This window comes from Anarrhichthys ocellatus, unplaced genomic scaffold, assembly GCF_004355925.1.
Source record: "Anarrhichthys ocellatus isolate YVR2014 unplaced genomic scaffold, GSC_Weel_1.0 scaffold8, whole genome shotgun sequence".
Lineage (NCBI taxonomy): Eukaryota > Metazoa > Chordata > Actinopteri > Perciformes > Anarhichadidae > Anarrhichthys > Anarrhichthys ocellatus.
The window spans coordinates 8,393,579-8,465,667 of NW_022280038.1; the positions used below are offsets into that span (position 1 = coordinate 8,393,579).

The 72,089-nt window shown below is 40.7% G+C and overlaps 1 protein-coding gene across 5 annotated transcripts; it reads right to left on the reverse strand.

The window, feature by feature from the left end:
* Positions 1–39,010: 39,010 nt before the first annotated feature.
* Positions 39,011–42,865, reverse strand: chst1 (carbohydrate (keratan sulfate Gal-6) sulfotransferase 1). Of its 5 annotated transcripts, none has more exons than XM_031848600.1 (3): positions 42,449–42,865; positions 41,905–41,935; positions 39,011–40,758 (listed from the first exon to the last, which is right to left on the reverse strand). In XM_031848600.1, the coding sequence occupies exon 3, from the start codon at positions 40,710–40,712 to the stop codon at positions 39,426–39,428; it is 1,287 nt and encodes a 428-aa protein (XP_031704460.1). In that variant the 5' UTR covers positions 40,713–40,758; positions 41,905–41,935; positions 42,449–42,865; the 3' UTR covers positions 39,011–39,425. The 5 variants fall into 5 exon arrangements, with proteins under 5 accessions (XP_031704460.1, XP_031704459.1, XP_031704461.1 ...); XM_031848599.1 differs by having other exon boundaries at positions 41,518–41,935; XM_031848601.1 differs by lacking the exon at positions 41,905–41,935.
* Between the last annotated feature and the right edge of the window lie 29,224 nt (positions 42,866–72,089).

The window sequence follows — 72,089 nt, forward strand, 5'->3', positions numbered from 1 at the left end:
AGCCCTTGGAACAAAATGAGAGGCGAACACTGAATGACAACTGCATGCCCGAGGTGGATAGTGGCAGATTCACACGCTAACTTATCAGAAAGCCGAGGTCCCTCTGAATGACAAGTGTTGGCAAGCATTGCATGACATGTGACAGCGGCTGTTACACAGATTTTGGTTTGATGGAAGACAGTTTGCGACATAGCTCGGCTCACACCTCCAGTCAGAGCTAATGAGTCCGATACACAGGTATCAGATTTGTGTTTAGTGATTGGACCAAACGTGACACACTGTCACGTCAAGCTCAGGTTTAATGACAAAAACGTTTACATCGCTAGAGCTGGATTCAAGCATGATATTTATGACTAGCAATGACAGTCCTAAGTCATTAGTAAACAGAGCATCTCACACTATGGTGACACGGATACAGAAAAAAACCAAAAGAAAAGCATGTGATTCCTGACAACTCAGGCTTGAGGATGTCGGGTTAAACAGGCCCTGACTTCATACTGTCCGAGTTTATTCTACAGGAGAAATCCTCTGGAAATGCCACAAATTTCAGAAAAGCGAGGTGTGTGTTGTTTGCTTGCAACATCGTAGGTCAGTTCGGAGTTATGATCATGGGTTGTAGACCTCTTCCATCCTTCGCCACAAAGTTTTAGTTTTAACAGAAACAAGAGAAGAGGGGAAGCCACCGAAGATCACCATCACAATATCACCTGCTTGCCTCCAAACTGAGCCCTGGCATATTAATGAAGCACCAGTTCAAAATGATTTGCATCAAATCTAATCAACAAGCAGAGTAAACAACCCGTTCTCACTCCTAGTGTGTCAAATAACACAGGTTAGACGGTCAGACGCCCTAAGGTATCCTTTCGCATCTGTATGCGATGCACTGGGCTAGGAACTAACTCCAATGTCCTTATTACACGCTCAGAGCAACTGATGTAGTAAGTGTGAGATACACTGGACATATATATATATATATATATATATATATATATATATATTTACATGTACATCAGTACAAAGTCTGAACTTCAAATTGACATTACACAATAGTACTCTGTAACCAGTCTAAATGTGGTTCAAACATGTCTCTTTCGTGGGAGTCAGGGGGCTTGCTGACGTGAACCAACCTATATTCTTTTTTCAATCCACTTTTAACTTTTTAGCATATTAAATGCTACCATATAATTGACATGCTGCAGCTCTCATCAGACGGAAATGGCTGGTCACGACCACACTTATGTTTGTGTGATCTTTTGAAAAACTCAAATTAGCAGGTATACATCAACTCAGTGCTAACTCACTGTTAGCAAAAGGTTGAGAGCATGCTCTGAAGTGCACAATGACAATGTTAACCTGTTGATGCAGAGCAGGTATAGTGTTGACCATGGTCACCATCTAAGTTTAACACGCTAACATTTCCTAATTAGCTTTAAACACAAAGAACAACTGAGGCTAAAGTCATTGATTTTGCTAGTATCAATCCAAAATGGTCATACCACGAAATCATGATGAGAGCAGGCTGACTAATTAATAATCCAGAACATTTTTCAGTTATCAAACGTACAGAACAAAATGGGACTAGCTGGAAAGCAGTTGCTTGGATTACCCTGGTTAAGTGAAGATAAGGAATAAATGAGTGAAGGCTTTATGTGGGTTACGTCACGCTCATTGTACTTCTGATATTCCCCTCGTGTGCAAGAAAACATCAGATGACTGAGAAACTGAAAGATACACATCTGCTATCATTTACATGCTTAATTGGCTTATTTCCATAATCGAGAATTAATCAGTGGTATTTTAACAAAGACTCAAATACAGATACATACATATGGACTTTCTTATGAAAGATATGTGCCTTACTGTTAGCCCAAATGTCAGCAACAAATTCCATCGAACCTCAGCTTTTTGCAATTCTTATCCATCTTTTGAATGTCTTTTTTGGTATTGGCTATGTATTTAAGATATCATTTATTTTCCCTCTATCATTACGAGCACTAAATAACTGACAACAGTGAATGAATCAAATTGAATCACTCGTGGGATCTCTGGGCTCTCTCCACCTGGTTCGACATGCTTGTCCTGTGTGCCAGGCCAGTTATTGCCTCGCTCTGTCAACACACCAGAGGATCAGAATAAACAAGCATGGAAAGGTTCTGTGGAGCAGAAACTGCGATCAATACAGAGTAGTGGCGGTGTGCTGCTGGTTTAGTGCCACCTTCTTGTCAAAGGCCATTACACTGGAATCGATAGCGGTATGGCACGATCACGACAGAAACACAAGTACTAACGGGGAGACGGGGAGACGCTCTAAATGACGGCATTCTTTCAACTTGGGGATGTGCGTTTAAAAACCACTTACAAGCCCAAAGGGCCAAATAGTTGTCTAAAATATGGTTGTAAAGCTAACAGCAAATTGTACATTATAACTAAACTACGATGTGCACACATATATATACTCCACAGAAAGAGCCGTCATGCGTTTAAGTCTTTATCTCAATCCTACAGCCATACATGATCATGGTAGCGTCAAGTGGGCCTGGAGAGTAAAATGGTGTCGCAATGATGAGCGCCCACTCCAATAATTTATAGTCGAGGCACGAGCAGCAATTAAGCAGTCCAAAGTGTGGAAGTCAAGATGACGCAATGGCAGTAACACAGCCAGTGTTTTGTAGCCCTCCCGAGCTAATAGGATGAGGGTGTTTTCTGCCTGGTTCAAAGGAGACACTCTGAAGACCATCTGAAAGATGCTGACATACAGTGTGCTGCAAAATAGCATGCCACATACTTAATGAAGAGAAACCTGAAGACGTTATCTGATGAAACACACAGGAAATAGTGAAAAATGTGCGGCACTTAATCCTTTTGAAGCTTATGAGTGCCAAAACACTCTTGTCACTGACTTATTCGGCAGGGAGTCCAGGCTACTGATTGTATAGTCATGATTCAAAATCCCTTTTCAATTATAGCGATGATCTTTATCAGCTGAGGCGCTTCTTGCTGCTTAGTTCTTTTGAGTTGCAAAACTTCAAAACAGACTGCTGGCTCTTGCACAAACTTCCTTAATTTTAATTTATTTTCGCCAAGTGTTTTGATTCCAAGGCAGGCCCTTTTTCCTTTCCTTTTTTTTTTTTTTTACGACATGCAGCAGGGCGATTGCTATAATTCTGCTTTAAAATACTGAGGGGGAAGATGAAGCCTCCTTCATTCTGCCTTGTCAAGCTGCGGGGGCAGTGGATGACAACATTAATGGGCAAACACACAGTGCTGGAAGCATTGAGAGTCAACAAGGCCAAGACGTGTTTGGGAGGGAGGGATTCTCAAAATAACGCTGAATAACAATACTCTATGTGTGGTACACTGATGGGGATGAGATACTCTTTTAAGCAATCTTAAGTTGAAAATATTTTTTATGCATTTCATATGCTTATTGTTAAGTGTGAATGCTTATTATTTCAAACTTCTCTGCCAATTACAACACTACAGCACATACAAGGGTGTAACCATGGTATAGACTTTGGGGGGCTTGGGGAAACCAAATAATATTTTTATACTTTAATATTTGCATATAATATATGTAGCACCCCGCTGCCACAGAGACCCGGTTCAAACACCGTAAAGGCATGTACACGCAAGAGGCAGCATTGTTATGAAAATATCACTCTTTATTCAGACTATAATTATTTGGTTTAACCAGTGACAGCTGGTTTGGCGGGCAGGAGGAGTTCACAGACGGTGGGCCAGGATAGGCACCACAAACAACTTAAAGCAAAAGAAACAAAAGACCAAGGCAGCGTCCTACTAACTAGAAAAGATATAAAACGAAAACATAATTAATCACAAATAACTGCCAACAAACAGAAAACGAACCCAAAAGAAGCTACCTCAACCCACCGGCTGTCCAGCAACCCCCCCCCAGCTATCATTGGGTGCACTGCATTTTATTCTGGACCAAAGCGGTATACTGACTGCACCAGGGTGTCTAAAAACTTCAATATATATATTTAACCATTTTTGGACTGTGTGTATGATGCTGATCAGCAGATGGAACCCTTTGTTGAAGCTGTCCCTGGCTCCAGTATCGGGTGGGTTTTTTTTGAGTTGTGTTCAGATGTGTGGGTGTATTGCATTCCATCCTGCTAGGTTCCTTTGCTTTCATACTGTTACATTCACTGTCAACTGAGAGACTTAACTTAAAATGTGAAAGTTATCTTGGCACCACTAAATAATGTATTGGGTGGGTATGACCTTTGTTCCCCCATATTCCCCCACTTACAGATAGTTAGAAGCATGGCATCAATAGCAGCATGTGACAGGTGGGGCTAATTGGGTTCAAAAAGAGCAGCTGATTAGTGACCGGATCATGTGTGGGTAAGAGCGAGTGGTAGTTTTAGGTTTATATGATTGATGGGGTGAAACATAAATATTCCTTTAAATCATAAGGGGGTATAATACCAGAGGGAATGGGTGGATGTGAAAATGATAGGGACAAATGTGTGGTTTTCAGGGAGTAATAAAATAAGACAGAATACACATTTCAGACAAACAATAGCCGTCCTGATTGAAATTTTGTCTCTTGTGTTTTTTGTTCTTTTTTCTTCCTTGAATTTTGCCATGGACCAAAGTGTTATATTTTACTACATTGAGGGTGACACTGAAAAACATCCTCCTACAACGGTTGTATGATATCTTACAAATTGTTCCTCCTCATTTTTTGTGCGTTTACCTATAAAAGCAAGCAGCACTTGTCAATTTCCACTCGTTATATGCAGACCATCTTTTCAAAATAAGCTTCTGTCTTGACAGGAAGCAACTTAGTCAGGTTTTGGCAAATCTACTTGGTTAAAAGTTTCGGAAAATATTTTGAAATACGTAGTTAAGTTTAGTAAGAAATTGTTGTTTGGGTTAAAATGACTACGGAAGTGCCGTTACTAAAGTACACAAGTTACGTGACAAATAATCAACCTTGACTTCTCGTTTCACGTAAGGAATGAACAGCGGTCTCCTGGGTGAAAGATTGGTATTTGTTGCGATTAAACACTGCATAAAAAGAATGCTCTGGCTAACTAAAGAATGGACCAAATGCCTGTTTCTGTTAAGAAAGTAAATCATTTTACTTTTATAAAACCTTCTCTTTTTGCTCTGCCTTTTGCTTTGGTCTTTACCAGTTTCTGTTTGTCCTTGTCTTTTACTTACCTATGCATGCACATCAAAAAATCATGTTTGAAACCAGCCCGATATATTCAGCAGAATATCTAAAACCCACTAACGGTCAATGAAGATATTATGATGTAAACTGCAAAGATCAGCAGCCTTTTTGTGTGCTGCCTTGCTTGTAAAAGCCCACTGTACTTGTAAAGACAGAATCACTACAGCTAAGCACAGGACAGATCTTTTGTCTTGCAAAGAGATGAGGAGCCAAATGCTACCCTCCCCCTCTTCTTCTGTCCCCATCTCCCTCTCTCTCCATCGCACGCTGTTATTTTTGCAGGTGCATCTGCAGTGATCTATTTTTCTCTTCACATCTTTTAATGATTCATGCTTTGGGGTTTCTCGCCCCCTCATTCTAAAAGCTTAGTGAACACAGAGAGAGAGAATGAAGGGAGGACTGATCAGAACAATAAGTGAGTGATCATAAGGGTATGAACAAAGCGTAGGATTAGAAACACAAAGAATAAAGAGGAGCAAAATATTGTTTCAAAAGAATGGCAGAAAAGAGGCTTGTAGACGAAATGAAATGCGTGTTCGATAGGATGGTGTTGGAAACGATTGCTGAGCATTGAAGTATTTGCTGTATCTGAGTCTCTGTGATGCATCGAAGGGAAATAGAATGAAATTTCAGCATGAACGACTCACTCAATATAAACATTCTCTGTCTGTATCATGGCACATCGATTGCTGAAGGAAACAGGGAATGTATTAATCCAATGGCTTTTGTGCAATGAGGGTATAAAACACTGCGGATGGAGAAAAATATCTCAATGAAGAATTATACCAGGAATACGTTTCATGCTATTTTATTTAACAATACTCAAATTAGTGTTATTAACTTACAAGTCTCTACGACTTTTACAAAAAAAGTTATTCAAGAATATCTCCATCTCCAATTGGTTATCATGCCTAATTCGAACCGGGAGATGTTGAGATCTGGGGAAATGTGGTGAACTTCCCCAAATGTTAACCTAAGTCCGACCAAACCAATAGGAGTCGATGGCAGCATAACCAAAGGAACAAGCTAGAGCCACCAGACTTAATACACAGGTGCTATGGCTCGATACCAACACAGACAGCAGGTTTCATTCAGATGGATTTCGTGATTTTGTGAGGCTAGCACGAACATTTCAAAAGTTAGACGATTGCATGACCGCCAATTTGACGAGCCTGGTTATTACCCCCTTACCTAACCCTAACCCGACTCATTGTTCCTTGATCCCTAATCTTAACCTCAGGAGAGGAATGAAAGCTCAGCTTGGCATTTATCAACATCTCCCTCAGATCACTGGATATGTCCATAGGCCGGCTGTACCCCCTTGATTTATTAAATGTATATTCAATGACACACTCATCTTTATTAAACAACCATCTCATCTTATCTATAAAAGACAGAGGACAGACAATGGGTAATGAATCAATATCACCTATAAGAAAATGTAATACCAGTATAGAGATGATGACATTACCATAAAAAATTGTTATTTAATTTTCAAATGAGACGGTTCACAAAGAGTCTTGGCTTCTCTTCCCTCTTTCTTTGCCGCAGTGCATTACAACAATATCAAAGACCAAAGCATAATAAAACTAAATGACACAATGTCAAGAAAAGAGGAATATCATAAGCCTCTCAAAAGGTTTTATTTACTGCAAGGCTGTGTGTTTGATTGGAGTACTGGAGACAGGTATGTCAAACAAACTGGCAACTCAATGAAAATATGTTAAGCCAAAAGAACAGAAGCATGTAAAAACATTTCCCAAAGGTCGAAATAGAGGAGAGATTCTTTCATGACGTTTAAAGTACATTGAAGCATAACTAACTGAGGAAGGAAAAGGTGCAGTGTCCCTCCTTCATTCCTCCATCCTCCACTGCTCCAAGTGTTCGCTACAAGTGAGAGTTTCACTGATGTAAAGGTGCTGTTGCAGAACCATGAACATTATTGCCCAGATAATGAGCACTTTTTCTGTATGTCATCTGGTGAGCCTGCAAAGCCAACCCTCATGATTTTTTTCCACAATTGCAATTATTATCCATCATTTCACCAATTCATCTAACAGTACTGTAACTTGTAATGTAAAGGGGCAGCAGGATGCTGGTGGATGTGAGACATGGCCACAGTCAGGAGAGAAATAAGACATTTGTATTTGCCCTTTTCACAACCAATTTGAAGAATATGTCACAAAAATGACATTTTTTATGAATTATTTTGCAATAGTTGCACAGAGTACCTATACTGTTGAAGCAAATGGATCACGAAAACCGAGAAATGTCATTGTCAGTACAGGTAGCACTGTAGGGTTTTCTTTAATGGTGATGATGATAAAGACACACTGAACCAACTGGATAGAACCCAAGATGTTCTTGTTACTGTCGGGAAGGTACAGCATATGAATATAGGCTCTTCAACTATTCCCAGGCTCATTCTGCAAGACTCTTTTTATAGGCCTGGCATCCCATCTTATGATTCTCTTCTTTTATCTTTATTGAAATAATGTATGATTGTGTCCTAGAGGTCCAAATACACTCCCTCCTTACATCCTTATTTAGTCATGTTCTGTAGATGGGCCCCTCTTGTAACATATGCTGTATGTAATGGGCCTTATTGCACCCTTAAATGCATTGTTGTCAATGTAGACACATGGAAGACCTGCTCAAACACAAAAGAGACAGTGGCGCGGCACACAATCGCTCCTAAGCTCCCAATTATTCAACTTTTGGAATGCTACACCGTGCACCGCATGTCAACCAATCACAGCCAGCAGATCTCTTATCCACCTACAAGGAAGGATGCAGGCCTTACCTGAGCCCCGGTGAGCTCGACTAGCTTTTTTCGCGGTCACTCCTCTGTGTCGCAAACAGTGTCAGAGCTTGCGTTTGGTTTCAGTTTATTTAGGTCAACAAATAGACACATTAGAAACTTTAACAAAAAACTACAAGGATGAGGGTTATCAATAATTGTCCACCACGGTCTTAAAAAAAAAATAGTAGCGCTAAAAGCTACTCATCACTCGTTTGTTTCTCCGCTCTCTATCTCCCATGGTGTCTGCCTTTTGTCTGGCTCTTATTCAACATGTTCTTACTCCCAACTCTGTGACTGTGACAGTCAACTGCTAATTGCTTGTTTTTCAGTCACAGAGAGAAAATGTCCCAATATTAAATACTGCTCCACTTATTTTGCCAGTGATGTGTGACAGGTCATTAGTGCATTAGTTGAGAAAATCTCTGAAGAACAATGCAAGGGCTATTACAGGACAAACTTGTACAACTGGCTGATTTTTCATCTAACAAATACTAATGTAATAAAGTAAGGTAATAGTTGCTCATGCATTATTTCTGTGGTCTTCTTGATTTTATTTATGTGCAACAGAAACCCTCCAACACCACCATTTGGCTCCTGGTCTTATGTGAAAAACTAGTCAGAATAAACTAATGCAAATGATCCCTTGCGGTTTATCTGTTCTAAAACAGAAAAGTCTCTTTTTTTGAGATGCCTCAGAAGCAGTAACCCCCAAATGAAATCATATATCAGAGTTCTTCTGCGGACCAGCTTTTGGTTTATCAAACTCTGGATGGTCTTACAGTGGAACAAAACAATCAAATGAAGAAAATGTAGCAGCAGTGATACTGAAAGTAGATGGTAATGTATGGTAATGTAAGCTCTACCAATAATAATAAGGGGTAAGCTCAAAGAAAGAAATATATTTCATATCTTATGGTCAAGGGTAATGTTACTACAGTAGGCCTTGGATAGTCTCAGTTGGTAAGCACTTTTGAGGACCTCAAGCCACATTTTAGCTGTAAAATTGTTGAACGCAGTAGAGCACAGCATACAAGGTCAGTTACCTACTTTGAGGAGCATACCTGCTCTACATATGGCCTCATAATCCTTTGAGAATATTGCCTTTCAAGCTCTTATTTTAAAGCAAAGAGGTTGCCTGGGCCTGTGCAGGCGAGCGAGGTACAAGTCTTTTACTGTACCCTTTTTCAGAACAGTCATAACCATCTTGAAACCTGAGAGCACATTGGTTACACTTGGTGGAGCAATTTATTTCAAGGTTCAAATGAGGAGGTTAAACTAATTCTGTGTATGAAGAAGCAGCCCAGTCAGACATATTCAAGCTTGGGTGGACATACAGCGGAGCCATTTTTGTTTTTCCATATTAAATACAGCCTTTTCCTAGGCATAAATACACTATGTCCAAACTATTAGTCTACTAAACAGAGGCTCACACACACACACACACACACACAGACACAACCTTGTATTTCTATCTTTCTGAGGACACTAATTGACATAATGTATTCCCTAGCCCAGGGGTCGGCAACCTTTTTGATATGACGTGTCATTTCTATATTCTCTTGTTAATAAGTGTGCCAGAACCACACTTAAGGTTTTTGTTTAATCATGACACCACATCATATTTTAATTCTCAAGCAGATCTGTAATTGTATTCCATCCATATAGACAGCTTTCATAGCAACATTTAAAAAACATTTTCATTTTCACAATCAGCACATTGTAATTATATGAGAGCACTGTACAGGCAGGTGGCCATCATTATGAAAACACCAAGCTGGTCTCGCAGAAATCTGTGAAATGGCCACATGCTCTTTATGGGGCCTTACATGGAGATGGCACGTAATGTGTTCTGCACCATGGAAACAATGCCAATGGGTGGTCAACTAGGATCCTTTTTTGCAGTGGACACACAAACAAACATCCATGCGAATATGCAACAGTAAGAGCTAGTGACCTAGTATAAATACTGAGAAAGACTCCTAATGATGAGTGGGTGGGGAGGGGGAGGTAGATAAGTCAAATAAACACAGACCTTTCGACCATGAGACCAAGAATGGTGTCTAAAAAATGTTTTAATTAAATGTATTTATACTAAGCCTAATCATGTTTTTCCTTATTGTTTCCATGGTGCCAACATGTAATTTTTACGTGCCACCACCTGTAGTGAGCTGTTGAGAGGTCATGGTCATTTCACATATTTCTGTGAGATCACATTGGCAAACATTTAACCAACCTTCAGTCAATCTTGTTTATCCAACTGCTACCAGCCAATCAGAGGCATAGGGCCTTGCAGATGGGAATAAAAATCAATCAAACTATCATAACATTACAGTCATTTAGCAGACACTTTTATCCAAAGCGACTTACAATTCAGATTCTATCACATTTCTACACCGTAGGCACAGCTATTTTGGGGTTAAGTGTCTTGCTCAAGGACACATCGACATGAGACTAGCGGAGCCGGGGATCGAACCGCCGATCCTCTAATTGAAGGACGGCCCTGCTCTCCACTTAGCCACAGTTGCTACCATAAATAAGTCAAGCACCTGTGAAAGAGGTCACATTGCATGCAAATAAGAGGATCATTTAACATCTCCAAAAACTCTACTGCACAATTATTGCAAGTCTTCCACTGGTAAAGCTACCGTGTGTAAATGGTTACCCACTTACTTAACCAACACCAACTAAATGCCTGACCCCAACTCTTACCCTAACCTACAACTAATTCCAACCCAAACCTTAAAACCAACTCGGAACCCTTAAACATTGAGGACTGGCAAAATGTCCTCACTTTCGTAAAGTGTCCTCACTCTGAAGGTCTGAGACTCACGTTGGTCCTCACAAAGATAGTTGTACAAGTACACACACACACACCCACATACAGCCGCCTTCTAATGTCACCTAGACCTTTATGACTCCTTTGTCTGTCTTCCCCTCATCTTCACATAAATCATGCTGAAAGAAGGTACAATATGGAGCTCAGAGAGAGACAGTATATGACAGAATGATTTGGTTCATTTATTCATGGGGACGACAACATCAAAGCGGATACTCAATGAAAGATGAAATGCCTTCTATGTAAATGATTTAATGCGAAAACAAACGTGTTGTGAGAGTGAGAAAAAAGAAAAACATGTCACGTATAATATGCAATTAGGTCAACCCCATTAAAACAAGCAACAAATAATTCAAAAGCATTACATTTTTATTAGTATCTTCCAATATAATAATATCCAGAGGCTGTGAAAAAGACACCATTTGCACAGTTATATTTCATTATTGTTTTTTTGGACAAATGTACTGTAGCAGATATTTGAGATGGATTGAAGTCTGACGTCCACTGTGCCTCTCTGCTCTATGAGTCATTGGTCAGATTTCATTCCAACCCACAGAGCAGCCAGCAGCCCCGATGAGGGATGAGAGGAAAGGGAAATAGTTTATCAGCCAAAACAACATCCTTGTCATGACCAACAGCGAGAATAAATGTATAATTTCATAGAATGCTTACTTGTGTAACTGATGGAATACACCCTCACATACTCATTTGCTATTAGTATGTATGTCACATACATTCCAGGTGTTATTTATGAATTATGAAATGTCATGGCGTATTTTTTGCTTGAACTCAACCTGTCTTGTCTACTTCTATAGTATGTGTGAGTTAATGGTTTTCTGAATTCCACAGCATGCCTTTTGCTAGACGCCATGATTAAAGTTAATTTGGAAAGGGCAAGAGTAACACCCTTTTTAAAAAAAGGAATTCCTCTACTCTGGTCTCTAGGAGATAAAAGGACTCGGTATCTCGGCCGTTTCTATGACGGATGTGTGACTTTATGACTGTTAAACATCAGTGTGAAATTGTGATTCTGGAAAGAAGCCCTGGCTAATATATACCCATTTTCTATGTGCCACCTTTGGGGGGGAAGTGTACAACTAGCACAATTACTTAATTCCAAATTGTACTTATTTATTCTCTACATTGAGTCTCCAAAGCAAATATGTAAGCTGGTCAGTGGTGTCAAAACAGTTTGATGTGCCACTTGATGCCCTAAGGTTGCCTGCAGCCATTTACAATAACAGGTGAGTGTGTTGACAGCAGCATCTGGCACTTACTGTCTGTCCAGATCAAATAGGTGGAAGGATTTGACAACGCAGATGTCCGGATTTCCTGAGTTTTTTCCTGAGATGATACAGCAGTTGCTGCTGTGGCAGGTAATGCAGGAAGACAACAATGTACAGATTATTACAAATCGAAGGTTTAGACACAAAGGCCATTCAGTGCTGTGAAATAATGTATCAGGCCCGTCAGATGTGGTTTGTTTTCAGGACCACAACAGCTTGTTAATATACAGCGTGTATGGTTAAGGAATGGTATTGTCTGGTGGAGTGGAGTTAGCTGAAAGCGCAGTGCGATGATTTCAGACGCCGAGGATCAATAACCAACTGTTAGCATTTAAAGAGTTGGGAGTCAGACCGGGTTGGTAGTAAGGAAATAAGCAGATTGTCCATAAAGTACCATAGAGAATGGGAGATTTGTGATTTTACTTATTCAAAGTTGAACTGAAAGTGCATTCCTGTCTATCTGCTCTTCCAGCTGGTAGGATGATGCCTATGAGGCTGCCCAGAGGAGGTAGGACAGATAAAAACACTAAATGCTCCAGGGAGCTGAGGGTTGGACCGGAGTTGTGGTTTGGGATACTAAATGAGAGTTGGAGAGTGATGCATTCCTCAGATAAACGCTAAATCAGAATGACTGGCTTTGAAAAATCACAAAATATAACAGCCGCAAGGCCTGGCAATGAGTTTACACTGCCTGTGTGTGCTGGTGGCAACAAAATACACAAGGGAATAAATGCATGCTCACACACACATGCAAACTAAAACATTCACAAGCACCATCACACTAAAAGTCTTTTCTTTTGTCACCGCGGTGGGATCACAACCGTGCAAGATGCAGTCATAAAACGTTCCAGGTGTGTAGTTGAGATTAAAAGGAAGTTTGAAATTGGGTGTGGTCCAAGCAAGGACGCCAGAACAAGCAGGGGGGACGGCGCGGGGAAGGGTCATTGCAGCTGGTGCGATCCCATCACGAGATGGTCTCTAGTTATGATTCGAAATTGAGTAATTACATTACAGTTGCTGTTCCACGAAATGCTCCATTACTTTGATATTTTTGTGGTTAGCTTATTTGCTATCACACCAGAAGTTTGATGGGAGTTTCACGTGACTGGCTTTTCATTTACTAGTGACACAAGTCTTTTGTCACCTGCTGGTCACGGGGGTCATTAGTCTGTCAACTTAAGTACAACTGCACTCTTTTCCTCAACCTAACTCTTGTGAAGACAGGTGAACAGTATATGCCACTTAAAAGTGATGTACATCACCTGAGGGCAGGTAACTTAAAGATTATTTTCAGATAAAGCTCTGCACTGTGTAAAGTTTAGAGCTCTTCTGTTCTGGGAACTGCTCAGAAATCCCCCAATTGTCAGCTAGCAAAGCCATCCATCACTTTATACGGTGATCTCAGCTTTACATTCATATCCAATGTATATAATTCCAGGACTGTTTAGGGACACCAGTAAGATGAAACCATTTTTAGAATAGGCAAAAATAACACATTTATACTGCATGCAAAAAGCTGCGTGTTTTTTTTTTTTATTCCAAAATATCCATGTGATTAATACAAAATTGGGCATGTCTGTAAAGGGGAGACTTGTTGGTAGCAGTGAACCCATTTTCAACAGTTGGAGAAGTACGTGAGTCAGAGAAGTCATTTCACTTGGCATGCTCGAAAAAAGGTTAGACAGATTCTTTAATGTTCATTCTTCCCTCTGGCAGTTTAAAACCAGTATATCTCGTATGTTCAGAGAACGTGGTGATTATCAAAAGCAGCAATGTGAAGCTCAACTACGAGACAAAGCACAAATCTTTTGAGCAAACGTATCCACTCACATCTGAAATGAAGCCTTAGAAAAAAAAGTATATTTGTTTTGTTTGATTCAGTATAATAAGTATTTATTTCATAGTTGGTGTGGATTTCTTTTGTTTGATATTTTGGTCTTGGAGACCCTGGCATCTTATACATAAATGCCACTTATTGTTGCACTTAAAGTGCTTCAGCAGCATTCTCTGTGTAGCTCCCGTTTTCTTTGCAGAAGTTGTGTTCGCGTTGTGATGTTTGTCCTCGTGTTGTCCTGGACATAAAGTTAAGGTCATAACACGCCTCAAAGCAAAAACACATGAACCAGAATTTCTTTGGTCCGGGTTTCTGGATTGTTTTTTTGACATGTTCAGGGTTAGGGTTGACAATAAAGCTAACTTTGACTTTGTTAGTGGTTGTTGTGGAAAACAACACATAGCTCTGGGACATTAATCAAAGATGATTTGTAATCCTGTAAAACATGTTCAAATGTGTGTACATGTTAGGGTGGTGGTACCTGTAGCTGTTAACTGATGCCAGCAGTTTGTTCTCATGATGATTTTTACGTGTCAAAGCGCTGTGTTAGCGTTGCATCGTTTGCTTTATTTATTTATTTATTTATTTATTAGCTTTAACAATTCCAGTTATGACAGGCGTGTAAAGAGAGGAACGATTAACTTGTTTAATGCTGACCTTTTCAGAGTAGGAACACTTCTGCAGTAAACAGAAAAGAATCTAAAGAACGTGCTTGTGTGTAAATGTCACACAAATTGATGGATGCTTATGTGTGTGAGGGGGAAACATTGAGAGTTATGCCAAATCTGAATGCACAGACTGATGTCGTGCTGTCCACATGGGCCATTTCCTGCAGTCAATATGATTTCCTCCCTCCTGGCAAACAGCACTATTGGGAAGAAGACACAGACTAGAGCTTAAATATCAATGTTCCCACCTGCTGAAACAAAACGGAACTAAATGAGGACATACTGGAGAGTTTGAAGCCGGTCCGAACACACTAGATAAAGGGAAGGCTGTGGCTCAGGAGGGAGAGCTGCTCATCCACTAATGCAATTAATTTTATTTTGGAATAAAATATCACTCTAAAACCACATTCCTGTCACCCGTGACTGCATTTTGGTCTAGCTGAATATTTTTTCTTACTCTGGGGAAGTTTTCTTCCAAAAAGGAACATTTTCATACATTGCATACAATATATCAAATGAATGTCAGGCTATGGTGTCAGTCCCCCAGGCCATGCGCCGCTCTCCAGAATAGCCATTTTGCACCCACGTCGAACAATCACAAAGGCAAAAATCCACTTTAGAAGAGGCAGAGATGCCAGTTCCTTCACTGAAAAGTAACCTCAATAGACCAAACTGCATTGCAGCGGCCCCAAGACAGGCTTTCAGTACAGGTGTGACTCACTATTTCTCAGCTAGCTCACTCTCACCATTCTCATCTTTGCCTCTGTCGCTGTTTCACCCACACATATAACCCAACTGCGGCAAGTCCTGGCAAGCTCTGGACAGGAAGACACTTACTGAAGTAGACAATGCAAGATATATTTTTTCTTTCCAACTTATTTATTTTGAGATAATATACAGATCAACAGTCTAAAGGCCTTTACACACTGGCAGCATGATAAGGAAACAACACGAAAATAAAAAAATTCTCACCTACAATTTTTTTTATGTCTAGAGTTTTCATTGTAAAAGGTAAGAAGGGAAGTAGATCCGGTCTGCACTGCCTCTGTCGAGGTTTGAAAGGAGTAATAAAGTTTGCTGTCTTGGTTCGGACTACGGAGCTTCCATTTCCAAGGCACAACTTAACTCGTTTATTCGTGCGAAAAGCTCAGGAAAAACATTGTTCCCCATAAAATGACGTCACATTTGCCGCCACTGTGTGATTATATTCATGACAAAAACATCAGGTGTAAAAACTATATTGACATATTGATGAATCGTCCAACAAAAACGTAACATTTGTTTTAGTGGCTATAACACAATGTATAATGGCTGCTGTCATACAGACACATAAGCATTTTCTTGATTCCTCCACGCGAGACATCAAAGTTAATCACAGCACAGTCCTAGTCCGGCCACCATGTCCCTAACAGCCTTACATCTGGGGGCGGTGCTGCCATGCATTGCTAAACTCATCAGTCTGCCATGTGGATGCAAGTGCCAGCTGTTGTCATGATAATAACTCGGAAGTTGTAGATTTATGACTGTGTTTACCAGCTGAGGAAGGTAACTTGATAGTTGCTAACTCTTCTCTAATTTGTCATGAGAGTTGAGGTTTTGCTACGACATCGGGAAATAATTCTTGTCAGCTTTGTTGATCTATTGGCTGTTAACACCTTTTTATTGAAGAAGTAGGATAATCTTGTTGGAGCAGCAGTACTTTTTTCACACCTTTCCGTTACACATACACTTGAACAGGCAGGGGAAGGCAGAGAATCCCACTATCACACAGTCTAATCAACATGAGGTCTCGTCTTGGGGCCTTTCCCAATTCTCCATTTTGTGCCTCCTTGTCTCCTCGATACTCCGGCCCGTGACCCGGAAATCGATCCCCTCACTCCAACACTATTCGTAAAAGTGCATTTCGAACAGCCACATGATGCCATAAAATCAATTGGATTTTAAAATATATATCGATGTCATGAACACTGTTATGCTCATCTGACAGAGATCATAAAATACAGCCGCATAACAAAACAATGGACATCTGATGCAGCTGCGCCACAAGTCATATAATTATTGGCGTTGCTTTAAAATGACAGCTCCGAGGCGAGGATATCTAATTTTTTGAATGTCTGTCTCCTTGACTCCTCTCTTCTCTTCCTTCCTTCCTCCACTCGCATCTCTCGTGGGCAAACTTAAATGCGAGGAGGCGAAGAAAGGAATGGAGGATGTTCAAAAATGGGAAACAAGAAAGGCCCATAGTCATCATGAGACTACCTTATCCTGTTTTCTATAAACACTGCAATAGGAACAGTGTCTGGTCAGTCAGTGGTGGGGCATCTTGGGTCAGCGGATGGAACCAGTGAGCCGCCTAATCTCTGTGCCACAACAAGTCTCCTTTATGCCCCCAAGATTAATAACGGCAGTGGAAGCAGGGAGCAAGTGGAGGAAGAAGACGGGTCTAAGTGGGCAGGCATTAATCAGATGTGGTGAGGGCTGCAAGCCAGAAAAGGGCTGGTAGCAAGGTATTATCAGGCACAAGAAGGAATAGGGCAACTACACTTTAGAGCCACATGTGTGGACACCCAAATATTGCACCTATATGTGACTATTGAACATCTCATTCCAAGACTAAGGGCATTCATTTGCTATAAAAGCACATATCAAGTATGCTGCTCTTCTTCTGCAACTTTTCCATGGGTTCACAAGTATTGATTGGTCCTTTAAAACAGAAAATGTTCTCTTCATTGCATGAGATTTTAGATCTTCCTCTCCTGGATCTACACTGTCATTGCAGATGTGAAGTTCCTCCACAAGGCCAGTGTTCATCATGCACCCACTAAAGCATGAAATGTGACCGCAGTTATTACAAGCAAAGAGTCAACACTACACGCCACACTATTGCCCAGGGATGTTTGAACATTGAGTAACTCAACCATCTGCACTCCCCTGCATCTCCCTCTTTTTCTCTCTCTCTCTCACACAACCTTTCTTCAAGACCATCTCTCCTTGGGGAGCATATGCGACGCAGCGATCCGACACTATTTCTACTGCATGCGCTCAGTATAATCCAATCTGCTCTACTGGGGGAACGGAGGAACGGGAGAAAAGAGAAGAGGCCCCCGCAAACAAACAAACAAACAACTCTAGTCTTTCTGACAGCAGCACAATTGAGATTTCCTTTACTGCGCAAACTCCTTTTTGATTCGATCCAACCACACGTTTGTGTGAGGAAGAAATCCGCGCCGTCACTTTGTCTTCTTGCAAATAATCGACGGTTCTGTGCCCCATTTTATTTATCAGCTATACTTAGATAAGGCAAAAACAGAATCGCTGATTGGAACTGCTCCTCCTTTGCACGTGCCTCCAGAGATTTTCAGAGTGTAATCGTTTTGAAATTCAGGCTCGCTCAACTTCCACCAGAGGAGCGTGAATATTTCAACCTCTGCAAATGAGGACTCAGCATTAAATTCCTTGTTGGCAGTGATTATGACACGGTAATTAGTGAGACGGTTACGTGATGATGATTGTCATTATTGTGCCCTCATCAAAGGCTGTCAGTCACAGTTCAGGCGAAGCTTCTAAACACGATGAAGAAAGAGTGCGAGAGCTTGTCTTTCACAATATATAAAGCGCTGACATGCTGGCATTACATATTCACCAGACAATACATCTGTAACCCCAATTAAAGATCAAAGGATTGTGATTCTTTTTTCACATGCCTTGACCATGTTCACGTTCATTTAATTCTTGACTCATACGTGGGTTAATCATTGTTGGGGTAAAGTAGGCTATTAAACATAAACATGCGTGCAGTGCAGATGACTGGGAATAGTTGAGATCACTTAAGCTTTGAGATCAGAACATTTTCTGTTTAAAATATAAGCTTTTTTTCTACAACTGCATGAAGGCAGATAATCCTATGCTAATATATAAAGAAATGTCAGGACAGTGAAGATGTTCGCCTCTATGGAGGAGTTTAGTGAAATTAGTAAGGAGGAAGAGTTCTTTTAACACCTTTAAAATAAAATGCCACGAGCCAGATTCCACACCACACATTAACCGGTTCCGACTCCCACATCTATCTGCACAACTCCCTTCCCTTCATTATTTAAGTCATGCAGCAAGCAGATTCCTGAAAAGCAAGGGGTGGCAGGGGAGAAAGAAATACCTCTGAGGATTAGTAACTAATCCAGGCTTTGGTCTTGGAGGCTCTGGCCTCTTCCTCCTGTCCTTCAAAACACTGGGAGCTCTGTCGGCAGGGTCACCACTAATGGGTAGGGGCTTCAGAGGTTTACAAGGGAGGAGTGATAGGGGTGCTCGTTAGCAAGCCAAGGGAGTATTAGCTGCTTCTGTTGGTTGGTGAGGATCAGACTGTGTTGGACTGGATGTGCGAAAAGAGTGGCAGGGCTGTAGCGAGTTTAAGTTCCAGTCAAGGTTATCGATTTAGGTGATAATTTACATCAGTAGAACACAGTAAAAGTGCAATCTAAGCGTGTTTTGTTGAGATATGACACTGATTTTGGTGCACACACTTCAAATATTACATTTGAAAAAGTCAGCCGCTAAAGTCTGTTTTTAAACAGCACCACAGTTGTTCATGAAAACCTACAGACCTTGCTGTTAACAAGATGTTTTTGTTCCTGCTGAGCAGAGAAACTGATGGGGGTGTACTTTAAATTAAAAAAATACCCAAAGCATTTCATTTTTAAGGAAACTAATGGCAACCAACTCTGCTTCTCAGGAACTGCCCCCTGTGATAATGACAACTGAAATCAGTTGTCAACACATATAATCGTACAGCAGGCACCAAGCTGTTGTAGGATTACTCTGATCTTTGGTGATCACGTTTGCAGTTAGCAATCCGAGCATATACAGAAAGTGGCTTGAATCTCACCTTGAATTTATCTGGATGAAGTGACGAAGAAAAGATGGACAGGAAGGTTTAATAATCCGTATGGATTATAATAATGAAGCACCATCATTTACGCGTGCATGTCATGAGGTTGTTTATTCTGTCTTTGTCATGACCACTGTCCATGGTGCTGAATCCGTGGCTGTGCTGAACAATCCCGAACATTTGGGGACCACTGGTCAATGTCTTACATTAACTGATAGGCCTCATTTGTGTCCAGTCAGCTTTTCCTTGATCTGAGAGTAAAATAGTCAGTTCAGTGCCTTCCGTCACTACTATTAATTGTCAATTTAACCAAAGACTAGAAATATTGCGTTTTTTGAAGTCTAATATTACAAATGCGGTGTAAATCCTTCACTTGTGTCCAGCAATTTTCATATTTTTTCTGCAAGTAAATTACCACATGTGTTAAGCTCCCAACGAAGGAACTAACTCAAGATCTCAACACTCTTGGCTGTGACTGAAGTGAAAGAATGTATTAGTGAAAAAAGGTCATGTGGTAACTGATGCAAAACAACTCTAAGGTCAAAACAACAAACAAATGTGCTATCTATCTCCGACCCAGGATTGTACTATCAGAGGATATGATAGTATCCAGCATATGATAGTATCCAGCATATGATAGTATCCACTCATCGGACAATTCTTTACTCGACGAAATTCAAACTACGAACATTACATTTTCTAGAAACATCAGGTGGTTGTAAATATGATTAAAACGACTGAGCGGCCGTTAAAAGTGAGTCAGCACTTTAATTTAAGTCATAGTTTGATTGCATATTCAAAATGCAAAAAACATCACTGTCCTTTTACTGCACTGCCAGGTACCTAAATGTTGAGTACATTAGAACCGTAAAATAGGACAGGTACCCTGAGGCATGGGCTCAGCCCTGGAACACGGGGTCCCAGATACTGTGGCTTAGACGGGGAATACATTACATTACACTCAACTTATTTGCTCATGTGCTTCTGTTGTGTTGAAATTACTTGCACACTTTTCTACATAGTTGTTGAAGTCTGTTCACCACTTGGCATGCAGGAAAAGTCTGATTTCTCTTAAACAATCCAACTGACTGCTACCGATAGATGGCAATTTATTAATGCATAGACCACAAATACATTGGTCTTCTTTACTGTGCTAGACTTCCACCTGCCTCAGCAATCCGATTTCTTTTTTTCTGCTTAATTGTTCTAGTTTCTGGTAGATGGACTGGGCTGACACACCTGTCATCTCTGTGGAGAACAGATACTCAAAGCTTGATGTTGGAAGGAGAATATCTTGAAGCTGGTAGTCAGGGTAGAAAAAAATGGACGGGGATGTTTTCTCTTTCCTGCCTCTCGCTTATTGTTGAGAGCAGCAACTGATGAGGTGATTAGATCCAACGCGAGGCAGGTGTGCTTCCTCTGAGTGAATTTAGATGGCAGCACTCTAAATAGACACAAAATAAAGTCGATGATAGAACCTCGGGTTACCATTTCATTTTCTTACACCGATGTGTTTCGACAAACAAGCCTCCATCAAAGCACCACAAGCCTGCTGTTCTCCTTTTGGAGAGAATGAGCAATTATCCCCGGGTGTGTGGGAGAGATGTCCAACACACACTGTTCATCAAAAGAATGCAAGCCTACATTGCACGATGGCATCAAATCGCACACAATATCTCGGAGAACAAATTCTGTATTCAAAGTATACAATGTAGGCATACGATCTAAGCAATGTTAAAGACTTGGTTTAATCTTGTGACGGATTCGCCCAAGCTTACCGGGCACTCTAAATATGTTTATCTTTGGGTGTATGTCTGTGTATGTTTGGGCCCATCTAACTAAATACGACAATGGCAAAAAAACACCCCAAGGGAGTGTAAAAAGGTTTTTTGTGAAATTGAGGAAGTCATATTTAATTTTTCCGTGTCCATACAGATTTTCCAATGCCATTAAAATATAAATATGTCAATTGAAATGCGTCTAATGCCATAATATGAGGATTTCATTCATTGCAATCCTTCAAATGCAATTCTGTTTGACTGGTAGGGCCTATAATGGTCAAACTAAAATACATCTAAAATAAGAAAATAGACCAATTGAAGACAATGTAGCCATTTGGTTTAAATTATTTATGATTTTCTTCTTTGGTTTATTTATGACGGTAAGCACAATGTGGACATAGCCACACACAGGATCTGTCCCTTGATATCACTCTCTTGGTAACGGCTGTTAATGTAACATCTGAATGACACTGAAATCCTCCTCGTCTCAATAAAACAACAAGACATAATGAGTGTTAATCTCATCTTTGATGAGTGCAACCACTGAACAATGTGTTTGGACAATGCTTGATTTGAAAAGGTGGGAGACTGAAGACAGAAGGATAATAGGAGATTTAACCAATTTGTAATATTTCGTAAGAACGCACACTCCAGACGATTCAGTCAAGACACGACACACTTGGGGTTTATATTTCACAAAGTCAGATTGCCATTTTCAGGGACTTGGAATTTCACAGAAACTTGTGGTCAAACGTCACTTCAGACAAAAACTGGAGGCGGACTGTCGTCGTCAGACGTCTTGCACGGGCCATTAAATAAGCACTCGTACTGTTGCAATAATTCCACAAGTTTGTCCTCCTTTTCTACTGTCGGGAGACATATATTTTACTCCATCGCCGTTCCTTTTACATTACAAGATAAATCATAAATATTAAACATCTTTGATTTGGAATCCGGGAGATTCAGATCCAAATTAAGATTATGTCTGTAAACCTCTCAGCTAGCTGAACTGTTATAGACAAATCAAATGTTATTCTTCTTCCTCTGATGTTTTTGGCAGTTACCAAGCAGCTTCAGGTGCATTACCACCACTGTCTAACTAGGGCTTACCATGATACGGCTCTGATCTGGCCAACAGATTAATGAAATATGACTAATGTAACGTTTAAATGAAGCTATTATAGCAAGTTGTACCAGGTTGATGGAAACACTTATAGAGAGAAAGGTGCTGTTTTCAATGCACTGAGGTGACTTGGTGCTCCATCAGTCTATTGTATAATATGGGGGTAGGAAGTAATGAGTTCTCTGAGGAAAAGAGGCCATCATAAACCCCTGCTGACATGCTAAGCTATTTTTATTTCCCTCTCCAATTGCACTGCTGTTCGGCACAGCATGGGCTTTCCAATCCACAGTCTAAAAAATGGGAAAAAATGACTTATTACCCCAAATATGAAGAGAGTGAGACAAAAAGAAAGAGGGGACAGTTTTGATTAAAAAAGGAAAATGTGCAATGGCATTTCAATAGGAACTAAGTTTAAACTTTGAAAACAAAGAACAGATTGAGGAATGGGGTGTTACTGAAGTGAAACAAATGACAAGTGAGAAATGAAAAACCGAGAACAAATTAGAAGCAATCAAATGAGAGTTCCAGTTTTTCTGCAAACTAATCCATTAAAGCTTATGGCAATCTGTATTGCTGCTCCACTTCTCCCAGGAAAATGAGAAGGTTTGGAGGAGACTGAACCAGGAGTCGTGGTTCCTCCACTGTTTCACAGGGAGCCATTTCTGCCCAGCAGGGTGAGCTGTCCTCGGGGGCAGATCTCATCTTTCAAAACTCTGGCAGATATGTTGGTGAGAAGCAGAGGATGATGGGTGGAGGGGCTCTCAAGCTACAAAAGAGTGATGGGTGGTGTCAGAAGGGTGCAGCCAAGCACACGCAGCTCCTGGCTCTGCTGGGACATCCAATTCTATGTGTGTCCGTGACAAGATGTGCCTTGCATGTCACCTGAAGAGATCGCCGTTCAGGCTCCAAAGGAACGTCTCTGACATAAACAAAAAGTCACTCCAAATACTTTCAAAATAGTAGTTTAAAACTACATGATGTTTCCAAATATGTTGTTGAAATAAAAATGTTAATGCAAGCAAACAGACCACCCTTATCTCTTTGTTAGTTATGAATGTGGTACAGGGTTCAAGAAAAGCACAGGAAAGCATTCAATTTTTAAAAAGTTGCTTTATTTGTTCGGAACTTGGTGAAAAATGAAAACCGCTTCCAAATTTCACCTGCAAGAAGACCTTGGAATTATGAACCAATACTCACCTGAGGATCAAAAGCAACTATGAGTGAAAATCATAGTATTTGGTATTTTAAAGGAAGGGTTTAGGTGAATACTTTTCCAACAAGTCCTCCAAATCAAACCAGATAGTATTTTTTTAACTACCCATCAGAATGACACACAGTAGCATTTTTTGATCATGATTAAGTTGAGAAACAAGTGGTTAAGGTTGGATTGTGGTTGTCATGCTTATAAGAAACCAGCATTGACTGTGGGAAGCGTCAACGTCTGTTGGCCCAACCTCTACACTGGCCATCTTGGTTTTTGGCAACCGGAACTGACAGGAGTCGCCCCCTGATGGCCATTAGAAAGATTGCAAGTTTAAGGCACATTCGCATCTGCTTCACTTTTCGGACCGGGAGTTTGCCGCCTGTGTAAAACTTACAAATACAGAGCATCCCCTGTTGCAATCAATGGGTGTTTCATTAATTGAAATATTTTTAAGAAAACCATTATCTTTTGAAAAATCACTCAAGTTAGTTTGTTCTAATGTTAACACCTTGTATTTTATTTTATATCTACCATATTTAATAGATTTCAATTCAATAAAGAAGTAAGTGTGCGGAAAGCAACATTTAAGTTCAACATGAAGTTGCAGTATAGCACTATCTCATTTGTTCAGGGAAAAGTAAAATAAAATGTCTCCTGAAATGGAAGGCAGACAACATCAAGTCTTTCCTTCTAGGCCACTCTCACTGAGAATCACCCTTTCATTATTGCAAAATTGCTGGTTACTGTGTCAAGGTTGCCTTTTTATCCATTCATTTATTGCCTTCTCTTCTTTATTTAGCTTGTCACATACAAGACACAGCTTAGAATTTTAAAGTCAAAGTGATATCCATCTGGTGCACCTGCGAGGTGTGGATTGATCCGTTAAGTCGATGTGGCAGGTTGTGCCTGGGGAGATCAGCAGAAAAGACACACACACACATATATATACACATCTCTGGAGGCAAACACAGTGCCGAGCAAAGTGACAATCAGACAATGTTCACGTCTCTGCTGAAAGTTATATGAAAGAAAATGTTTCCAATTACGTAATGATTTTTAGTCAGGAAATGTGAAACAAAAGACGCATTCGTTAAACCGCCAAAGCAGTCGGATTGTGGACATGTTGCAATTAAAGAGCAGAAGGTGGCTGGAGGGAGAAAGGTTCGCATGCATGCAGAGCGTTGGCAATACCACTAGAAGCTCGCCCCAACCAACCACCCACACACACATGCACACAAACAGATCCCCACAAAGTATGTTTCCTAGTGCCCTCTACATGATGAAAACTACGAATGACTCCCGTACCCTGATGATTGCTCCAAGTGGTCCTTTTCAAGCTGAGAAACAAATGTTGCCTGGGTCACTGAATCATGAAGGTCATGTGATGCATCATTCATTTCCCTCCCGTCACCATGACCCCCGCATGCGGTCTACTACTCCAACTCCAGCGAGGCAGTGTGTTTTTTTTCATCGCTTTTTTGGCTTTGAGGCAATCTGGCAGTTACCAGACTGTCACTCTTTTGTCAGATTTCTACAACAACCCTCTTTCACTCACCACGGATGTACTGTCAAAATAGATTAATAGATGAATAAAAAATATATAAATAATATATTTTCCTGAATTTAACTATGGTGTTAACCGTGTGCAATCAGTCAAATGATAAGTGCATGGTATTTTTCACACTGAATTTGAATCTGAATAAGCTTCACTGGAGCATTTATGCAGTTTTACTGCTTGACGCATGATGTTCCTGCTTCAAAAGAAAAAGAAATTGGTGCACACTGAAATTCTAACTTCCAGCCTTTCTGTCTGCAACTGCTCAAACCACAAACAATGACAATGATTATAGTATGATCAAAGTTCTGTATACTGTGTTTATTGATTTTGTCTCTTATCTTTGCCTCAGCAATAATTCTAGCTTGCTTAGGAGCTGAGGTACTGCATGTATTGACTAAAGTCTATAGTTCATGCTGCATTTGGCTGTGCTGTCAGAGAGAAAGCCCAAAAAGCCCAAAGAAAACACCTCTGGCCCTGTCAGCCTTGAAAGCTTAGTTTGATGGGGAAATACAAACAGGCACTGCAGTCAGAATGTGAAGCTGGCTCTAAATCACCACTGCAATAACGTAACTCAGGCTGTTGGCATTTACTGTCTGAACCTATACCTACCATAAATAATGCTCTGAATTCACCTAAAACCCACGTTATCCTGAGCCAGAACACGCAGGGCTGTCTCGAAGGAAGTCATGTGATGTAGTTTAAAGGACAACAAAGTCCACATGAGGAGGAGGTGGCGGTGGATACATGAGTCAAACAAACACAGGACTTTGACTTGGGAGGCTGATGCTCGAGTCCCATGTGAAACCAAGTCAACTGTTCGTATATCCTACAAAACATTACTCCCCAATATTTTGTCCGGTTTCCTACGAAGGCCAGCGACACATGTCAATTTCTCTCCCGTGACATGCGTACGGTCATTTCAAAATAAATTTCCGTCTTCTCAGGAAACAGCTCAGGTTTAGGTTCCCAGAAAAGATCATCGTTACTGAAGTACGTGACAAAAGAATCAATGTTGACTTCACGACCCACAAGGTCTCAGGATGTCTGTCTAGTAGCTTGTTGCAACCACAACCTCTGAGCACTGCTAATGACTTTAAAAGACCATTATAATTTGAATTACTCCTTATATCTGAAAGTAGGTTATTTGTCAGTGTTTTCCAAAATGACTCTGAATGCTGATTTGACACCTACTGTGGTCATTCTGCTGAAAAGTACGAAGTAGACTTTTCTATGTAATTATAGATATGGACTTTCAATTGTTGTACCGCATGAAGCAAATGACATGAAGCAAAATGTTCTGTTCAGCTATGCACAGCCACAGCTGCTCCATAACGTCATCCCAATACAGTAATGCCTTCTTGGTTGTTAACCATTGGATTAATAACGTTTTCTCCCTGGAAAGTACTTTCCTCTGCTCACTATTTGGGGTGTTTGAATCTTCTCTGTGTATAAGATGGAAGCAATGGAGAAATCGGGGAAGCAGTGGCTATAAAAGAAAGCAGCTGTGAAGGGAATGGACCAACAGAAGACACTGGCCATCGGTTTGTAATTGCACTTTGGCCAAACATTGAACCTCAGCTTGCTTCAGTCATAAGCTCTCTGATGTATCTGACTTAATAGCAGGATTGTTTTGTGCATGTTTTGTCATATCTTTCGCCTTGAAATGTGATAAACAGATTAAGAAGAGCCATACAGCGCACGATTTTGCAAAATCCCGCCGAGGATCAGATTCCTTCCATTTTCACATCAAATGGGAGTCATTCATGCATTAATCACACCATTTCTAGATTACTGCATTTCACTGTATTATGGTATTAGTCATGGCTTTCTGCTCCAATCCAGATTGTACAGGATACTGTAGCCAGGAATTAAACTGGATGCAACAAATGAGCCATATTACACATAATGGCATAACTGGCACAGGTTTTTTCGCCAATTATAGAACTTACAAATCCTAACCGGTTGTTTGCCAGTTCAAATCATTCTTGCTTCTTCTTCTGAAATCCCTCACCCATCATTCTGATCCTGTTGGCCTATTGATCAGAATCTCTTATCTGTCCCACAGCTGAAACCAAAGGCTGATTGAGCCCCCAGGTTATGGATCCAGCCTCCAATTAGTGGAGTTTGACAGTTCATTCTTGACGCTGGAAGAAATCTCACCCAAGGCGCCTTACTACTTTTTTTTCATTAAAACTGGGAAGCTCCAGTAGCAATAAAAAAGAGTCAAGCTGCAGAAAACTATAATTAATTTGTATTTTTTTTTTATGCTGCAAAATGTTGATGTGCAGCAACATTATATTATTATAGTATTTGATCATATGGTTATATGTTTTGTGTCTGAAGTCCTTATCTGCAAAGTGACTAGTGCTGCCAGAGTGAAAAGTACAATATTTACATATGAAATGTTGTGGAATAGAAACATAAAATAGCAGAAAATGTAAATAAGCTGTACCTCAAAAAGCAAAAAATGAATCCAAACGGACTGCATTCATATGGCACTTTTCCCGTCTTAGCGGCCACTCAAAGCGCTTCTCAACACAAGCCAGCATTCAGCCATCCACATTCATGCAAGCTACCATACAAGGTGCCACCTGCTCATCAGGGGCGATAAACATTCACACTCACTCTCACAGGAGCAATTCAGGGTTCAGTATCCTGCCCGAGGACACTTCGACATGTAGACTGCAGCGGTCAGGGATCCCTTTTCTGATTAGAGGATGACCGCTCAAACTCCTGAGCCAAAGCCACTCCTATCTGATTATATTTATCAGGATTAGTCGTGGATCTGTGGCGTACAGATTAGGATATTATTATGTATTGAATGGTAGATTCAATAACATTAAAAGCCAACACAGTTTAATCACAAGGCTTATCCTTGATGTTATTTATTCCACCATCGTCTGACTGGTTCGATTCGATTTTACCCTTTTTCTGTTTTCACCATTCACTGCAATCACTGCCAGTAGAGGAGCTTCAGTTCCTCTTGTATCAAGTTTCTAAATATATCACCCGCTACAGCTGTTTCTGTGAATGACCTAAAAAGGGGGGTTTGACACGTGGTATGTAACAGCCTTTCCCTGCCAAATCCCTCTCCGTGTTTGCCAATAGAACAACCACGACAAATTGATCGGAGTAAAGAGAAACTCGGGGTGACGGCATCTGTGGCTGTGGTATTAAAGCAGAATATCACTGAAATTCGACCCTAATTCATCCGCTGCCATGTGACACGCCAGTACGCGAACAGTAATTGCAGAGCAGATTATTCATGGCATTTCATTGAGCATGTCGTGAGAAGTGCTTTAGATTTTTTTTTGTGTAGAATACTCATAATGTGTAAGCTACGAGTGGCTGCACAACTCAATAATTTAAAAGTGCAGGGCAATTCTCTTTCAATAGAGGACCATTACTATTTCCCCCCTCTGACATTAAATATTTAACTTGGATTGAGATAAAGCTGGATTTTGTGTAACTGCATAATAATGCAGTTGTGAGACGTTAGACAGCAGTTTTAAAACATACATCATGTCAAGGCAGAGATGGACAAAATCTTATATATCCTGCACATATGTCATAAGAAATCAACTGGGGGTGAAATTCTCAGAGAATGAGGCAATCAAGGTTTGGCTCCAAATAAAAGTCTCACACAGAAAGCCTCAAGCAATATTTCTGTGTGTGTGTGTGTGTGTGTGTGTGTGTGTGTGTGTGTGTGTGTGTGTGTGTGAACGTGCATGAACCTAAATGTATGTTACATCTCAACGCACGTACATACAGTGTTGCTACACACACTGTTAGGTTTGTGCGTACGGCTCCTGCACACACTGCCAACAGGCACACTCAATCCTTGCATTTCAAAGACTCGACATCTGTGAGTCAGAGTTGAGTCACAGCTCCACTCTAACAAGATATCCACGACATGGAGAGGTGTATTTCTCGGTACTAAATAATGCAAAGAGGGAAGAGAAAATATAGCTTTTGTTTTGTCCTCCGGGTCATCCGCTTTGGATATTGTCAGCCGATTGAATGGGCGTCAGTGGTAATCACCATGGGTTAGAAGGGGCCTGCTACATCTATTAGTAGGTTTAGACGGCTGTTATCTATTCACATGGTTGATCACCCATACGAATACAAGAAGACAAAGTTAAGCGTCGACCCATCGGGTCCGTAGTAAGTATGACGGGAGCAAAGGACGAAGTCAGGTGATGTAATACAAAGAGCGACAAGTCTGTGTAGGGAGGTCGGGGTGGATGGATGGGTCAAACAAACGCAGGACTTTCACCCAGGTGGCTGCTGTCCAGTGTGAAAGTTAACTTGCATAACAAACGTCTCTTAACTTGCATTTAATTTGATATTCAGAGCATTAATATAGCAGCAAACAACTACTTGCTATGTAAAGATATGTTGGCAAAATGTAGCCGAGAATGAAGTCACTCCCCCTCTGTGTGTGTGTGTGTGTGTGTGTGTGTGTGTGTGTGTGTGGCCGCTGCTCTGCGCTCACATGGCGGTTACGTGGTGTAAGCGCTGTCAGCACTGTTGCTGTTGTTTTGCGCTGTTCATGCTGTTAGCACTGTTAGCTTCTAGCCACCGGCCCAGCTGCGGCTATGTTGAGATTCATGGAGAGGCAATCCCTTAATCGTAGAACTTCTCGGAATTTCAAATGTAGCACCTTTTAACATATGCAACGTCATTAAAATCAAGATTCTTATGAGTCAACTAGAGGAAAAGGCAGCTGGTCACCAAAGCATGATCATTGACATTTCACTGATATCCAACCATTACGTTTGCATAACCATTGCAAACCAAGGTTCTAGAAACACAACTTAACTTTATGTTGTAAAGACTGTCACACGGAAAACACACCAGGCAGTGAGTGGGGAAGTATGGCTCACAACGGCTCACTGTAAGAACCACACTTTTCTTTGGCTGGGAGGCGTGTTTATGTGTTTCAGGTGGACAGAAATTCTTTGTATCTCAGGCCCACATGTCACAGGAGTCACAATGTTCTGTTCACCGATTGGCTGCGGAAATTCTCTGGCCGCAATTCGGCGCCAATAATAAAACTAAACCAAAATTTGAGTTTGGCCGTACTTCGCAGCAGAATCAAATGGCCACAGACATTGCATGGCAGCTCGCCCCAGGCCACACTTGGCTACTTCTCTGATGTGTTTTCGCAGTTAGTCAAGCAACTCAATGAGTCTTTATTGACAAGAAGTACAATGATTTGCATTGCTCCAGCAGATCGGTCCATGTTAAAGGCACATGGTCCTACTTTGATGGTTTTACCAAACATGAGTATCATATGTTGGTTAGAATGTGACATAATCCATCAAAACTAATAAAGAGTATACTGTACATGAGGCTGGAATGTAAATGACTCTCACTAAGAATAAAAACTCGTATACAAGCACTTTCTGTTTCACCCACTCAAACCATTTCCTACATTGCCCAGCAGTTCTCCCAGGACCAGAGCAACATATGTTACGCAGATGTGTCGTTTCCTCTCAAGCTTTAGCATCATCTGCTCCCTTTGGTTAATCGAAGGTGGCACATGTATGCTCATGGCAAACATGCACCTAACGCACAAGAGCACCAGTTTCCTCTTGGTTGGGGGTCAGATTTGATCTGGAAATGTTATGTATCATCACAAAATCATCTGAAGTAATGTGTCACAGAGCGCGTTGCTCTGGGGGATAGGTGGGAGTTAAAAACAAGATAATGTGACAGCAGCTTTATGATCATCAAAATTGGATAACTGAAGAGTGGAAATTGCTTCACTCCACCGCAAATAACATAAATCCATGGATCTCCTCTACCTGGTGACAGTCCAAGCTGCTGGTGGTGTAATGAGAGTAGGAGTTTTTTTTCAAGCCTGAATAAACCCTTCATCAACCTGCAGCTCTTCTGCTACAGCATGGTTACTTGGCTCATAGCTGTACCTCGGTGACTGTTTTTTTCTGCTGTAATAAAATGAGGATATTGATGTCCCTCTACAGTTAAGGGTATTTCGGTGAATAACAATCAAATTAGGATACTGGCGGCTTTTTATGTTCATGAACTAGCAGAAAGTTATAAAACATATTCATCTATCTCAGGTGTAGGTGTCAAACCACTCATCAGTTTGTGAAATGACATTAATCTGAAACAGCTGTACTGTATTTTGAAAAAGACAGCTTGACTAATAACTGACTTTTATAGACTGTTGTATTACTTTTTGTTCATGTAATGAATATATGTAAGTATAAATGCTAATTAAATGGTAGTAAAGGAAAGTAAAGAAAAATGTCCATTGTGTTGTTATTTTAGATCGCACTGACATATTATGACCCATTTAGCCATTTATGTTTCAGGACATTGACAATATCTTTGATTGAAAGCAAATGTAGACAAGTACATTAGAATGAAGACCAGAGTAACAAATGTCTTGATTGTGCATTTGCCAGGAGAGAGATTACTTTCATCAGGTTTTAACAGACAATCTCACCAAGGTCTTCATCTAATAACAGCCACTGTGAGCCCCTGGATTTCCCTTTAGCTTCTGTAGCTTTTACCATGAGAACAAATGAATGAGGATCACTAAAATTAATATTAATATACAGGAAAGAGCATTTAGAAGCTCTCTGGAGTATGTACACGCAGCTTGTGGGGAATAAACATACTATTTTTCTACAAGATGGTGTTATCCATCCAGAAATATTAATATTTCACTTGGCAGACACCTTGGTTTGTAACATAGTTGAAGAAGGCAGCTATAAATATCAAATGAGGGAAGCTCTCATCAACAGATGGTGAAGTAGGAACAGTATGGATATTTAAAAAAGAAATAAATGATTAATAAATTAAATGTAATAGCAGTGGTGACAATTTACATATTTCTATCTTAAATATTAAGATTGATGCTCTCTATGGGCCAGTTCTAGTATTCTAGACACATTTAACAAGATGAAAATCATAAAGAGCTAAAGAAAGAAATAAGCCTAAAGACATCATTTGTTTTTATATCAAATGTAATTTGGAACAGCCGAAATGTTGACTCAAAATAAAATGAAGCCCTATCTATAGTCGACATTTAATGCAAATCAAACGCACACAGAGGACACTATACTTGTGCCAGTTTTATATGTTGCAAGTCGGACATGTCGGGTGAAACCTCTTCTTTTCAGGGAAACTCACATGCACACCCGTCAGACAGGAAACGTGGTTAAGATGGGTGACATGTTCTCTCCCCCCGAGACTCTCAACACTTGGGCCCCTCAGGGTCGTGTTCCCTCGCCTCTGCTGTGCTCACTGTACACCAATGATTTGTGTGTCTCGTTCTGAATCCGTGCAGCTTTTTAAATATGCAGACGACACAACAGCGGCATGCACGATAAGGGACGGCAATGAACTTAACCCACAGGGCTGAGTGGAGAGGGTTGACACTTTTAAATTCCTTGCCGCACTTCTACAGAGCTACTGTGGAGAGTGTCTTTGCCTTGTCGGTCTCAATGCTATCTCTTCAAATCTCTCCCCTCCGTAAGGATAATCCAGAGTTTTCAGGTGTGGGAAATTTCGCCTCAGGAACAGCACATATCCCGAGGCTGTTCGATACTTGAACTTCCGACGCAGGATCATCTTTAGTAGTAGAACAAGCATCGACCAACAAGCACTGTCAATGTAGATGGGTGCCAACACAAAGATTTAAACTCAATAGCAAAAGCACTTCACATTTTTTTGTCATCGTACGTTTGAAAGTATAAATGTGGTAAATGTTTTCATTATGTCTGTTTTCTTAGTACGTTTTTCAGAGATGCGCTGAGGCAAATGCCTTTCAGCTGCGTTGACATGGCAATGACATGTTAAAGTGAATTAGAAAAGCTTTGATGCAATGACGAGGCTAAAATATCCATTCCAGGCTGCACAGGTTTGCAGATCCCCACAAGTGCTTATCGCCACTAGGATTTATGACAAATGCTCTCTTTACCCAATATGTAGATGAGGGGGAAAAAAAGCATACATAATGATAAAAAATCCATTACATAACTAAGGTTTAGCATGAAATAATATTTTTCAGACCGTCATCGCAGCCTTTCATTCACAGCGGCCATGGAGCTCTGATTTACGGCCTCAGTGTCTGAGAAAACAAATGTGTGCTTGTTAGCCGAGAGTTTGATCAGGATTCATGCCCTTTGTCAGACATAGATACACATAGCACAGCGCCCAGGTTCAGTCTGTGTCATGTTGTGCTATGAATATTTGCAAGTCTTATTCCTGTGAATCAAAAATTCACACACTGTCAAAATTGAGATATTTCCACGTTTCCTCTGTTTCCTCTCACAGCTTCATTTTTTTTTTAGCTCATGACTGCTCATACTTGTTTGCTTGTCTGCGTGTGTGCTAATCTCATTTCAGCTTTTCGGGCCAGCCGAAGGGAGAATTTGAACATCGCCAGCAAAGCGAGAGAGCCACAGCTGACCACAGTGACGTAATCTGCGCTCAGCGGCCCGACTGACACTGCGCGCGCGCACACACATCCCCTCGCTTACCTATACCCACATTGCCACGGGGGGGGAATGAACCATCAATGGCCCCTCAGTGTGAACGTGTGTGTGTGGGAATGAGAGAGACAGAGTAACCTATGCTTGCCAGTTGCAGCTGTAGCTACTAGCATTCAAGGGACAGACATTTTCCCTCCCAACACTTCTCATTCAAAAATACCCACTGTAAGATTTGAATGCTTTGAAATATGTACTGTTACGTATGAGAAATGACATGTTAGGATGTTTCATAATATCCAAAACAGGCTCGGAAATGTTTCAGGAGCACGCTTTGTGCAAAATCAAATGTATCCATCAACAATGCAGTGACCACATGACTTTAAGGAACACTGTAGCATTTAGGGGGACCTATTGGCGGAGATGGAATATAATATTACTAAGTATGTTTTCATTAGTGTATAATCACGTGAAAATAAGAAGCCTTCTGTTGTTTTTTTTTACCTTAGAATGAGCTGTTTAAATCCACATACGGAGCTGACTGGCATGTTTCTACATCACCTCTAGATCTAGATCAGGCCATTTACGTTTCCTATTTTCACGTTTTTTGTTCGGCCAACATAGTTTTCCTACACGCCTGGCACACGGGGGAAGTTTCAGTTGGTTGCAATCTGCAACCTCACCGAAAGATGCCGCCAAATCCTACACACTGCACCTTTAAAGCTCGGTTGATTTATTTGAATTGCATTTTATTTATTATATTTGTTGAAACGCACAATAAATCCAATGCACTGTCCCAGAACTGTAATAAGCCGATCATTTCATGTGGGCCAAATTAAATGATTGGATGGCCTACCTGCCTGTCTACCTAGCTATGAAGGGAGGGGCTGGGATTAGATTTTTTGTCAGTTGGATACTTTCACAATCTAGCTCGCTGGTTTCTCCACATTTTTCTACCCCAGTTTTAAAGCTGTGATTTGAATTCAACCGAACCACAAAATTGTATTACTCGGAATGATAACTGTTCCACTGTGCATATTACAGAGAATATTTCAATTTTTAAAATCTCATTTCAAAGCTGCTCTGCCCATTAAATCATGGTGCTCTGGATCTCTAACTAGGCGACATAATGACCCGGTTGCTACGCCTCTCTTATGCTGACCTGCTGACAGCTTCAATTAAGCTGCATATATTGCTCCTAGCGAAGCTCCAGCTCCCCCCCCCCATCTCACTGCTACTTTACCAGCAATCAAATGACAACTTGGAAAAACTATTTCCAAAAAGTTGAACAAAAACTATAATGATTTTCACATGAATGGTTCTGATTGCTCGGCCCGACTCTCGCTAACAGCTCTGTGCAGGGAAGAGCGTCAGCGGGTCGCCTCAGCAGCAGCTGATTGAATCATCCAGGCCGCTCGAACGTAGAGTTTTGAGGGGTCAAAGACGATTCACGGACGAGGACATGGGAATGCTTGCATAACGTGTCCACTCATCACCTCAGCCACAGTGACACTGACACATTTAAGTGCCATAATTCCCATGATTGGTTCAGTTCACTGAGCTTTTCACATATCAGCACATCCAACTGAGGAGCAGAAAAGCTTGCAAACACTCACAGACTCACGGACGCAAACAAAGGCAAAAGCAAAGCATGTCAACTACTAGCAGTAGAGACTTTCATCTCAGACTGCCTTCTGTAAGAATGATCACTTCATTCCAGCAGACTTTTCAAGAATCTTCTCTACTCTAACGAGTGGATTTCAGCTACCAGGACATGTTCTGTCAGCTCAGCTCAGTAAACAGTGAGCACAAAGAAGCAAATATCTTTCTGCTCCGTCATGCAGTCACCCAGGGTCAGGTTATTATTAAGGTCACATTATGAGAGGATGAGAATAAGAAGACAGAGGGAGACACAGAGGGAGAGGGATTTGCTGTACTTTCTCTTCCAGGGGCTGGTGAACCATATGTTCAGCCCTGGGACACGATACATACCAAGCAAGGGGCTCAGCGAGAGCCCAGAGACACTCCGACACACTGACACATGGGAGGCAGGCTGCAAACCGTGTTGCCGGGGTCAGGTGTTCGGAGGGAGAGCACTATTAGTGGTAAACTGTCACAGTCCCGCATTAGAAACAAGGGGCCAAGTTAAGTTTAATTGAGAGCTTCAGTTCAAAAATGTGCACGTTCAGCTGGGATATCGCTTAAATGCAGGGCCGTTGATGAACTGCCCAATGATGTAAGTTCTCGTTCATTTGCAATGAATAAATGAGATAGAAATGACACAGCAAAACACATCCAGTTTTAGCTTTCAGAGGCTGAAGTTGCTGATGGACTCTTGAATCCATTAAAGCCCATAAAGAGAGATTTACCGACACTGGACATGTTAAAAACTAAAAGAGTGTCCTACAAAAGCTTGGAAGCATTCCACGACCGTGTTCCCTCATTTTGTTCCGAAACTGATAGAGGCTGCAAAGCTTGGCGCGTGTACGTGGCATGCATACGATTTATTTGAACAATTAAAGTAATAGTTTGACCTTTTGGGACATACGCTTATTCTCTTTGTTTTTTTACGGTGGAAAGGTAGATGAGAAGATTGATGCCACTCTCCATTTGGCCCGTACAGTAAATATGAAGCTACAGACAGCAGCTGATTAGCTTCGAGGTATCAGAAAAACTGGAAATGGGGAATCTAGCCAAATAAATAGTATAGAATATATATATATATATATATATACACCTTTTAATTAATTGCTCAAAGAAATCGTATGCATGTACACGCCCAGCGTTGCAGCATTTTTCAGTTTTGAAAGTATGCCAAGCACATCCAAAAGATTCAGAGGTAAAGTGAAAAACAGAGTGAGCGCTGAAGCAAAGGGACAATCCCCTGAGATCTCAGTAAGAAAGAAAGAGGTGGATGATGGAGAAAGCGCAGGCAGAGAGGGAGGGAGAGAGTTTGCCTCCAGCCTCGGCACAGAGGAGGATCAAAGGTTTGTGCTCTGCATCTCAATGGACTTCCGGTCACCAATACTGATGAGCCAGTCACAGGGTGTATGTCTTATGGGTAAACAAGTGGTCATTGCATCGGAATTAATGGTTGTCTCTGGCCCATGTTGTTCGACTGCACGGTTACCTGCAGTGATGCCATTGGTTGGAAATTCAAATTTAGGATTGTAAAAAGCCAAATTGACAAAAAAAGGATTAAAAAAAACCCCAACATTGTTATCAGGACATACGTATATTACTTTGATGTTTTCTCAGGGTATACTCATTTATCAGATCCAAAATATTTCAACAATTTCACGAAATGCATTTTGACACCTCTACAGTCTTGTGATAGGATGGCGGATCGGAAAACCAGGATCATTGTTTTGTGTCAAATTGAACATTAGTTTATACCTTTCAGACTGACAGTTTCTGTATCAAAGCGACAATTAATTCTGCCCCTGCTATCGATGAGACTCTGCCCCGTCTTTCTCTCTGGCATATGAGCCAATATGGTCATCATATTGAACGCAGCGTGTTTACGAATGTCACTCTGAGAGGAGTTTACTCTGCATTTTATAAGCGCAGCTGTGTGTTGTGCACACATCCTTGACAGTTTATTTGCTACTTAATGCAAACCGACGCTCAATTTAAGCTGCTACAGTAATAGAAAGAGATTTAGAAATGCAGTGCACAGCGTGAGACGATCACGTATTCTGCACACTAACGGGGAATACAGTTTGGCAAACTAACCACTGCTTAAGCAGGTAAACATGCCGTCAAAAATAAACCAACTGTACCAGATCATTGTTGTTTGTGCCAGTTGGGGTTGGGGGTCTCAGAATCCATAAATATAAAACAGCTTACAACATGTTCAATTTTACTTTGGGCCTGAGTTGAGGAAAGTTATGGGAATTGGATTAAAGAAACAAAAGCCAGTTTCTGTTGATAAATACATAACATTGTGTTCAATGTTTTTGCAACTGTCCAGTGTGTTCAGCATTATTTTAAAGAGTAGGATTAAAAAAGGACACATTACATGACTGTGGTGTACCAACCTGTTGTCACTTCCAAATACCGCAAAAGGAGTTTAGGAAACGTGTGCTCATTGTTAGAAAATAATAACAATCCTCAATTAAAAGCCGGTACGCAATTCATTTACGGAGACGTGCAAGTCATTGCGTTTTCAACAATGTCCTGCAAATATCTCAGAATAAAAGCCACAGAAAGATGCTGGAGGGCTTCAATTTTGAGACGAAAACAGGAAGAGACCTCGAATCTGTAGAAGTGACGCAGCTAAGCCGAGCCCAAGGATGGGACAGACAAACGCAGAACTGTCACCAGGAGACATCTGTTTGTGTCCCGCATGAAACTAAAATGAAAGAAAATCATCAAAAAATCAAAAATAGTTTGAATAGCTTTGGGCCACTGACCAAGCCTCGCTATTTGATGTGTTGGGTGCACTATAATTCAGCCGTGACCTTCCACCCTTTAACGTTGCCTGGTCGAAACAGCAGACCAACTGCTACTTTAACGATCAGAGGATTTGTCCCAGATTATGGAGAGTCATTACTCTAATGCTCTTTTTTATACGTGATCTAATGTGGGTATACTTTGAGAATGTGGTTGTTGCTGTAAAGTGTAAGCAATCCACTCATCCGGGGGAAAAAAAAAGAAGAATCTGCAGTGCAACCTGTTCTACAAAGACATATCTTCCTCAGTTATGAATCTTTTATGAGGAGGATAAACATAGATCCAACATGAACTGTTAAAGATATTTTTTGTTATTGTACTTGAGAGAGAATGCATATGCTATTTTTGTCCGGGGATGTTTTCTGTTTTAATACCCTCCCTGCTTATCTGGTGACATAAAAACAAGGACATCCTTTACTGTTTCACTGTTGAGTTAATGTCTCACCATCAACGGACGACAATAGCTTGAACAATTTTAATTATAGACAGAAGGCCATGTTCATTTCACACTGTGAATGATTTAGAATAAATGGACAACAAATAAAAAACAATAAAGTAATAAATAAAACTAACAAATGCAGTTCATCAGAGCGCTTCAGTGTCTACATCAGGACCTATATTATTTCTACATCCATGTTTTTAATGCTGTAATCATCAGGGAAAATTTGATGTATTCTCTAAACACCTATTGTAATTACAATTTTGACATTATCTTTCATTAGTGTGTGTTTGTCTGTCACAGATGGTTGTAAATCCTCTAGTGAAACACTCACGACCTCCAGTGGGATTCTGTCCCTTTAACTTGAGAGCCTATTAATTGTCTGCAATTATCCATTGCAGGCGTAACATCTGTCAGAAGTATCTCTTCTCTTCCCACGTGGATAGAAAATGCCATAGTGGTAAAGGTTGACTGCGACATTCACTGTTTATTGCACAGTAGGGCTTGTACAGTCCGAATTTCCCATCGCAGGTTTAAAAGAAACATGTCCGCCTCACCACTACCCCCATCCCATGTTCTTTTGTTAGACAACAGCTTGCATACAGGAGAATTCATGAAGACAGTGCCTCATATAGGTTCTATTAATGAAAGAACAAAAACGAAATAATGAGACATTTGTAAACTAGCTCTTTTGATTACTCTGTGTTTAAAGTGTGCTGTTCTGTAACAATGGAGGAATCATCCGCAGTTCCCTCGGTGCATTCAAAATCTTTAGTGCAAATTTCAAGAAACAAAAGTAGAGAAACCAAAAACCGACACTGAGGAAATCATAAGGCAACAATTATAAATATATCAAAAATAGTCATTAGAGAACTATCTTTGTTACAAAATGGGTACAAAAGTTTTGTCCTGCACCAGTGAGAGGGACATGTTTTTCAGTTCCTCTACTGATTTCACAGCCTTGTATCCCAGCTGGTGAAGTACTTTTTGACAAACAGTCTGTGTGTATTCTACCATGTCGTAAGACAGTTTCAAGCGCCAACTCTCGGCATTAGCTGCCGAGTCCCTCACTGTACCAAACTTGTGTTTGGCTGAGGGCTCACTGCTGCCCCGAGTGTTTGCATGTATCCAGTCTTCCACGTTTTTATCCAAAGGCAGCCCCAGATAGTCATAGATCTCCTTCGTCTTGAGGAGCGGATTCCTGGCCAAATCCTCATAGCGAACCAACATGTATTTCCCTTTCAGCCAATAGGGATGGCTGAGACCAGTTGAAGCAGAACTGAGAAAGTCTTCACAGACAACTGTGAGCTGACTCAGGTCTAGATTGTAGGGCCGTCGCCCCGTGGCCCTCCAAATACGCCACAGACGATACGTATCCCTGAACGTCTCGATCCGCGATGACAGGATGCCACGCGGGTCTCTGACCAGTTGGATCACTTTGATATTCAACCGCGGGTCCTCCACCAAAGCGCGTAGATCTCCGATCTCGGGCACCCGGACAATTTTGATTGCCACGTGCCGCTTCTCGCGGCATGCCTCCGTCGCTAAGGTCATGTTCAGGGCCGCGCACTTCTTCACGCAGTCCCCTTCTTCAACATTCACATCAGCGGTACCGAAGGCATCGCACACAGGCTGCTGGCACAACGCCCGGCTGGCGCCACGACGGAACAGTTTATCCGTGGTGTGGTTCGTGGGCGTCGGTTTGATGTAGCTCTCCAGGAAATAAAGGTCGCAACCGTACAGGCTGCGCAGGAGGTCCCGGCTGGCGCCCAGCATCACGCGGCGGTCCGCAGCATTGCGGCTGTGCGAGAGACGCGGGATCAGCGTGGTCTGGACATGATAAAGGGGCTCGAACAGGTAGAACACCTCCTGGTGCTGGTTCAGTAGCTGGCCGACAAAGGAGGAGCCGCTGCGGGTGGTGGCCAGCACCAGGATGTGCGTTTTACGCGTGGCATTGATGGAGAAGTAAGGGTAGTCATCACAGCCTCCACTGCCTGCTGCTCCCCGCTCAAAGGGGGGTTCGGTCTCCTGGCCCCCAACACCACAGTTCTGGCGGCTGGGCAAAGGGCACAGCTGGAAAGGCTTGGAGGTGAGTGTCCGGATGGCCGTGTACTGGATGGCGATGGAGGCCAAGGCCAGTAGAATCACTGCCTTCCAGGAACATTGCATGGCGGAACCACTTCATTTAGACAAAGCGGTCCATGCCAGCTCCTCCCTGTCAACAAAAAATATATATATATATTTTTTTTTTATTCTTGAAAATGATTTGTTATTTCATCAGGTTTTGGGGTCCAACAGTTCTGTGAATATCTTTCTAAGTGTTTCTACCCAGACAGGATCCCTTCCTGCCCTTAAATGACGATTGATTTGACATATTTGACACTACAATTGGACACAGTGCAGTGGAGAGAGGAGACCGTAACAATGAAATCTTATTTAAATATGCCAATTAAGGGTGGGACTACTTGAAATGTGATTGATTTTAGAATTGAGGGTGAGTCACCAGTGGCTTGAATATGAAGGCTATAATTTATTTATCATTCTGGGGACAAAAGATTTTCATTCACTTTCGCACGTACGTTGAAGGCAGAGTTGATGATTTACTATATGCTGAATAATAAAAAGAATAAGCCCTTAATAAAGATTGCTGTGGCCACGAGTCAGAGTCCCGTGACCTAATCATTTAATTTGTCTCCCGTTGCTCCTTCATTTGCTACAGCCTCATTTTTGAAAATGAAAATAGACAAAGAGGAGAGTTCTTAGCTCTAACTTTTGGTTCCTATCCAATCAGCTGACACTGACTGCCGAAAACATGTACAGCAGTCTGAGGGACTAAACCGTATACAGTATCTAAAAACGGCAAGACATCTTTGCACCAGTGTTTTAAAAATAGCTTTTCTGTGAATATTGAATAAAATGTTCTGGTTATATGTCTGGAGCATGCTTTACAGGTACAAAATGCATCAACACTTACCATATAATCATTATTAGGGACACCGAATACTTCCAAGTACACTATACTGCAGTAAAGCCCCACACATCCACCCTGGCTCTCTGTCTTCTCCAACATGTCTGCATCTAATTCAAGGAGCTTGTTTGGCCTGATTGGAGAGTCTGAGCATTGTGCCGTATTCCACTTGTTCATCAGGGGAAGAAAAGCCCGGCCCACAAAAGGTAAACAATAGTTTAAAGCTTCACTGCCAATGTCACGTCAAGGGGAAACGATGCTGCGAGTGTAGAATTTGATAGAAAACCTGTCCCATTCAGAGTGAGAATTATTATTTTTTAAACACTTTAGCATAACATACCGGTTGCCTTGATGCAGGGAGCTTTGATGGTGTAAGTAAAATGAAAGGCTCACCATCATCACTTCAGAAGACCATGCACGAGACCTGTAAGGTCCAAAAAGAAATGATGCATCAGGGGGTATCTCTTCTGACTCCAAAGCAGCTCTTAAAAAAAAAAACATCTGAGGAGGAAAATTAAAATCCCAGACTTGTTTTGTGAAAGCAGATACAAAATCTATTCTCCTCCCACTCTGTTGAAGGAACTGAAGGGGTTGATGGTTTGCTTTAAAATACTAAATACCGACAGCAACTCTGACAACTCACGCTTACAGAGAGCGTCAATGCTTTATTCTCATACACATTTTGAATGAAAAGAAAAAGAAAAGCCCACTATACTGCAGCGGGGACAGGTTAGGCTTCCTGACAAGATATATTCCCGCGATGCAGACATCCTCACCGAACGCTGCGTTAAGATACCACGGCGCAAACGATCGCATCCTACACCAGCGGCAAGTGTTTAAAAAAATAATCACCTTAAAAATAAAAAAAAACCTGCATTAATCTGATGACGAAGGAACAGTGAAATGATGGAGCGGAATCGCACTAACTCCGTTATACCTTGATGGTAGTTGTAGTATTCTCATGGTGCGCTGCACGTCCACGAATCACTGCTGCTTTTTTCCTTCAGTCCTCGAACGTTTTCCACCTCTCGGGTTGGAGAGAATAAATGCGCCTGGCGGAGCCGTATTTTCCCATGTAACGGTGGATGCGAGTCGGTTTAAGTTGAACGGTTGGCTTCGGACGCAGAGAGACAAATAGGGATGTAAAAAAAAAAAAAAAACAACAACAACAACAACAAAGTGGAAACGCTGGAGCGGTTGTGTTATTGTGAAGCAGCCGGTCGGTGAGAGGAAAAAAAAAAGGCGACAGCAGGGCTCCCCTTAAATGATGCGCATGAGGCTGAGAGTGTGTGAGGTAGCTACACAAGGACCGACTGTCTGGACCACCCCAGACCCCTCCCCCTTTCCACCTGCCTCTCCCTCTCCCTCTCTCTCTGTCACACACACACACACACACACACGCACACCATCATCCTCAGTCTCTTGCCTGCCACATCACACACTCACAGACACCCCCTCCCTTCCCCGCTCATCACGCAGGCGAATCAGCTCTTTTCACCCGGCCAATGTGGAAGCGAGTTCAGTGATTCCATCAACCCTTTTTTTCCAAGTTTAAATCATGTGCAAATGTTTGTTTTGCATAAAACCAGGGCTACTTTTATTTATATATATATATATATATAAATTTGACAGCATATCCTACAGGTTAGTTTTTATCTGACTTATCTCCCATGTTATCCCACTTGTCTGATTCTATAGCGCGCCAGTTTTGTGGGATTCTTTTTCATTTATTATGGCAGAATCGTTTCTCTCCTGCCTCTTCATTTTTTTTTTTTTTGACGTGAACTCGTCACATCAGCAGTACCGCCTCGGGCTCTGTGATTCTGCAAAGCCTTCGCTAACCGATACAAGAGTGAGTGGGCAGATAATGAACAGGATACCTAAAGTGTGAAGAGCTCATGCCGTTTGAAGCGGGGCTGAAAATCAGGAGAAAATAAGCTTTAGAGAATGGCTGAGGAGGAGGAGAAGGAGAGGGATGCACAAGTAAGTATACTGCACACGTGTGAAGACAAGCGGGTCTATAACGGTGTGGCAATAATGCAGTGCACATGTAGGTTGCAATCATACCATGCCACCACGTTCAACATTCTAAGAAATGATATAGTTTGGTACCATTTTCTAATAAGGCACCTTTTATGAATGATTGCAATTGGTTTTTTGTTAGAAAAATTCACTCGAGGCCGATGTAAAAATCATTAAACAGGACATTTATTCTTGCAAAAAGGAGACAGAGTTGATTCACATCCATCAAGGCTGCTCAGAGGTCTGCCTCTGAGTCTCTGATATTTATACTTGAATAACAACAGGCAGTGTGGTGGCACAGGGTAATTTACAATAAGTCAAGTCACAAATGGATAACACACATACGTATTGCGTTTCACACAGCGTAATCTTCACAAAACCTGGAACAACACTTTAACAGTTTGCTCTAGTACAAAGGTCATTCTATGAAATCAGGAAGTCTTGGTTGCAAATCAGCTCTGCGTAAGTATTGACGTCTTCTACAGCTTTATTATCTCTTATTTAGGACACGCATCTGCTAGCCCCCAAGAGGAAAGATATCTGAGACGCTTGGTGTCAGAGGAAATTTTACACAACCAGACATGCGAGGACACAGGCCTCGAGAGTTCACATGAGGACATAAGTACACAGCTAATAATTGTATTAATGTCTTATGGATAAGCCAATAATAATAATAATAATAATAATAAAGACAAACTTAGGTTTAGCATGTTTGAAATAGTCTCTGGCGAGTGTTTATCCTCCAGCAAGGGACTTGCTTTGTGCTTTTCATTACATCATCAGGTAGATCACTCCATAGGGCCGTTTGGCCACCAAACGTCTTGATTGTCAGTGTTGTCGAGCACGTGGATCCAAATTCATTTATTAAAAACGTATTAACATTTAAGCTACAATTAAAGATTGGAGGGATTGTTGCAACAAAAAAACAACAAGTGACTTAAAAACATTTAGGTCAACAACTACAGATTTGATGACTCATTTGAAAAGTGAGAGAAGGAGCGCCTTGGCAGCAGAGTGGTTACAGCCAGCCCCGACCGCGATGGTTTTAATGAACCTAACCTAAGTGTTTTTGTTTGAATGGCAACCAAGGGTTTACCGCGACCATAGTCGAGCGTCGTAGTTTGACGCATTAGAAAGTGAAGCCAAGGGTCCTGACCAAGCATCAACTCCTGAAGAATTGGGATGAGAACTGCAACATCCTGGGTTCGATTCCAGCCTCACGCTCCATTTCACCCTCTCTCTCTCGACCACCGAGATACTTGAACTCCCTCGCTTGGGGCGGTGACTCACTCTTGACTCGGAGGGCACAATCCACCATTTTCCTGCAGGCAACCTTGGTACTTACTTGTATCGCAATCGCTCAACAGTCAGCTGCAAAGCACCAGTGTGTGCTGAAGGTCGCGGTCTGATGGAGCCAACAGAACAGAAATTCTATTGTGTCCTATTTAATTATTTTGATTCATCTTAGTATCGGTGTTGAGCGACAAGCATCTCTCAAATGTCAACATCCCTGGGAAAAGACGTTAGTTTCAAACCGACTTAGCGTTGGAGATTTTTAGGAAGATTTAATTAACCGAAAGGGCCACAGAATGAGACATTGGCCATGAAATGAAATGAAATGCTATTATTTAATTAAGTGATACTTGTATATAGAATATATCCAGATGATGACATAGGACACAAAACTAGCAGTTGCATGGATCTAAACATGCCTTTTTTTTTTCTCCTTCAGGGTTATATATTCATTCTTTGACAACAGAGTTTCTCTTTTTCGCTCAATAAAATCTCAAGAGGATGTTTTCCTGATCTATATCTCCAGTGAAAAGAGATATAAAAGATGCAGTCCAGCTTTGGGAGTCAGGGGAAATGGACCATTTTGAGGAACTTGTGAATCCAGCAGACTATCATGATGCGAGACATTGGTTCCCCAAATTCGCTGGCAAGAGGTCGGCGAGGTAGTTAAAATGCTCTGAGAGTGCCAGAGATGCCAAGATTTGACGGCCTGACGCGTCACCAATTCCATTTTACTCAGACGTCAAATAGCCTCGCGATGCCGACCTGAATTAGCAATCTCAGTTTAAACGGCAATATTTCAGAAGCACTGACTTGAGCCTGGACACAGCAAGCTGGACCGATCAATAAACCATGGTGAGTGGTTTAGAGATGATGGCTGGACTCTTGACCCCAAGCCATCTACATGTATTATCCACAGTTGTAGATATTACATGAACTATAACTGTGCACTGTCAATGGAAAGGAGCAGTGGCTGTTTTTAAACTGTATTTTGAAGCAGCCTAAACAGTAATGTGGCAGTTTTAATAGACTTGAAGTGGTGTAATAAATATTTAGATCCTTTAATAAAAAAGCAATACCACACGGAAAATGACAAATAAAAATTCTGCAATCCTGCAAGTACAGAAGTATTCATTGTACTCACTGTCCAGTGAAAACCGTTTAGTGATTTTAAGTATTACAATACCAGAAAGATTGAGTAGATGCTTCAGTTTCTTAAGATAATTAATCCAAATCTGAAAAATGCATTTTGGAGACGGTACGGTGTGGAATGGCTCCTTTCGTTTTGCCATCTTTATTATAATAATGGATTATAATTACAAATGTTATTATTATAACCTGTATTTAACCAAGGAAAGCCATTGAGAGGAAGCTCTCGTTTACAAGGACGCCCTGATTACAGTACATATAATACAATAGAAGCACACAAGAGTTACACCTGCCGTCAATAAATTATACAAACGGCAACAAACAAACAGACCAAGGACGTCAACATAAAACAGGCCAAGGTGATAACATCAATTCATAGAAAACACAGACAGCATGTAAGCATTATAGTAATAAAGCTAGTCGAGGTGGAGAACCTGTTAACTGCTTTTAATACTGCTTTTCATTTTGAGAATACAATTGCATCCCATTTTCAAAGTGTTTTGTATGTAAAACCTTTATCCACAAATAAATATGTAGTTACTACAACTCTCAAATACCACTCGGAGTGAAGTAGAGGTTTACAGTGAGATAAAATGGAAAACTCAAGGAACTTGAATACATGTACTTAGTTTTCTCTGGCGGTGTCATACTCTATTCCCTGGTTAACATGCTATTCACTTGATATCACTATATGCACTATTCAAGGCAAACATCTGCCTCAGCAGGTCTTTCATTACATTTCTCTTTGTGCATGTCCACAGTCGCGTTTATTCGCCCTTTCCTGCACACTGCGAGAAGTCGCATGGGTATTGTCTTCACCTCATAGCAGTGCCGGATGGAGCGCCAGCGAAAGATGCAGCCATACAGCTCTGATTCCACGGCTGTCCCCGGAACGTCAATGTCAACGAACCCAGCTTGCGGAAAGCCTTGTCAAGGGACGCACTCCCACACTGACGCCGGGCATCTGCTGCAGCACGATAGCCTTTCAGCGCATTATCACGCAAGGGTATTCTTCTTGAGCATGCTATAAAAGGATTTGTAATAGATTCATAACATGCCAAGTTAAATAATATGTGTGAAGGGGCAAGGGGGGGGTGGCTTTGTTCTTCACTCTCTCCATCATCCTATTGTATGCACATGGTGACAGAAGCTGTTTTTTTTTTGTTTTCTGGCGTTTTTCATTTACTACTTGGAACTCTGCGCACAAAGATTTCAAGGGATTGTCGTGTTCTCATTTACAGAATAGGAGGAGGCCGAACAGAGAGCGTCCGGAAGTGTGCTGGTGTGATCGGTATAGCATATGACAACAATGTTTGATTCAATATAACGCTCTTTATTGTGTACTGTAGTGGGTGTTATTCACTTATCGATGTAAAGGAGGTGAATGTTAAGAAAGAAACCTCTAGCCACACATTTTGTAAATAAATGCATTTTGTATAATACAATCAAAATGCCATCGGTTATCTTTCATGTTGTCCCTTAAACTGCATCTATTTCATATTCATAAAAAATATCTGTCTGAATAAATTTAGTTGAAAGCCATTTCAAGTGTAAACAATAGTGATAGCTTCCGAAACCTTCACAAAAAAAGTAATTTTAAAGGGGACATATGCTCATTTTCAGGTTCTTTCATATTTTGGATTTGTACCTGACCTTGTTTTCAGTAATGTAAAAAAAAAAAACATACCTGCATTCACCCTCTGTCTGAAAGGATCAGTTTTAGCGCCTGATTCTTTAAGGCTCCCTCCCGAAATAGCCCAGTCTATTCCGACTGGCTTGCGAGAAAGATATAGCGTACAAAAAACAAACTGTCTAGGTTTTCTTGATATGTCCCCTTTAAAACACAACCTGTAAAACAATATTTTGTGCAGTCTGATTGGAATAATTAAGTCATTTTAAATTCTTGAAGTTGAGGACAGTTGGCATAGTCACACACTCCCTAAAACGGCAAAACTTTAGATATAGAGTCCATTTAGAGCCAAAAACATTAGGATGAACTGTTAGGAATCCAGCTAAACTATGCAAGAGGTTAGGTTTGCCAGGTGATGGCGTTAAGACCCCCGATGCCCTGTACTTCCAAAGCATGTGCAACTACCTCAATTTAATGAACTACCTAGTGGAGATATAGCATTACGATCCTGAGCCGCAGCCGACCGTGACCGTGGGGCGTGGAAGCGGTGATGCAGCCGGCTCCTCTCGAATTTTATCAAACGAGCCAATCAATGATATCGTAGCAGAAAGCAGAGTATCGATTTGTTTAAAAGCCGTTCAATCATTCTCATCTTCTCTTCTCAAGGGTTGAGGGAGAGCAGAAAGCAAGTCCAACGAGGGTCTGCGGGCTTTGAGTGCGCGGATTCCAGCTCTATGTGAGTAGAGCACAGTCCACACTCGATTTCTGTGCGCAACTCAGCTTTGCAGGTTTTTTCTCTGACCTCTCAGCCCTCAGCATCTTTACTGTACCTGCACTCACCCAGCGCAAGTGCCATCGCTGGTCATGTGATGACTCTATGTGCCTACTTTGCAATTACCATCATCTCCCAAAGACCTGTACTTCAGGCTCGGTGGATGTTCGTCTTCTTACTCAGCATAGCAGCTTGCGAGTTTGTCGTGCTTCTTTATTCTGTTCAGTCGAAGAGGGCAGGTTTTGGGCTACTGTTTGATATTCACCACAAACAAGAACTGCCCAATCTGCATCTACACTGAATATGTAAGTGACCTGAAAGCCTCCCGTCTCGTCAGCTTCTCCAGCAGCGATGGCTCAGCTGTGTGTGCTCCCGACTGCTTGAAATTCCAACAAGACGTTGGTCCCTCAGGATGAGCTTTATGCAGTGTGTAAACCCACAGAGCTTCTGCTGTCATTCTGCTGTCCTCCTTTGTCAAAGGTCTCCTTAATCAAATAAATACCATATATCCCCTCTCACCATGCATCCATATGTATGGGGTCCTTTGATAAACGACTTCATAGCCTTGGCAAAATAGCATGACATTTGAAACATACACACAGTGGTTGCACACATGAGGGAACACATGAACCACATGCGACTGCAATAAAAATAATTTTAAGCCAGTTTGTCACTGGAGCCCATTTGGAAGTCAGTTTCAATCTATTTCAGGTGGTTATTTAAATCTCAGTAGTAACATAACAAATTATACTTTTGAGACGGTTGTGTTTGTAAAGGGCTGTGAAGCAAGATCAAGTGTAATTAAAAGTTGAACAATAAGGTCCTGGTAATTTTTCGGCTATCGGTGATTTACATGTTGCATAACGGAGGTTGTTGCAAGCCTGGGTGCCATTAATCACCTTTCCATCATATTAGGGGTTGATGATAATAACCATTTAAAAGAAATAGTCAAATCAATGAATTCCTGCATATAGCCAAAACACAAGAGCATTACAGTATAATGTCTATTTTTGTGTACGTGTATGAGCAATAATTACACAGCAGGGGCACAAATCTGTTCACACAGTCAAATGATGGGGACTTACATTATATGGGGACTCAAAGCCACTACACACAAAATAGTAAAACCATTATATTTTAAGATTAAGCCTTGGTTTTAGGGCTAGGGTTAGAATATTTAGGTTAAAGATCTGGATGCAGATCTTATACAGAAAAGAACAAAAACATTGGTACAATCAGCGCTGTCCCTGGAACATTTGTTTATACAACTAACCCTCTTACTAGTTAGCATCTCTGTAGAACATTTGCGTGGGTGCTGCTGTCGAATGGGTGGAAGCAAATATTGGGCTCATCGAGGCCTCCCATGATTTACTGCATCAGGCTACAGAAACATCTGGAACAATCAGCAGAACATCTGGCCAGGATAGACCCATCCCGCCACCAAACTAAACAGTAAATTCAGCACCTAAAATTAATTTTAGAACTGTTGTTTTTGTCATATATACTTTCACATCACGCAGCAAAAGAGTTACTTTTTTTGCGGAGCTTTCGCACTGCAGATACGTTTATCAACCAATCACATTTGGCGAAACGGGTTGAGTTGCGCCGATACTTACTAATTTCAACCTGGACTAAAGGCACCAGATCCACTGCTTCGATTCTCACCTTTCACAACAAAAGCCCGAGATATTAAATTTGCAGGCGAGTATTTTACATTTTTGTGTTGTTCATTCGCAAATGCCCCTTGTGTGTAAAAGCCTTTTAGAGAGTGGAACTACATAGAGAAGACATCATCGTCGAGACCGGGCATATATTAATAAAGCTCCACTGGACATTCAAACCTGCTATCAATCCAGAAACAACTCGAGGTGATCTGTGAGGGTATCGAAAGCAGTATCCTGGCCATTTGCTAGGATTCATTTTGGAAGCCGGAAATCCTGCGTATTATTATATCATTACAACTCAGTTACCATATTCAAATATCCTCTACAATGTCACACTGCCAGGCATTTAAGCTACTACTAAAGTTGGAATTATTATAGCTAAGCCTCCATTAACCCCACTGCCTCCTTTACCAGTGCCGGAGACCTCCACCTCCTGTAACCAGCTGATACACACTGTAATAATGCTAATGCAATACAAACTGCCCTACCGACCGCAGATTAACTGGAGCTTCAGATGAGTCTGGCACATCTTTATCCTTATCCTGTGGCCTTAATCATTTGGTGTGCTAAACGTTGGATACTTGGCTGGCTGGTGGACTACAGCTGTTGGCTGGATGGTTAGCTGACAGTAGTTGGAGCACACAGTAAACTGGGTTAGTACTAAACCCTTCAAAATAAGTACTGCAGTGGGTTAATGCAAAATAAATACCCCATAATTCCTGTTACAGTACACATTTCAACATTTTTCCACCATACCATGCTCTTAACTGTTGCTGAATTAACGATCCAACTAGAAAGATGCACTAGTGTCTACAATGACCACTGCTGTAATGTTTAATTGGGGCTGGTTCAGAGTAGTGAGTGATGAGTCAGCAGGCAGTCAATGGCAGTATAAAACAGGCAATGCAAGGTGTTTTGAGACAGTATGAATCACAGCAACCACAAGAGGCTCTTGAGCATGCAGCCATAAAAGAGCACCCAAAATATTATGCAGTTTGCTACAGCAGCATGCAAGACTTGCCATGGACAGACACAACAATGTTCACTCAGCATGTACGCACTGAGACACATGACTGATTTCATGATCCTCCTGGCGGGGAGAATAATTTTAAGAAATTGAGTAAATCTATTGTTTGTTTTGATTAAGAACCATCTGGTTGCCAAACTTAGAAAGACTCTGCAAATGTCTGGAGATGTCGTGCCATTGAAACTTCAGCAATTAATATAAAGGGGGAAATAAGCTTGCCGATATCGCCTTAAATGGTGTTATGTGATGCCCATCATGTTGGCGAAAAATTTGACAGAAAAATATACACAAAACAGCAGTTATGTATGGGAAAAGCTTTAAATATTTGCGTTCTGACAAAGAGTCACATGTCTGTGTGTTAAGAATGGAGCAATACGCATTGAAACGCTCCTTTGCCCAATTCAATACACTAAGTGCACCCCTAATTGCGCTGCAAAGCACCATTTAAATAAGGCGATATGCATAATTTTGGCACAAAATTGGCCTCATTCTATGCAAATAAGCCTCATTGCCAAAACAGTCTAATTTACTAAGATCAGCGCTAACAGCCACATGCAGTTAAGTGAAATTATTAGCATCTTCAGAGTGTTGGTGGTAACTTAAGCGCATTAATAAGAGGTGTCACGCCCAGACCTTCCAGTGATTGTAGCTAAGTAAAGCTCCCCCACACGTCATTTTTGAAAATGCATGACAAAAAAAAAAGAATAAAAAAAATTATCCTGAGGGATCCCTATGTTGCTCTCCCTAAGGTTTTCCCCGTTAAATGGGGCTTTCTGGGGGAGTTTTTCCTGTACCGATGTGACGGTCCCAGGATAGAGGATGTCGCATGTGTACAGATTGTAAAGCCCTCTGAGGCAAATTTGTAATTCGTGATTTTGGGCTATACAAAATGAATTTAATTTAAATTATTTTTTCAATCTTCAAAAAAGGGCAATTTGCACTCATCTGCAAAGTTTTATGGGCATGTCTAGGCTGTAATATCCTCAGGAAAATATATGTTTTGCATTGGAGACAGGGCAAATAGTAGTTGCAAATGATTCACAAGTTATCAGCTGCTGCAATTCATTCTTTGTTAATTCACCCCGAAGAGATTTTGCTGCTACAACCTTGCTTGATCTGATACAATGGCAGTGGTTCAGGTTAGCTAATGCTAGAAGGCTTTAAATAGATATTGCTGTGTAACTGACATTCACTATGTTTGGATGCACAGGATTCTCACCCAGTAGACAGCTGTTCGTGTCCCAATGCAAAACCAACAATGTGTTGTTTGTGTTTGTATTCATCACACATTTCATTTCTCACTTTAAAAAACGTAATATTTTCCACCAACACCACAAACTTTTTTTCCTAAACCCAACTTAGTGTTTTCATTGACTGAACCGAAGCAAATGTTTTTGGTTGAATTCACAGTGTTAACCATGTCTTTACTGTTACCAAAGTTGAGGGTCATAGTATGAAGCACTAGGATATGAGAACTTATTGGGAATGGAAATGGGAAAAGTCTGCCTTCCTTTCTGCCAGAAATCTCCTTAGGGTTAGGCAACAAACCTTCTTGCCTAGGTTTAGGAAAAGATCATGGTTGGTCTGGCAGAAAGCCATGAAGGCAAAGTTATCCCATGTTCCCATATAATATTTAAAAAGTCCTTTCACCGCCAAATAAGTTCCCAATAGATAATTATAATATTCATTATGTTGATCATAATTGTTAACTTGCACACCCTTTCAATAGCAGTTTGGGTTTGCTCAAAGATACTTCAAAACTCCCCAATCGTGTCACGGAGAGATCCTCATTCAGCAAATGAAAACATGTTGAACTTTTTTTCTGGCATTTTCAAGTGCCTGAATTTACGTCACTGGAACTTGGACAAGTTATCCGTCTGTCATGGACCCACTATACCTCCATGAATCGTTCTGCTCCTCTGACTGGCATGTAATGTGCTTGTGGGATAACTCATTCATGTGTGACAGACATCCTAAATGCTAGATTAGAGAAGCATCCCTTATCTAAAAGAAGTAAAATGGAACAAGAAGCCTTCCAGTTAAATCATTCTGTCCCTGCAGGATACCCATCAAACCCTGTTATTTTTTATTGTATGTACTGACAGACTAAGAGATTATGTGTAATTATGGAGATACTGTAAGAGAAATTAAAGGGCCCTGTTCTTATTGACCTGCCTAATGCAGTGGACTGAAATCTGGTTCCCCGAATGCCTGTTTGTGGAAGGCAAATGTGCATTATTGTGACATTCTATGAGAGATGCTTTAAATCACCATCTTTTCTTTTTATTTTCATCTGGCACTGACTCTGCAAACGAAATAAGAAACGGGCAAAGCACCTCATTTGGAACATGAAATAGAGTGCATGAAAGCTGGCATGGCAGTGATTTAAGATCATTCGTGCAATTTTTGGTTAAAATATATATTTTCTTCCTCCAAATAGTCTGTGTAGTAAACTGCATGTCCCTAAATAGACTTGCCATTCAAGCAAAGGGCTGAAGAACAACATTGGATGGTAAGGGTGCTGTGACACATCATCATTGTTTTTCTTGATAAAGTGTAAGTATATATTTAATTTGGTCAGCCCTTATACAATGGATGTGGAGGAAATTGTAATATATAGAACATAGAAGAAAAGGAGCTCCACATTTGCAGGATAAGTCATCTATAATGCATACTTTGCTTCCAACTGTTCACATTAGGCGTAATTTCATCTCACATGGAGCCCGAATAAAAGCTCTCTGAAGAATTTGTATATTTTACATATGTGCAAAACACACACAGTTTTTGTGTGTGTTTTTTCAAACCTATTTTCAGTAGGAGGAAAACAATTGTCAGTAGGATCATCTCATGCTATTGTCAGGGCTGACCCAAATTCTGCTTTGTTGCCATGGTAATCAATGCCAAAAATCAGTATTTGAATATTCTCGCTGGGCTCCTGCAGGAAAGGAGGGAATGCAAACACAAGCTGCTGTTCAACATTAAACAATAAACATAACTTTGTATTGAAGAATGGCCTCAGTCGATGTGATTGCAACGAATGCTGCAAGTCATGTGCCCAAGTTTTTATCACCACATTCCTTTTTTTGATTTGGAAACATTTCTAAACTCTTTAACTCTTGTTTTACTGCCATCTGTCATGATCAATATTACACAGTGTTTGGAGTTGATGAAAGTCCAGAAATAAATCTGAGGTTTGTCAAATTTTACTGGACTCACACTGAAGCAAACAAAAGGAAAAGGAACCAAGATGACGGCACACAGATTTTAAACTCTTAACAGTAACCCGGAGACACCTTTATGAATATGATAAATCAAATTGTAAACACGTCTCCGTCCAACACGCCCTAGAAACTACCGACATCAAGAACAATCTAGACATATCTCGAATGAATAATTACAGGCCGTATTAAACCTCCTGTTTTTAAGAAAAACTGTCTTTCAACAGCTGAACAACTTCTTGGCACTAAACGTCTGTTTTTGATGTATTCTAAACATGTTGTCGACCACACCGAAGCACTGACACTGATCTTGTTAAGGTCTTCCGTGACATCCACTTAAACACAGACTGTGGCAAAATTTCACTTTTAGGATTACTAGATCTCATCGCTGCTTTCAACACAGCCATCCACAACATGTTATTAGACTGCCTGGAAAACTGGGTAGAACGTGGTTGGCACTGAAAGGCCAGAAAGAGTTCCCCAAGGCGCCTGTTTTTGGGGCCTCTTCAATAAAGTAAGTGACCATATTTATGCAGATGACACACACATTTACATAAGGGGATTATGGTCCAATACAATCACCGAGTAGATGCGGTGGACAAATCAATGATTAGATGCATCAGCATGTTGTTCAATTAAACAAAGGTAGTTGTTTTTGGAGCCAAGGAGCCACATTACTTGTAAGACTATTACAAAGTCAGCCTATGATCACCTTAAGAATATATCAAGAATGAAATGACTTTTGTCTAAGCAGGATTTGGAAAGTCTGGTCCATGCTTTTATCTTCAGTAGACTGTAATGGTGTCTTTACAGGAAATGGATTAGACGGCAGATTAGACAGAGTGCTGCTGCTCGAGTTGTCACTAAGACCAAGGCAGTGGATCACATTACTCTAGTTCTGAGGTTTTGTCAAATAAATCTACAAAAATACTACTGTTTGTTTATAAGGCACAGGAATGGCTTATTTCTGAACTTCTGATAAATCATCGACCACCAAGACCTGTTAGCATTCAGTTTTAGACGGCATCAAGAACAAATTGCCAGGAAACTGCAGGTCAGCTGCAACTCTCACTACTTTTAAACCACGGGTGAATACTTTTGCCCCTTATTGAATCATTTATTACACTGCCCTTGTATTTTATACCTGTCGTTTTATATTTTAGCTTGCTTTTGGTTTCTATTCCCTTGAATTTTTGTTGTTGTATTTACATGTTCTTTCATAATGTGTATATTTAGCATTTTGTCTCAGTGCTTTAGATGTTTTATGCAAAACACGTTGAATTGCCTTGTTGCTGAAATGGGCAACATGAATAAATTGTCTTGCTTATGGTTGGACATTGCTTGCTACACAGCTGTGCATCAGCCCCATTGTAAAGCCAACTACAATCAGCCAATATGAGGATAACTTCTGTGCTCTCCCTGAACTAATGACTCACTGCTGCACGGCGGGGGGGGCTCACTTTCTCCTTCCGACCTCAGCCGCAGCAATAGTTTGGGTTTGGGTCCGGTAGTTAAATGTTTTCGTGATTTTATTTCTGTTTGATTTAGGTAAATGTTGGTTCCAACCCACGATAGGTCGGAGCCCAGATCCTCCGACCTATCGTGGGTTGGTCTGGGTGTTTTCCTTTCCTTTTGTTAATTTTGGCCGGCCCATCCGTCTTCTGTTGTTTGGTTGTCATTTATATTGTGTATCAATACATTGAATGCCATTTTCTGCTACTCCTTGACTCTTATAAAGTAGCATTATTTGCATCCACGCTCATGCACCAATGAACCATCAACGATTATACTGCACTGAACTCATTGAACATGTGATTGGAGAAAAAAAAAAACTACATTTTTGGGTGAATTTTCTCTCAAGATTGTGGTTCTATGACCAAATGTGGCAGGAAACAAACAAACTCAGTTAGTGCAAATGAATCTTGTTAAGTGTGATTCTATTGGACTTTGAGTCCTGCTATGTGATTGTATATCAGTCCTTGAGTGTGTGCATAATGTATCTTATGTGATTAGGTAACCAAGTTATTTACAAACTCTTACTTATATTTATCTCAGCAGCAATAACGCTAATTGGTTGTGTCCTTGTCACACATCTCCTTGGATGGATGAAAGAGCACAGAATGGCTTTAATGTGTTCAGTCTAATTGTGTGACAGTCTAGAGTCCATCACTCAAAGACTATTTGAATTCAGAGAACGGTGGCTGTCCTGCCTCTACCTCTTCATTTATAAATTTTAACTGATGTTAGAAGCTCATGTCCTTGTGCAATGCGGAGTAAATTCTAAGACCTGATGTTGTTGCAAAACGGTTATCAGGAAACCATACAAATCTTGCTGAATTTGGTGTTTTCTTTCCTTAAACTAAAAACTAATGCTGCTACGAGCAAGTTGAGAATGTTTTGTGCTGGCCACTTCCTGACCCAGATATGTCACGAGACATTTCTTCACAAGTTCATGGACGTTAACACAACTAGACAACTTATCCACATAACACTTAATATGCACGTTTGATAAAGGGTTAGAAATGAATGGCGTAAATTTGGTTGTTAGGATGTGTGTAGGATTTTCTACATTTGATGCTTGTTATGAAGCAAATTATGCAAAGGATACAAACACAGGCATTTTCTGAATCTAGTTTGTGACCTAAGTACCCCGTTTACATGGCCTTGAACTAAAACAAGACGCTGAGGTGGACAAAAGCTGGATTAGGCTGGAAATCAGGGAAGTGGCTGTTTTTTTGTGATATATGATTTATTTTTCACAGATATTTATATCAAAAAAATGGTATTCTTGTATTAGTCTTAAAAAGGCATTTCTTAACTTCTAAAACCATTCTCAAATCCTCTCCCCTGAAGTGACGGGAATAAAAAAAATCTAACTTGCATTAGTCATTTCTGTGATTGTGAGCTTGTCAATTTACTGTCAGCTTCAACTGCAGTATATAAACATAGCTCAGTGTGTGCAAAGAAAGGCACAAATCTGAAGACTGTCAATTAAGGATGGCTTTTTGAATGGCCAAATTGATTTGACTTTTTCTCTTCATACACGATGAAGACATAAAACCAGCGTATGACCAACTCTTTTGAGAATCTAAAACACAAAGGCACAGTCCTGACCCAAGTGGGCTGATTTCCACCCTTGACTGGATTGGCTGTCGAGTTATCTGTGGGCTGGGGTGAATCAGAGTCCAAACCGAGGATGGGCAGAGCCAACAGGGATGCAATCAAAGGCGATTTGTATCATCTGCAACCAGGGTTGAGAGGACTGATCAGGTGTCTGATAGCTGCCACCAGTGTTGTGTTCCTCTCTGTTTCACACACATATGTGACAGCCCACCCTCCCTGAAACCCCTCTTTTTATTGAAAAGCGGGAATAAAAAGGAATGAGGTCGAGGGGGGGGGGGGTTAAGAGGAGTGAGGGATTGTGGAGAGAAATAAACCCAAGACGCAGACGGCTTTCCACCCAATCCTTGCCCAGAGCAAGGTCCCCTTTCACCCAACAACCCCCCTCTGTAAAGCTTCCAACCCTTCCCCATTATGCCCACCCCCATTTGCTGTCCTTAACCCCTCCTTCCTCTGGGGAAACTATTCAGCTTAGCATGAATACAAGGATGTGCCGGGGTGGCCACTCAAAGTATATCATTTACATGTGTAGGGAGCGCCCATCCACAAGACACAGCCTATAGGGCCCTCATGTTTCCTTTTCCACTTGGTTCAATGTCAGGGTTTTTCAGTGCGGTTGTCCCATCTTTCATGCCTCATTGGAGCCTTGCACTCACTGAAAGGAGGTATTTCAAATGGTGTAATGGTGAAAGGAGATCTTGGGTGTCTGTTTATATGAATGATCCATGTGTATTTAGGGTAGTCAGTGATAAAAGGAGGGTGCCTTTGAATGGCCGCCCCATAAAGCAGTCGGTTGGTGAAATAAACGGATGTTTGTTGTCAAGGACAGGATGATGGAAATGGATGACAAGAAAAAAACAAATACTGCGTTATATGTGTAATTTTGTTCTGCTTGTAGACAATTTTGACATTGCAGAAGTTATGTTATTATTCTTACACAAGGTTGGAAAAGGACCAGTTTCCAGTTTAAATTACTGATTTTCGTCTGCTAACCTGATGTGCCAGATGTTTTTCAAACACCCTTGTCATCGAGGAAAGCTTTTCAGTGCCAATCTTTCGAGATGGAATGGCACTGATAGCTGGTTTACACTCTAAAGTGTTTGGCTCACTTTAGAGTCACAGAGGATACACTGGAGGTATTTATTCCTCTGTCTCTATAGTGACTGTAGGTGATGGCCCTGAAGTGTTTTTAATGTTGCATAATAAAACTTTCAATCTGATTTAACAATGCTCTCTTTTACTACATATTGTGCTCACCCAGAATTGATTTAGTTGCAAATTGAATATTTGTTGAACTTGACTGATAACGTCAAAAACATTCCTAGTTCAACTGTTGTTGCTGCAGAGGACAAGATGTACAAATCTGTTACATTCAGGTAAATGTTCTTTATTTACCTTGAAAACCTCTCTACAGAAACGTATGTTTTTAAACCATTTAAAATTAATTCAAAATGTTACAACTGGCATCACTACTGCAGGTGTTTTCTGCAAACATCTGCAAAATAATGCCATTCCCATCAGCCTCACCAGTTCACAGCAAATTGTATTTCCAAATGTCAGTGTGTGACTCATTATTCCAAGGTGGTTGGCCCCAGTGCTATTCTTGTAGTCACACTAGACAATCTACCTACCTTACCTACTGTTTTTGCTTTACTTATTTGTAGCTATACCTATGTTGAATACACTTATTGTAAGTCGCTTTGGATAAAAGCGTCTGCTAAATGACTGTAATGTGATGTAATGTAGCAGTTCATTAACAAGTGAAACCAAATACAGTTTATAGCTCCAATAAAATGAACACATTTTATTGGAGCTATTCTGTCAGCAATTCAGCCATTCTGTCAGCAATTCAACAAGTGGGAAATATCATTGGTGTCAGAAATTCCTGATAGCTCCAACTGGGAGGCTGCTTGCGGTTTGTCATAATTTAGATTAAAACAAAATGACGTAAGTATCGACCTCACAGAGCAGCTTGCATGGCTGTAGACTGTTCATTTCTAGGGAGTCACCATCATTGCTCCACTGGCTGAATTGGCACAAGCTGCTCAGCCATGACTGGAGCCAGTCGAGGGCTGTCCTCGACCAAAGAAATTCTTAGTCATCCAGCAGAGGACAGATTTGTAAAACTGAGTTTCTCCAAAGAGAATCATACAAAAGTACCACTTCAAACTTGTGGTTTCCAGAGATGTGCTCATATGATTCTTGGAAATAAGTCATTCAACATGAAAATACATTAAAAAATTATTAATTGACTAAATAATTCTTAGTCTCAGACCAAAATGACTGATCAGTTGACGAATGGACCAAGGGTTGATTATATACAACACTGTGCTCATAGTTTTGTTTGTTTTTCCAAACAGAAGCATACATTTTCAGAGACGTATGTCGGTAATAATAGTAACTGTACATAAACACCCCCCATATTTTCATGTTTATCATTTGTTAATTGTTTTGTTTATTCAACTGGCATATGTCAATCTGCAATGATATTAGTAAATTTATTTTTGGTTGCTTATGAGTGAAGCTCATACAGGCACTTGAGCCAGCTAAGGGGTCCTTATTGGCAGGAAGCGAGGACAGCGTGACGCTCGCTTCTTGTAAAGTAAACCGGAGAAATAAAGCCGTTCTTTACAAAACCTAATGCACGCCTGGATGTCCCTTGTGTCCAAGTGTGCAACACATAGTATTAATCTTTCTTTAAAATTTGAGGAACTCTACCTACAACAGAGAAACATCACATTATTTTTCACAATCATAAACAATAAATGACGGTTTAAACATACAAAAAGTTTATCTGTCAATGTTTTTACATGGCTGGAAATATAGTAGAGGGAAAGCAGCAGGTTTTAGGCTAGAGTGTGATACAAATTTCCCTCTTCATTATCTTTTTTTAATTTTGTCATTTCTAAGCACATGTGAGTTGCTGGTTTTCTTCAAGTGCAAATTCTGTGAGCTCTTGCTTGGCATTTTCTTTGTGTAGTATTGTGTTCCACTGTAGATGTGCTCGGGGGTTGAAATGCAACATCTGTCAATCATGTTCGTTTGCCTTGGGTGAACACACTCATATGTGGATCTCTGGTGGTTGAACTGAAAAATGAACAAACAAACATAAACACTGAGTGCTAATTAGCATAGTTGACTTAATGATGAACATCCAGTGAGTAGTTTTTTCCCCTTCCTCCTGGCAGTTGCACTTGATCCTCAGCATATGTCTGCCACCTTTTTGATGGGTGGAAATCCTGCCTCAGCTTTTTTTCTAAATAACTGTGGAATCTCTCCACTGCACTCCTTAGCTTTATCCACTCCCACACGCAGGCGCACAATGTGTCACTTTAATTTAACCACCTGCTTTCAGTTCCTGTTACTGTGTGCACACTGGACTGTTCCCTCTGGGCCAGTTTCATCAAACATGGATGATTTTAAAGCAGCAACCACTTGCAGAAAAAAACCAACCCTAAAATCTAGTCTTAAACGTTATGAAACTAGCAAATGTACATGGAAGCAACAGAGCTGTGGTACTCAATTGTGTCTCTAACAGCCACACACAAAAGAGGAACTCACTGTGTTATTGTTCGTTAGAAATTTTTGCACTGAGCATATTTTATGTAGTATTTATCTGTAAATAAATAATCGTGGCAGTGGCAGTATGCTTCCTTCTGCAGCTGCTATTGTATTGATTCTGAAATGTCACAAAAGCAAAAAGCCATGGAGGCCAAGGATTTGGAGATGGAAATACACAAACATGCTGCAGAGTGAAAACTGGAGATGGAGCATATTTTATTAATTTCTACCAGAGTAGTTGTCTAGGAGAGCTTTTGTCACCCTTAATATGAAGAAAAGACACTAACTTTGAAGACGGCATAACTCTGCATAAGATCAGTATTTAAAAAGGGATATTGATGCAAACTGTAGCCAATTAAAGCATTACATTTATCAGTGCATTTTGCAGCTGCAAAATTTGTTCTTTCTGCATCCAGCGCCATCATTGAAGTGACATTGATGTAGTGGAGGCAAGGAAGAACCTCATGTTATTTCAGCTTGGATCTGTAGCCATCAGATGCCATCAGAAAATGAACTCATTCTGCTTCAATGAATGTCAGCGTTGGCAGTTTTTGTTGGATGCTGTCGCCGACGCCAACCCTGAAATGGGGGACCATGATTCCCTAAATGAACATCATGCTATATTGAAGAAGACTTGAAACTAGCGATTGTGAACCCAAACCCATGTTTTGAATATTTACTGAGGTAATTAAGTAGGGTTAGGGTTACATCTCAGAGACTTCCATACAAGCAGAATTAGTTTTGAAACCAGACAAGTCGACTCCTGATGGCCATTAGAAAAAAATGCAAGTGCAAGGCACTTCTGCATTGATAAATTACGATTTCTGCTATTGCATAGGAATGACACGACCTAGTCTGGCTCTGATTGTCCAGCAGTCATTGCCTTCATTGGTTGGATTTGATGAAGTGAGATTGGTGAGTGTTAGGTTAAGAATATCAGGGGGTATCATGCTTTCACCATTAGAGCATTCGTAATATTGTCGCTACATTAGCTGCACCATTAAGAACCAGAGATTACCACCTGGGCGCAATTTATAATACTCGACTGCAGTTGTGGCTGGGTGTCGGTAGCTCATGTGCAATGCATCCAGGTGCATGTAGGCACTGCCGACACAGCCCCACGAGCAGTAGAACTCAGCTTTCTCGGTCAGTATAGCCCACACTGAGGACATTTATCATCAACACTGATTGGATATCCACATAAAAGGTGACAGATTTCCCTTTTAATACTATCTGCTATAAGCTAGTGTAACATGTTCTTTTTTGACTGTTCTTCAGACAGCAGCACAGGATGAATTCAGTGTGAGACCTTTTTTATTTTTATATTAACTATTTATTTAGAAAGGTGTTATTTTCAGCAATATTGATCCAATGAGATCATTGTTAAAGAAACACATCCAATCACACTCAATCAAGAGTGTATTCAACCTTTCCCTCAGCGTCACTTTGTCTTTTTCTGTTTTGGTTGACCTTCAGCTTCTATTCCTATACCTGCACTTCCTTTTCTTCCTCTACAATATCTTCCAGCTCATCATTCACCCTCACATTGATCTTCCACTCAATGGCTGCAGCAGCATCCTGGTAGAATGATCATGATAAAAATAGCAACAAATAACATTTGAGAGCATCCACCCCCCCCCCGATGTGCTGCCCAAAGACAGTGAAAGGGGTTTGGAGGGAGAAGCATTTGAGTAAAAGTGGAATTTTTCAAACTGCCTCAGTGCTTCAGAGAGCAAATGTGTCAATCACTCTCTATGGTGCTCTGGCTCAACATGTTGTGTGTATATCCCTACTGCCATCCACGAGCGATTGTGAGCACATATAAATGTAGGTGCAATTTAGGAATTCTACTGTCCTTTCCAAAAGGTTATTCAGCATTTATTTTCTTGTAAATTCAGTGTATATTGTATTTATATGCTTAAAAATCTAATTTAGTGTCAGATTTATACAGTGTAAACCACTTACTTGGATGAAAAGCTTGGGACAGAATAATTCACATAGAAATGTTTAAATAATCCACTTATATTATCAAGTAGTCCACTTATGGTGTTCATTTTAGGTATTTTCATACATGACAACATATGGAAAAACATAAAACTACTCTAGGCTAGCGTTAAATCAAATTTAGGACTGGCACCCTGAGCCTGGTGCTGAGCACACATGGAAATAATGATGGGAAAAAGAATAATATGTCTCTCAATAAACAACAGCAGAGAAAGCACCTGTAGTTGAAGCTGCTCTTGTCAAGTAAATTGATCACGTAGTGCCCGCAAAGGGAAACTTCACCGATCCTCAACAGGCTCTGTGCCACCTCCAGCACAGGCAGACGAAAGCTGCATGCACTGCCTGCGCTGCAGTGACACTGTTAGCACTGTTAGCTGCTAGGGGCGGACTCAGCCGTCGCCATGTCAAGAGCCGTGCTCCGAATATCGTATTAAGGACCTTTTTACAGCTGAGAAACAAAGATGCGAGTTCTGTTTTAGAAAAGTTATGTCAGGGAATACGGAAACCCAAAAAATAAATATTAACTCTTTTTACTCTTTAATTTGTCATTTTAAAATATATTTAAAATCTATATCGTGACTTGAAGTTGAGCACTTTTTTAGCACAATAAGACTGAAATGACTCAACTTTATTTTCCAAGCACACAGTTGCACAACATTCTCCTGCTGTTTTGAGACAGATGTGACCTCAAGCTTCTGGCCTGTAGTGCTGCTGAGAGGTGTGTGCGTGGGGGGGGATTTGTGTCCACTGTCTTTGGGAGGAAATACTTTAATTTGGTGCCAACTCATAGATGCCCTCTCGCCCTCCTACTCTTCATCATGACTTCATCTAGGGGAATCTGTGCTGTCAGATATGGACTCGGGGGTCACGGAAGGCCTCGGGGCATCTCCACTTTAGGAATACAGAGAGCCTTGATAAAGCAGCTGGCCACATAATTCCTACTGGAACCTGTTGATATTGATCTTTACTTGAGAGTAAGATCTTCTCTCTCCATTTCTGGCACACGGTGATAAGGAATAGGATACACGTTTTTATTTTCCTCTTCTGTGGAATATTTGAAAATAATATTTGAAATATATATACCTGCTTGGATATGAGAGTGTACAGCACAGTAGGTAGCCTACTGTTAACATGTCAACACTTTTACTCATTAAATTATCTTGTCCCGAGTGATTCGATTGTAGTGAGATGAGATTTAGAGGTGCAATTATAAGTATCCATATGTAGTCAACGTGTGCTGCGACGGGCTCCATCCAGCTCCCCATGATCCTGAAATGGATGAAGAGTTAACATGACGGATGGGTGGGAATAAAACTGAATGGCTGTTAAGTTATTCCACATGGGGATTGGATTTAATGAGAGGAGAAATGGGGGGACCTAATGCTTGAGCAGTTGAAAACCTCAAATCTTCACTCGCTACAAAAGTGGTCACTGATACATGAAGTACAGTATATGTATATTCAAAAGGACTTCAACCCCGAGAAGCAGCTGCGTGTCGAATTTTGCTTTGCTGATCCAACCAGGCCGGGAACAAATGTCATTAGGGATTTAAAAAAATGTACCGTCAAGTTATTTGTGCACGGAGAAGTGAGACGCAATGCATGTGTGGAATAATAAGTACCTCAGTTGTCAGCATTATCAGATCAGAATATATGACTATATAAAACAGTTGAACCAAGTGTTTACTTTAAATACACATTTTGCCTGTGCTTGTAAATATGTAACATTACGTTGTGGTTATTGCTTTTAGTGTTTCGGTATTTGCCCTAATTTCAAATGGTATCAGGTGATGGTAGGCCGTTATCAGTATTTGTTTACTATAATTGTAATTCTTCAGATGGGCCAAACTGCTCCGGATGTTGTTTTCACACGTGTTACTCTGTACAGTTGGTTTTGACCACCTTTTTAAAGTAGTAAGTCATACTCATTATGGGGCAGTTTGACAGGTGTCATCCTGTACCGTCACCACTTTATTGGGGAATCCCATTCTGGTGACTGACAGCAGTCATACTACATTTTAATAGTTTATTAATCTCTTATTGTCGGTATCTTCCTTTCACAAAGAACTTAATTACCAACATTATTATTCTTGATTTCATGAATAATGATACAATTGTAGAAGCAGGACATCTTGTACCATGAGATCAAGGGATGATTATTATATTTTATATATATTTGTAACTTTAGACACAGGGGCTGCTGAAATACACATAGTAGGACACAAACTCAAGACAGCTCTGATTTAACTCCTTTCCACTCTTGGATATATGCATTTTCATTGCTATTCTGAGCAACAGAATGGGGAGCTGCAGTGTTGGAGGATGTTAGAGCCTTTCTAACTTGATCACTGTCATGACCCATGTGTTTTATCTAATAATATGATGGATGAGTAGTACGAAATCACTGAGGCAAACTGAAAGGCATTGTAGTATACGCTCAGGACTTTCAACCATGAGATCAGTGTCAGACACCGCTTGTGAAATTGTTCTGCTTTCCTTTCACCCCACAAACAAACTGAACCATGGCGTCAATCGGCTGCTTTTCAAGCTGTCTTGGTCCAGTTGTTTGGTTGGCCCTGAGTTTGTTTAGCAGACTACACAAACTGAACCAGACAGGCAAATCCACCAGAGTTCATTTGAACCGCACAGATGCTCATTGGTGTAAAAGTAACACCAGACTGAGAATCCTTCATTTAGTGAAGTGAACTGACTTTTCTGGATAGAATCTCCTAAAGGTTGTTCGTCTTTACTATATGTCTGACTCACATACGCTGAGGGGAATCCTAAATCTACTTTGGTGGAATACAGATCACTTTTTAACTAACTACAAATCCCTGAACAACCATAGTCGACACCATCTGAACTACTTCAGAACTTTTTATTGCCCACACGAAACCCCAAGTGCTTAAAGTTGGATTTTGACATTGCGGTGTTGATGTTTATCGTTCGTCAAGTTGTCAATCAAATACTGTTACACAAGGGTTATTTGGATGAGACAGCTTCTTTCAGTGAAGTGTATTCGGCACGAGCTAAGAAGATGCTTTTGAAGACTGTGACCTTGTCAGCAGCAGCAAGCGGGTGAGGAATGATGGACTGCTTTGACATCCCAGGCCCTCAGGATCATCGCAACTCAAGTCAACTTTGCTGCATATTCAGAAATGGTGTGCGTGCCCTTTTGTTGCACACAACCCGGTGTGCCTCGTGGATGTTAACTGGCTCAATGTGTGTGTGTGTGTGTGCGCGCCTTGGTGTTTCAGTGTGAGCGTCTCGCCTGCAGAGGAGGCTGATCTGATCCTTCAGAATATCCTCTGTGACAGCACATCACCACTATGGCCTCTCTCTCTTCTGACATCCCCTCTCATTATTGCACTGCAACTCTTTGACTGTTCATTCATTGTGTTTTGTCCAAGTCCCTGTCTTGAAGGGATGATGTGACAATACACGAGCTGTACGAATTTGGAAGCGAGAGGGAGAGAGATGGGGAAGTCCAGAGTATGGACGAAAAGAGTGTGAAAACAACCAGAGTGAAAAGGGAGTTAGTATTTCATTCTTGAATGACTCTGGTTTGTGATTACTTTCATCCTGTGATGGAATCATTGCCTGAAGGTAGCAATGATTTCCAGGATGTTCATTTTCCTAGAAGTACAGGCTGATTAGTCGATGATAAGAGCTGCAGTTTATTATGAATTCATAAAATGCTCATTTGATGTGTGCCGTGCAACTGTGTTAATCTGAGCAAAAGCCTCCCAAATGAAAATGAAGCAAATAATTACTGACTTGAAATCAAGTTGAGTTAGAGAAAGCAATTTGTGTTGCTGAGAAATTTCAGGCATCAGATTGAGTCGTTCTCCAACAACACTAAGTTCCCCAAGTAAATACAAATCCAGGACATATCTTACCTTGTCAGCATGTTTAAAACTCAAGCATGACCCGCCTTGTAATTTCTGTATTACTTGTAATTTCCTCCTCTAGAAATGACATTTTTACAACTAAATTGTTTCGCCAACAATTTGAGGTAAATGTAATTGCTGCTTGGAGCATCGTCTCTGGCAACATCTTCATCACACAAGGAAATACCTGCGCTTTGTCACGCCCCTCTGTGTCTGATACCGACAAGGCACCCTTTAGCGTCTGAATTGAGTTCACAATATTAACTATGTGTTTACTTCGACCGTAGTGGAGAGTCTGAGTTTGACTCGCTGGGCTTCCCTGTGCCTTATAGTGCGACGCCAAGGGTCCTGACCAAGCATCGGTGTGTGACGAGTTGGGATGAGAACGCGTTGCTTGTACCGTACAGAAGTTGCGAGGGCGTGTTGGTGTTGCATGTTTACATCCTAAATCCTTGAGATTCAGGTTATTTAAGCACTTTGGTAAAGTTGGGGAAAGATTATTGTTTTTGTTAAATACTATTAACGTAAACAGGCTCTTCCTTATGGACATTTTAGGGCAAACAAATAAAATGTTGTCAGCCAATGTTTTGCAGATATACATTTACCCATGTTGACAAAGCTATGTAATTCATGCAACATTACATTTCATCACTATGTTCTTCTTTACAGTAAATGTATAACTGGAATAGTGAAAAATCTCCATCTCAAGTCCAAAGTGACATTTTCAAATTACTTATTTTGTCTGATCAACAGTTCATAATTAATGATTTATAGCCTACACTTGACCCTTCACTAACTCCCGCCCCTCAAACAAAGACTGGCCAATCATAGCGTAGCATCGGCTAGCTCCGACCAGGTTCTGACAACTATCCAACTCCGCTCCATAGGCTCTAAGCCAGCTGTTGAGGATCATCTTCATTTTCAGGCTGGTTTTGAGGATTTCAGGCTCGTCATAGTCAACCTCTCTCTTACATTGTGATCAGTGGGCTTTAGCTGCTATCTATCTCTTTTTTATCTGTTTGACATCCTGGCTTTATCCTACAAATTCATATTTGTTGGGAAAAAATCTAAATGACTAATTAGTATGCGTTTAAATGATAAAGGAATGTTATACATTTAAAAGCTCATGTCCTCTGTGAGTGTTTAAGGCCTGTGTCCTTGTCTGTGACACCAGACATCTTCAGCAGCTGTTTTGTTTATCAGACATCAGTGTTCTTCAGACCTAAGAAGAACACTTAGTTACACAGAGCTGATTTGCAACCATGACTTCCTGATTTCGATAAAAGTGACCTTTGTACTAGAACGAAAGTGTCCAGATATGTAGACTACGCTGTATGAAGACAATTCCTATGTGTTATCCTTTGTGACGTGACTCACCCTGTGCCAGTACACTGTTGTTTACTCAGTATATATACCAGATCTCCGAGCAGACTTGATCCATGTATACTGTGTGTGTTTCGACTCTGTTCCTTCTTGCAAGAATAAATGTCCTGTGATTAATGATTTTTACAATCGGCTCGAGTGAATTTTTCTAACAATATTGTACACCCCTCTGTCTATTTCTCCCTGAAATAAATTTGCTTTTCCAAAATGTAGATAACATTAATTCAGTGAGTGCAGTTGGTGAAAGTATCTGACGGATAACGGAGTAGCAGCAGGGGGCGGGGCTTTGTGAAGGGTCATTTGATATAAAGGCATCAAACGCTCACATCTTTTTTTGTTGTTGTTAATTACTTAAATATTTTGTCATCAAAATGATTGTTATGATTAATTGTTGATTTTCTGCCCCATTTCATATTGTCCCTATTTCTTTGTTCTCAGGCAGTTACTGCATCGAGTGAATACCGCACCATGATGTCTGATTAAATAAAAGTGTTCGATCAACATATTTCTAATAATGTACAAAACAACTACATACCCATAACAAGCACTCATGTTCTACTTCTGTCTTCAGATTGAAATAATTGTAACTCAAACAGCCCAAAGAACTCTCCTCTAGAATTGAGTTTGTCTGATTACCCACAGGTGTGGATAATGAGCTGCTGCAGAGCACATCCCTCTCCCACGCAGCACTGATTGGATTAAGGCTCATTGGACACCAGTTTTGCATTGATAAACTGCAGATTGCAAACCACAACAAAAGAATGCCCACTACAAATTTAAACATCAGTCAACTGCGATTACTATTTACAAAGAACATTTCTTTACAGATATTTTAAAGTGTTTTGCTTTCTGTCATGATATAAAAACTGGAAACCGGAAAGGATCAGGAAAAAAAGTAGTGATGAGCACCACAATCTTCACCATAGCGCGAATAACAATTTCAGCCGATGCTTGCATTATTTTCTGCATACTCCTAATAAAAACAAATGGGTGAGGGAATTGTCTAGTGTGTTTCATATGAAGGCTATTCTTCTTCTTCTGGCATTATGTGAAATGATAATGCTGTAGAGGTATGAATAAGGCTTTTTCTCCCTAACTGAGACACTAATGGTTCAGTGTACAACTGGCAGGCATATGCTGAGATCCGGTTATTTGGGAATCCTTCTCTCTGATAATGGTTAGCTCTGCGTCCATTGAAATAAGTAGTTTTCAGTTTAATCACGAGCAACAATTAAAGCAGCAAATTCCCCCTCTTTTCTTATTCCTAAGTGAGCGCATCATGCTGCTGGGCTGTACACTGCGGTTTGCTGCTCAGTCAGGTCTCCCTGCGGCGATGTCAGCTCTCCTTTATGAATAGCTTAACAGCCACTGTAGATCACAGTGAAACCAATTACTGAGGTGAGTCAAAGGGAGGCGAGATTGAGCGTGCATGAATTTAGATCAGGAGACCTCAAGCTTGTAGCCCGTGTTATATCGCTGAGATATTCTGAACAGATCCGAGGCATTTCAGATAATCCTGATTAAACAGCAGTCCAGAATGGTGCTTAGATCCTTTGATCACAGGAGGTGGTATTGCTGTTTTCACCACTGTGATGATGATCATAAACCAATTCAATCCCTGACAGGCATGTAATGGTGAACATAAAATATTCAGAAGTCCCACCTTAAAGTTTAATAACTAGGTTTCATTGCTGCTTTCTGCTCACTTTGTCAAATAGCAGTTTACAAGTAGCTTTGAAGGCCTCATGGATATTCTACACGGAATTGTTGAAAACCTAAAATTCCTCAAGTATAATTGAAATTAATTCAACCAGACTTGGATATTTTGATCAGGGCGAAACAGAGAGGACATGTTTTGTTTCTTGTCCTCGCAGGAAAAGCAGAGGTGGAACTGACACAAATAATAGCTCTGCTCCATTAAGTATCCCAGTAAGCCATGCCAGTTAGTCCGCATGCATAAGAGCGGGGTCTGGGATCCGAAACAACTCAATTTGATTACACCTATAATCCCAATTGATTGTGTGTGTTACCAAATTCTGTAGTGACCAGTATAGTTTGCAGTACGGATTATTACACTAGTGAGCTATTAGAGGGCTAAATAACTGCCCTCCCATCTAACCATCCAAATGACTGCCAAGCTGCTCTTCAATAGATGCCCAAAAACAAAACTCAAGAAACAAAGTCCAGAAGAAGTCTCTCAACTAAACTGTGTCTTCAGATTTTTCCAAAATACAGGTGAAATACAAATTGAATGGGCTATTTATGGCATCAAGCTTTGCGGTTATATGATATGCCATTCCTTAGCCTCTATTTTAGCGTTATCTTTAATCTTTTTACTGTGGCATACTTTAAAAAAAACGACACTCATGCATGTAAGACGGTGTGGAGATAAACCTGGGTCAATGAATCAAGTTAAATATTTATAATTGTGTCTTACAGTGCTGATTATTTGTTGCAAAATGTAATTAATTATGTGTTTGCTTTTGAATATCCCATGAGACTAAGTAATGTCAGCATTCCACACATTGGAACTACCTCATAGCAACCTGTTTGTGGTGTTGGCAGTCTCAGCTAGTACTACATTATACATCCAGTTTGTTCTCATTTCAAGGCAGCAAAGCACACATTTTGTTGAGTAAATACCTTTGATGTACAGTGTTAGTGCACAGTTTCTTTTTCTGCTTATTTCTGTTTTGTAAGAAGCATGTGTGGGTGAGGAACACAGTGGGAGACTGTTTGAGTGAGACCGGTTTACTCCAACCACACACCACAGTGCCTTGGTTAAATATCGGGTGGTACCACGTTGTATTTGTCTCATAGCCAGACCCTTTCGAGAGTTCTTACTGTGATCTGTTGATGAGGAAAGTGAAGTTGGAATCTTCATCTTTGTGCCCACAGTCGTCATCACCTCTTTTACAAAGAACAAGCCATAGCTTTCAGTTATTTTACCTTTTCCATTCCTGACAAGTAACGATTTTGGACATACAAGGTTTTCGCCTGATGGCGAAGAAATTACGAGGGCAATATGGCAGCAGTGTACTTTGCATTCATAATTCAGTCCAGGGATTACACAAGAAAGCTGACCACCTGTGCTCCAATTCAGAACCAAACAACCTAATTAACATAATAGTGCAGTCAGGTAACAATATGCAGGTGTTTGTTATTCCCGGTGTGTGTCTCTCTTTCATATTTTTTGCATTTAGCAGCAAGCGTTCAGTGGGTTTTCTCCAGTTTACTAATTCATCCGATTTGTTGAACCACAGCTCACGTTCTGCCGAGATCAAACCAACCTTTTCTTAACATGGAGTTAGTTGCAGAATCTGGTTTTCAGCAATAATCTCATTGGCTCAAGTTGTAAACTGGCACGTGCCAAATCACACAGACAAACAAATGTGAGGAAAGCTGCTTCGATCTGAATCTCATCCAATCAACGGATCACATTGATGGAACAGCTCATGGTGCGAAACAAAAACACAAATGTTTGCACCTTATTTTATTTTATTGAAAATGGGTAACTAAAAAAACGTAATCTTATTTTCATAATATGTACAAGCGGTGAGAAGACAAATGCTTCCTCACATCACAGGCTTAAAATAAGTAAAGACGTAACCGTGGAGCAGACATTGGAATTGAACAAATGCAGGACTAGTACCTTGTTAGTTTGCGTCTACTGCATTCATTAATGTTGTCATCAATAAACTACTTGTCAATTACAAAATGCTACTTCCTTTAGATGAGGCCTTGCAAAAATATCTCCATAAATTGTTACTTCACTTGCCATAACAGACAATTTGAGAAATATAATTCAGTTACATAATAAAGTACGACAAAGCTTTTATGCAAGGC

What these genes read in the sequence shown, in the direction of transcription:
- chst1 (XM_031848601.1), bottom strand. Translation starts at nt 40,712, where the DNA reads ATGCAATGTTCCTGGAAGGCAGTGATTCTACTGGCCTTGGCCTCCATC.